Genomic DNA, 54,305 nt, shown 5'->3' on the forward strand with positions numbered 1-54,305 from the left:
TATATCTGCTTTTTAGCAGCAAGTCAAAGGATTTTACAGTGCCCACCTACACCTTCATTAAACAAAAATACCTCTATAGAACACAGTCCCCAAACTCCATGGCTGTTATGACAGCAAAGAAATCTTGTAACTCTGCCAAAATTGCATCCACAATTCCATACAGAGTGGTCCAGCAGACCCGTTTCATGTGCAGGGCCAGCCAAAGCCAAGCCAGTGCCGGAGACACCACCTACAACAACACCATAGATAAGTTTCTGCCTCCTGTTTATTCCCCCCACAATGCTGAACCTTCTCTTTTCTCCAGTGGAGTGACAGGAAGTGCAAATCCACACTTTCTCAAGTTCCATTTCTCACCCCCTCGCCTTTTGAAAAGCATTTTGAAAGCACCAAACAGGTCTGAATGGCAGTGCAAGGTGAAGCCCAATGAGGTGAGATGGTGATGGTGGGAATTCAGTACACCACTGACTGTCTTGCCAGGCTTCATCAGGGAGCTGGCCTTCTTCATGTGGTGTAAGGACTATTATAGTCTGGTCCCTTGTGGGGTGGTAGAAGAACCATTGACTGCCACTACGACCAGTTTGCTAGACACTGCAGATAAAATCACTCCACATTAAGTATGACTCCAGCAGAGATACCTGCAGCATCTTACTCATTTCTATGGATACTTTCAATTTGTAATATCTGAGCATATGGACAGAATCCTTGGAATGTTTGAGGCCAATCACATGCACTCTTTACACTTGCCTTTCCAGGGCAATTAAAGCAGCCAGGTCAGCACCAGCCAAGTGGATTGTAAATACTGTGAACACGTCTTTGAGAGAGGGTGTGGTTTCATTTGTTTTAAAAGGGGGTGGTAAGACCCACTGTACTATATTGGACAATTTCCAGCCTGCGTCAAATTTGCCATTCTTGAGCAAGGTATTCAGAGCACACAGTGGCGACCAGGTTCCAACTGTTTTTGGATGCTTCTCAGTCTGGTTTCTAATCTGGTTTGAGGACATAAACAGCCTTAGTCACTCTGGTAGATGGTCTCTCCACTGGGAACTATATAGAGTGCATCCCTGTTGATTCTGCTGGACATTTCAGTACTACCAACCATAGTGCCCTACTGGATCACCTATCTGGATGGACAGATTTGAGAACCTGTTTTTCAATGGTTCCAGGCTTTCCTGGAGGTTAGGTCACAGAGGGTAGTGCTGAGGAGCTCTTTAATGTCATAGCCACATCTCATCCCCTATTCTTTTCAGCATCTACATGAAAGCATTAGGGGAGGTCACCTGGAGCATTCAATGTGATCAACAAGCTGATGTCACTCAGTTCTGTCTCTCCATTCCATCTTTATGGGAGACTGTGAAATTCCTGAACTAATGTTTAGAAGCAGGGAGGGACTAGATGTGGACTAAAACTGAAGCTTAATCCAGACAAGATTAAAATGTTCCTCGTCAGTTGGAATGTGAATTAGGGGATAGAACATCAACCTGTTTTAGATAGGGTTGTTTTCCCCTGAAGAATTAGGTTTGCAGTTTATGAACACTCCATGAGCTGGCATTGCTACTGGTTGTTCTGTCTGTGGCCTGTGGCCAGAAATGCTTTTGCCCATTCATGCGCCAACTGGTTTGGTTCCTTGAGAAGGCAAGATTTGGCCACAGTGACCAATGCTTTTGTCAGTTAAAGACTGAGCTACTGAAATATTCTCTGCATGGGGCTGCCTTGGAAAAGCATCCAGAACCTTCAAGAGAATGCCACAGCAAAGTTTTTGGTTGGGGTAGGCCCACGGGAGCATGTGGCACCTTCATTACTCCAATTGCACTGGCTACTAATCCATTTCTGTGCTTAGTTCAGAGTGCTGATCTAGTCCTTTATAGTCCTAAACAGATCACAGCCCAATCAAGATCAGTTAAATACTGGGAAAGTAGCAAAATTTATTTCAGTTGCCATTTGTACCTGTTGGAAGATTCAGGGATTTTGTTTGTTCTGAGTCCAGGTTTTGTTTTTGTTTTTGTTTTTTTGGCTTTTTGTATTGTTGCTGGTCTACAGACTATAATACATTCTGACTGACTGACTACTTAAAGGGCCGTCTCCTGCTATATGAGCCTGCCCATCCTTTAAAATCATACCATGTCTTGATCCGGTGATGTTTGGGAACGTGTGATTTGGCCTTCTCCATGGCAGCACCCAGCTTCTGGAACTCCTTGGAATATGAACAGAGTCATTTTATCCTGAGATTGTTAGAAAACATGCATCTCATTTGCTAACACACTTTCAATGAATCACTATTAGACTCAGTAAGATCTCTTGGAGATCAGTGCCAGCCCAAGGCCCCCCAGCACCCAAGATGGTGAGGTCACAAGACACTGCCCCCCATCCCCTCTCCCTGGTAACCCTCAGAGCACATCACTTGCCATTCTTCCCCCCCGCCACCCACCCATCCACCTCCCAACAATGTGTGGAACCCAGGGGCGTAGCAAGGTTGGAGTGGGCCCAGAGACAAGATTTTAAAATGGGGGCCCCCATCACTGAAGTTATATCTATCTAATCTATCTATCTATCATGTGCCACAACAGAACATCATCCTAAACTATTTTTAAAAAGGTTTTGTAAATTGTGGATGATGCAAATCATTTAATGGTGCTAGAGAAAGACATGCTGTTCTGGTAGCTCCAGGTCTTAACACTCACATCAATCTTGGAGGATGAATACCATTGAAGGAAGCCCGGGTGGGTGCACGGCTGGGGGAGTCAGTCATGTGACTTGCCTCGGGGGGGCCCAAGGCAGTGGGCCCCCAGACAACTGTTTCCCCTTGCCCTATTATAGTTACGCCCCTGGTGGAACAAGCACCCTTCGCTATTCCTGCTGACCCAACTACACCAGCAGTGCACAAAGATCCTTCCAGCTTTACTTGGGAGGAGGCAGCGGCCAGGGCAGTGACAGTGGCAGATAAGAGGGAGTGGACAGGGAAGAGAGAAAGGGTGGAAGAAAAGAGAGGCAGTAGGCAAGCAGACACAGTGGTGACAGCCCCTCCCCGCCCCCCGCACCATACCTGCTGCCTGAGATGACTGCCTCACCCCACTTTTCTGTTTTTAATGATGCCTTTAGTTCAATGTGCAATTACCCTGATGTAAGCCCGCTGCCCGACTGAGTTCAATGGGACTCATATCCAGGTAAGTTGCATACAATTGCAGTTATAAATTATTAAATAAAAGGTGTTTATACATAATAAAAATGGCTATGTTGGGGCAAACTGTAAAGATTTCCTCACGTCTAATAAAAGTGTCGTAGTAAATGAAACATTTGCTTAGTGGAAGAAAACAAGTGCTGGATCCAAAATAGACCATAGGTACTGCCATCTAATGGCACAGCGGGAAATGACTTGCCTAGCAAGACAGAGGTTGCCAGTTCGAATCCCTGCTGGCAAGTTTCCCAGATGATGGGAAACACCTAAATTGGGCAGCAGTGATATAGGAAGATGCTGAAAGGCATCATCTCATACTGTGCAGGAGGAGGCAATGTAGACCCCTCCTGTATTCTACCAAAGAAAAGTCACAGGCCTCTGTGGTTGCCAGGAGTTGACACCAACTCGGCGGCACACTTTACCTTTACTAACCAAGATATCACGTGTCTATTTAGTAGTACGCTAGGCCTTATATAGCTTATATTTGTGAATAGTTCAGATATCTTTCAGGTTATATTTCTGTGTATGTGTGTGTTTCACAAAATCAGCTTTAGGATTCTATTAGGATTTGATGAGAGACCCAAATCCTGTAATATAAATAACAACAACAACTTTGTTAGCTGCCCCATAACAAATTGTTCTCTGTTATTAGGTAAGAAACTTTGTAGACATTAGTGCTTCTAGAAATTATTCACGAAAAATATTAATTTAGGAAAGAAATTGCAGTAAGAAAGCGGCAAATGAAATTACTTGTGAGTCTGTTTGGGCTGTGTGAAACAAGTGCATAGCATTAGTAATTGGAAAATAGCTTTGATGTATGCAAGAGAATTAACAGAAAGGGGTTCATTTCAAGAACAATACCAACTTCCAAGGAGATCATGTTATTAGAAATTTGTATTCTAACTAGCAGCGGGTGGACTTCAAATGTTTTGGAATCCAGATAATCCACTCGGTGTTTGGATATTTGTGAATTAATCCATGTTTCCATAAACAGCTCTCCTTCCCCCGTGAGGAAGCCTGTCCCTGCACGCTAATCCTTAGCGCTCATGACTCCCAACAGGCCACTCTTTGCATCAAAGTCCCCACGTGGGCCAACTCAAACTAGCTTTAAATCCTATGCTGTCTTAGAGTGGAGAAAGGGAATGCCATCACTAGTCATTTCCTGACTGTAGCAACTGTTGGACTGTGGAACAGTCTGCCTATTGCACTGCAGTGGTGGGCTCCCCTTCTCTAGAGGTTTTTAAACAGAGGCTAGATGGCCACCAGTCAGGGATTCTGTAGCGGTTTTCTACCCTAAGAAGAGAGTTGGACTAGAAGACCTCCAAGGTCCTCTAGTCTATGGGAGGAGAGCTGGTCTTGTGGTAGCAAGCATGACATGTCCCCCATAGCTAAGCAGGGTCTTCCCTGGTTGCATATGAATGGGAGTCTAGAAGTGTGAGCACTGTAAGATATTCCCCTTAGGGGATGGAGCTGCTGTGGGAAGAAGATCTAGGTTCCAAGTTCCCTCCCTGGCATCTCCAAGATAGGGCTGAAAGGGATTCCTGCCTGCAACCTTGGAAAAGCCGCTGCCAGTCTGTTTAGAGACAATACTGATGGAACAATGGTCTGACTCAGTATATGGCAGGTTTCTATGTCCCTTGCAACTCTAAAATTCTATGATTCTGTTAACTGATACTTTCTTTGAAATGATCTAAATAATTGATGCTGGAATTTAAGTTAGTTCCTAGTATCTCCCTGGGCACATCAGAACTCCCGGGCACGTGGAACACAGGGGCTTCCCCATTCTCATCAGTAGCCAAACCAATTATGCTTTCTCTATTGCATACATATAGAACTCTCTCCCCCTGAATGTGGAAGCTTAGTGTAGACAGCTGCCCACGCAGAGTTTGGGTCCAAATATATAATTTGCTTCATTGAGTTCAATGGGACTTGAACAAGTCTGAGCCATTTTGGCAGGGCAGTATAGAGAATGAATGAATGAATGAATGAATGAATGAATGAATGAATGAATTCTCCAATCTGGATAGATCACATTGATTTCAACAGAACCTAGGTGAAATTGGACACAGGTTGGTTAGAACTAACTTCTCTCGGTGATTTCAGCACCTAAAAATAATAAATTTTATCTGGCTCAGGGCAAATAGGTAAAACTGTTGTGCTTAGTTGCATTATTGCAAGCATGCTTAGGGTTGTGCAACTGTGACATACCTCATTTGTTTTAATGGGAACATTTGCTCAGGAGCACTAGAGTGCAATGATGCTTTTGTGTGAATCCCATTTTTTTTGCACAACTAAACTAACTTCTTGTGCTAGCACAAGTTTTCTCATTCCACAAGCAATCCATTACTCTGGATATTGGGCAGTGATCACACCATTGATAATTTGATCACACATATACACAAATACAAGTATTGTTCATTGCTACATGACAAGATGTAACACTTGGGAGGGTGTAAAAAGGAAGAAGATGGAAAAGATAAATTCTATAGAAGTTATTATGGGATCCTGCATAATATCTCCGAGGGAGGGAATATTGATTGAGTTAATATAGCTGTAACCACAGATATACGTATTTAGGTTGTCTTTTTATCATCTGACTCCACATGGGAAGAAGGTCCATGACATAATTATGTGTAATATGTATGTATCCAACATGAATCCTGACTTACTGGAGACACTAACATAGCAAACAGACTCAGAAACTGTGCAGATCATAGCTAGGAACCAAAGAACGGTGGACACCCGTTTAGCCATGAGAACCTGAACTTGTTTTACTTAAACATGTTGCTCAACAAACTGCTTTTGAAACTGAGAGGAGTTCCTAAAGCAATTTGTGATTGCAAACTGACCAGAAAAAATAGCCTAGCCTATTCCTGCAAATTTAATAGTTCCTTGATCTACAGAAATCAGCAGCTGAAGCTTTTCATGGCACGGAAAGAAACATACAAACCATGGGAGGAGATCATAGACCCAAAAAATTAACAACTCCACTGAGTTTGTGCAGACTCCATGTATGAGTTGAAGGACCTCTTTGTGTCCCAGCTCACATGTGTCTTGTCTTTATATATTGATGCATATCCAGTGTGGAGATATGAACTTCAGATTTGAACTAATGGAAACACAGCCTGAATCAGAAGAGCCACACATAGTGGCCAGTTAATAAGTGCTTTTGTGAAAGGAAGTAGCATCTGCTGCCAGTAACGCAGACTGATTGCCAACGTTTAGCATAAGAAACCACGAGGCTGTTCACACAAGCAGCCTTACCCAAGCTAGGGCAGCCCTACCTGCTTGTGTGAAGCACTAGGATCGGGGCTGATCCTGGTGCTGCTTCCCTGGGTAGCCTGAGGTTTTTTACTGAGGCTTTTACCTGGGTGGAAGGGTGCAAGCACGGCTTTTACCCATGTCAGGCAGCCCAAGCAGACACAGAACCAGACGCCTAGAGCACCTGGCTTGAAGGGAAATCTCTCAGTGCACCACACTTCTCACATGGTGCATTAAGGAATATCTGGAGGCCAGATTTCATTCTCCCAGCCTCCAGAGATCCACACTGCTCAGAGGGTGCACAAGCCGCACACCACACAGCGCATCGTGATGGGGGAGGTAGGTCCAACCCTGCCTCCCCACCATCTGCCCCAGAAACAGCCATGTGAACTACCTCCTTGAGTAGTAAAGTACAGAACAACCGATAAGTAGAGCATCATGGGAAAGTGCCCAAACAAATCACAAAATGCTGACTCCACAGCACACTTTACTTAACTATCAGAACTTCTCTCTTGCACAATTTAGATTCGTACAGTACACCATAAGAAGAAACAAGCAAAATGGAGGCTTCAAAAGGCACTTATAAACACCCTAGAGTTCCATTCTCAGAGATCCCCAATTGTTCTATGAACGTGAGACAATTGATTTTAGGAGAGGAGAGCTGGTCTTGTGGTAGCAAGCATGACTTGTCCCCATAGCTAAGCAGGGTCTGCCCTAGTTGCATATCAATGGGAGAACTTGATGTGTGAGCACTGCAAGATATTCCCCTCAGGGGATGAAGCCGCTCTGCAAAGAGGAGAAGGTTTCAAGTTCCCTCCCTGGCTTCTCCAAGATAGGGCTGAGAGAGATACCTGCCTGCAACCTTGGAGAAGCCACTGCCATTCTGTGAAGACAATACTGAGCTAGATAAACCAATGGTCTGATTCAGTATATGGCAGTTTCCTATGTTCCTATGATTGTGTCCATAACACAGGGAAATGGGCACCAGAAACCTCCAGTGTGAGGAAGCAATGGGGCGGCAGGGAGGTATGCTGCCGCCCCACAGGACCGTTTGAATACACAGCGCCAGTAGGAGAAACGCAGTAGGAGGGGTACGAGTACAATCCCCCACCCTTAAAGTTATTCCCCCTGCCTTTGGACTGGCAGGCACCGGTTCCGTGCACATCCCTAGCACTTACTGTGATCTACTGTGCCCAAGGTATAACAGATGCAACCAATCTAATGCAAGAATATAAGCAAAGCTGAATTCAAAGTATAAGTTGCCACTGGAAAGAGCAGGATGCCCATGACATACTACTGCATGTGTATAACACCAGCAGCATATTGTAGGCATTATATGGTCAGTAAAATCTAAGCAAACAGTTGCTTAACTATCTTTTTCCACATATGATGTCCTAACAGCCTAATCCCTATAGGCAAGGTTCATGTTTGTGTGGGTTACTGATTCTCTTATTCCAGGTGCCTCTACAGTCCTTTGTCTCACATATCAATAATCCCATGGATTTCTGTAAAAGGCCAATGGATGGAAGAACTGCACAGCTGGACTGCTTACTAAGTAAATAATCAGAATCAGCAGGTTTTGAGTCATATGGGCACCTGATAAGTAGCCTGTTTTGGAGCGGGACGGAGTATAAAATCCCAAATCCCACTGGTTTCTAGCTGCTGGCTGAGGCTCACCGATTCCACAAACAATGGCCTCCTACTCACTGCTTCTCATTTGGTTGGCTGGCATGGTGTATCTCATTGAAGCTGCACCACTGGTAGGTTTTGCATGCGTAGTTCAGTGCCTAATTAAGAAAAAGACAACCCAACATACAAAATCTATACTGGAGTCAGATATGCTGATCCCTAGAAAACTGCCTGTCTCGTTGATGTCTGTATAGTTAACCAAGCTATCTGAGGCGTTTTAAAAAAAATTAATTTTTGTTCATTTCATTAGTGTTAGGCTCATGTTGGAGACTGATTCAATTTCTAAAATAATGATCAAGTAGTTGCAACTGCTAATTAAATATATTTGGGGGGCAGGGGGAGTAGAAGTCAGAGATAACCAGCATTTGCCTGTTCCTGTCTAATTTATGCTAGCCAGTGTTTTCTTCAGGAATATCAAGACAATTCCCTTTCTCAAAAAGACAGCATTTGGGGAAATTTACCAATACACTTCAAGCCTTTTTGTTAGACTATGCGGATAATATGTGAGATCAACCAATTTATAGATGGAAGCTAGATACATTGCTGATATTTTTCACTTGAAAAATATAATAGATTCATAACTATGTTTAAAGTGTGTGTGTGTGTGTGTGTGTGTGTGTGTGTGTGAGAGAGAGAGAGAGAGAGAGAGAGAGAATATAAATTTAAACTACATTCTTAAATAGTACCTTAAATTTTAATTTGTACCATAAGTTGAATACCATAAATTTATTCCTGTTGTATTATGCACCTTTACAATTTTACACTTTTTAGTAATAACTTTATTTTAAACCACTTAAGATGTTTGCGCTAATGAAAATATCTGGAACTGCAAATATCTGAATGCATTTCTGTTCATGGCAAATCCATTAAATATGTGCAGCTCACCTTGTATTCTGTAAAATGAGTGTGAAGCCTGATTCTTAGTGATTTACAAAGTTCTTGAAGATCAAATGGAAAACCCAGTGGAAGTACAATATACCTTTTTCAGATTATGAGTATTAATGGTACAATACTCAAAACTCCTCTGTCACTTAGAACATAACTTCTTGTAAATTAATATCAATTAATAAGCCTAGTCACAATGAGGGGCTGCTTTTAATAAATCAATGTAGTTTTCTTTTTCATCTTGAGAAATATGAGCCAACAAAAATCTAGTTATTAAAAGCAAAACCTGATCTTTTTTTTCTTGTTCGCTTTTAAATACCTTTAAAACGTTACTTCTCAAAGCTGCTCACTCTGTCTGTTCTTGCATCAATATTGGTTTCAGGAACTCCAAACTCAAGCTAATGTTTCCCCACTTCATGTCTCATAGAGTAAGGGTCCCCAACCCTGGGTTCCCAGGTGTTGTTTCACTACAACTCCAATCATCCTCAGCCACAATGGGAGTTGCAGTCCAACAACATCTGGGGATTCAAGGTTGAGAATCCCTATAATAGAGGTACAGACTGCTGAAATATTTGTAATGTTCTCCTCTTTGCCCATAAAAGAGACTCTGGTGCACCAACTGTCTGATAGACATGTTCTTCTGTCTAATCTAGGGTTCCCATGGCTCCATCGATTCTAAGTGCCCTCTTATGGTGAAAGTTCTGGATGCAGTTAGAGGAAGCCCGGCTATCAGCATAGCAGTAAAAGTGTCCAAAATGGGTGAGGATGGAGACTGGAAGGATTTTGCTAATGGGTAAGTTGGGGGTCTTGAAGAGCAAACAAGTCCTACCTAGTCCTGGCTCCACATTTGAATGAACCTGCAATGCAAATCATAAGCATTCACCTTCAAGCCACACAATCACTTTTAAAGGCTTGTACAGACTACCTGTCCCCCACCCACCCCAGACAATGGAGAAAAAAAATCCCACTTTAGGACTGAAGGGGCATGAAACTCAGTATTGCAACAGAACTATATAACTGCAAACATGTTCACATTGCCAAATTGTACTTATCTACTCCGGTAGCACTATTATGTACCCCACCATTGATTGTCTCCTTAGAGGCACAGTTGGTGCTATGATCCGTACTTTACTTTTATTATAATCAGTATAATCAAACATGGAACTATGACGAGCAGATATTTGATCTTTTTAAAAAAGCCTAAAAAAACTAGCTTGCATTTTCAGAAGAGCCTTAGGGTATATTGCCTGAGAGCTGCAAAAGTGCCCACTGCTGCTCCAGATTATCCAGCAGAAGTGCATCAGGTTGCAGTAGACAGGTGATGCTACAGGAGAAATCTACTCATAGCTATACCGTAACTAGTAGTAGAACTTTTCTCCTCCTAAGTTTCAAATGTCCCAAATTATAACTGCCACTCTGAGAATATATGTATTTTAGAGTACTCCATGGACAAACCATCTGCATTTATCAATAATATTTGGAGAGAGAAAACAACATTAGGGGAAAGATGAGGAGCTCAAGTGCTAGGGATCCAGTGATGGGGCAGTGTCATACGTATGGCTAATGACAGCCATATTGAAACGAGCAGTTAATTTATGCCTACAGTTGTGGTTGGCAGCTCAAGCAGTTTTAAAAGTATAGGTGAGGTGGCTTACTGGCTTACTTGCCTGAAAGAAAACATTGAATCCTGAAATAAATGGGATTAATTTCCAGGTAAATTAACTTCTGAATGCCACCTAAATAATTTTAAATCCAAACATTTCCAATTAACTAGTGTATAAAGCAGAGTATTTTTCTGTGATATTCATCAAGAGCAAGAGATCAGTATTTCCCCATGAAACGATTACATCTGAAAACAGCGGCTTACCAAGCAGGGGCGTAACTATAATAGGGCAAGGGGAAACAGTTGTCTGGGGGCCCACTGCCTTGGGGGGGGCCCCCAGAGGCAAGTCACATGACTGACTCCCCCAGCCATGCACCTGCCCAGGCTTCCTTCAGTTCTATTCATCCTCCGAAATTGATGTGAGTGTTAAGACCTGGAGCTACCAGAACAGCATGTCTTTCTCTAGTACCATTAAATGACTTGCATCGTCCACAATTTACAAAACTTTTAAAAACATAACTTAGGATGATGTTCTGTTGTGGCACATAGGTATATAAATATATAACACTATGCTTTTTGTTACCACTATTTAGCCTCATTTAAGATTTCTTTACTTCATGAGCTGAGCTTCAGTGACGGGGTGGCCATTTTACAATCTTGTCTCTGAGCCCACTCCAACCTTGCTACACCCCTGGGACCAAGGTTGGAGTGGGCCCAGAGACAAGATTGTAAAATGGGCCCCTCACTGCCTTCCTCTCCTTCACCTTCGACTAGGTGCAGAACAGATCTCAGTACACGGGTGGGGGTGGGGCCATGGGACAAAGAAAAAAGTGGCTGCCCTGCCCCACTTTAATGTAAAATCTAGCAGTTAGTTGAATCTACGTCCAGCACTAAAAAATAAGAAAACCCAGAGTTCTTTCAAGGCAGACACCCCGCCTCCCACCTCGACTTAAGCCCTATCAGTCTTAGCCTCTTGTATGCCACCTCAAGCCTAACACCAGGATTTGAGGCTCGTCCTTTTCTCTCTTTAACATTCAGCCTGAAGAAGATAACTTCAGTGTTTGCTTGTGATATTTTAGTTGGTTTCAATAAAGGTATTACCTTACTTTGGATGCTTTCCCTTAATAAACTGATGGCCACCTCCTGGTCAAATTCTGGCCACCCAGAATTTCAGAGGTCCTATCACAACCCCATCTGACGATGCCATGAATTGAACCTGGGACTCCCTTCTGCACGCAAAACATGTGCTCTTTTACAAAACTAGAGCCCCATGATCCCTAGCAGACAAACGTATACCACAGTTAACATAGATTAGGGATTCTAACATAAAACATAAACACTGGAAAGCAGAACTGTACAAACACCTAGTCAAAGGGAACCATGCTGGTAATGAACACCAAGGCTGAAGGCTAAGCAATTAGCCAGCCATGGTAGAGATGGGTGGTTGTTGCTGGCTTTTTAAGTTAGTGGGAATCATCAACTTTCTGATGCCAGTCTACTCAATGCCTGCTTCTGCTTTAAGATGCTACAGGGCTCTTTGTCTGCTCTTTGCCTCTCTGCTCTGATTCTCACCCTCTCTCACCCTGTGCTGCTGCTCTTCTGCTTTCGGTGTCAGCCAGCCCTCAGTACCAGTCTTCCACCTATTTTCTTTCATCCATGTGCAGGATGAGTTTTGTTTTGGGCAGCAGTATCAAGGCAATGTGTGCAAATTTTGTGTGCCGTTATAGATACAAGTGTACACACACACATGCATATCCCCAAATATGAAAGAAAAAATGGATTTCACAGTTTTTACCTTTCCTTCACTTCACATTTGCACATATATCTCAACCAACTGATAGGGAACAGATTCAGTCCTGAACTAAAAAATATCTTGAGTTCATCCCAGTGAACACAGGTTTACTATGGAGTAAGTGTACATGTGTATGTGTTTTAGTTTATGCCAGCCAATCTTATAAAGTTTAACCGCTCCAGTACTTGTTTCATAGCTAAAATAAGGTGTTTCGTCTCCTTTTTTTCCTGCACTCAGTACCCCACTTAGTTAAAAGTCTGGTTAGAGTGTTGGATGAGAATTGGGTTCAAATCCTTCCATACTCAGCCAGGAAGCTCAGGGGATAACCTTAAACTAGATACAGTCTCTCATCCTAACCCACCTCACAGGATTGTTGTAAGAATGAAAGTAGGAAGAAAGAATCATACAAACACTACCCTGAGCTATGTCAACAGAAAAAGAAGTCACCCACCAGCAATGAGTAATCAGTAACCAGAGGCGTAACTAGGGAAAACGGCGCCCGGGGCAAGCACTGAAATGGTGCCCCCCCCCCGCCCTCCCAACATACTACATTATACTTAGGTTTTTCCTCACAAGTGCCCGCCGCCGCCACCAAGCCAGGCCACTGACTGGCCGCCAGGCGCCAGCAAAGCAATGGGGGGGGTGCGGGCGGCGCAGAAGGGACCGCTCGTGGGGGAGGGGGCGCCGACGCGCTCCCTTGACTGCTGCAGTGCTGCTGCACTGAGCAGGAAACATTTGTATTAACAAAAAAAAATTAAAAAATTTTTTTAAATTTTTTTTTGTCATGGCGGCGCCCCCCACGTGACCAAAAAAGATGGTGCCTGGGGCACGTGCCCCCCCTGCCCCCCCATAGTTACGCCTCTGGTATAGACTATCAATCTCTATCTCTCTCCTAATTTGATTTAAAACCAAATAGAGTGGAATACAAGGAGTCATCCCAGTTTCTTGGGATTTAAGTAGTAAGTATCTTATGTGGTGAACACTCTTGTGGGATTGGGACAGGAATTAAGGGCCCAAAGGGCTAAGTTTAGGACTGTATCTGGGAATGACATTTTACAAGAAACTGGAATGTGAACTTTGGTTCTGCTAAGCCAAAGTAACTGAATGGAATTGTCTATTCAATGGTCAAGGCCTGACAAGAGGGGAAAAGACTCGCCCCTCCCTGCTCTGAAACTTGTTTATGCATTGTGCTATGCCAAGGGAAATCACGGGAACCAGCTTGAAATATGCTAAGAGTAATCACATTTAGAAGGTTTTAGGAAACCACACATAGATATCAGTACCTACAGATTTTAGGGGTACATTATATTCACACAATTAGCTGCTGATTCTCTTTGCATGCTATCTCTTAACCCATTTCTCTGGACTGAAAGGTGCCAACTCTGCTCCGAGGTGACCACAAGCCTGTCAATCTGGACAGAAACAGGAATGTTTTGAGAACACCAAAAGGGAAACAGCTCCATCTGAGTCAGTAAACAAGTGCCGGATACGCACCCCTAGAATGGTAGACTCCTTGACCAAATATGGTAAGAGAGTCCGGGAGGGGGAACCGGAGTTGTTTATATCAGATTGGAGACACAGAGAGAAATGATATGGCTGTTTCTGATATGAGATATGGATAACAGGCCGGGAAGAAGGTATAAAGAGGGGCTCACACACATGCAAGAGCAGGGAAAATGCATGCTCTCACTCCGTGGTTGGAGTAGCATGTAACCCCTTTCCTGTCAATGTAGCTGGCACACAACAAATAGCTGGAATTGCTCCAGTCTCTAAGATTGGAGGGACTTCCATCCCTGCATACACAACCACTCTGCCAAGACACCTGCCTCCCTGCGCACTCAAGATCTTCATCCCTGAGTTCTGCAGCCGATGCAGACCTATAAGACCCAGTAATTATATCTGTAGACATGTGCCTTCAGCCCAGCATCTTCTAAACTCCATGACCAACTCCCCCCACCCTTGTCCCATGGATCTCTTTCTCTCCTCCTCCTGCTCCTCAGAACTTCTTTAGCCTATGCCTGTCAGTTTCTCTCCCCCATCCCTCCCCCCTCCTTTGTTTTCAGCTCACTCACTCTAGACTGCTGGCCCAAGGCCAGAATGGGCACCTCCTCCCTCCTCAGTTCTTTCCTCTTCACTCATTTCCCTTCACCTCTCCTCTTTCCCATGCTTGGACTGCTCTCTTCCCCCATCTCTCTACCTGAAATCGAAACTGTCAATTTTGTGTCTTAGCTGAAAGCAGCAGCGAGAACACACACACACACACACACACACACACACACACACACACACACGGTTCATTGCTAGTAAGAAAGAAAATGATTTCACTGCTATTCATGTCTAGTGAGGAAAAATGATTTTAGCTGTTATTGAAAACACTACACTATGCTGGGGAAGAAAACCAATTGATTGATTTTGCTTCCGTGCTTAATTGCTTAGATGTAACCATTTGCCTTAATAAAGCTTATAAAACTACAATTGCTTGTGATGTCTCTTCTCCTCCTCACTCCTGATTGCGCCATGACCTCAGAACTGAACTAGGGGTAGCCTCTGCCGGCTAGGATGGGAGGGGCTGTGGGCTCCCTCTCTCCCTTGAAGGGAGGGCGCTGCAGCCTGCTTGCAACATTCAGGGGCAGGAGAGAAATGCAGCTTTTAAAAAATCCCCATCATCAATTGATTTGCAAAGTCTTATTTTGATGAGTCTTTTTTAAAAAAAAAAAAAGCATTTATTCAGCAGTTATTTATTTATTTATTACATTTTGTATCCCGCTCTTCCTCCAAGGAGCCCAGAGCGGTGTACTACATACTTAAGTTTTCTCCTCACAACAACTCTGTGAAGTAGGTTAGGCTGAGAGAGACGTGACTGGCCCAGAGTCACCCAGCAAGTCTCATGCCTGAATGGGGGATTTGAACTCGGGTCTCCCCGGTCCTAGTCCGGCACTTTAACCACTACACCACATCTTTAGCCCCTTATCAAATGGATGACTCAGCCTGCAAGATCCCAACATTGAACACCACCTGTTCTCTCTACCTCCATCATGCTTACTTTTAAAAATACAAGTTTCTTTTACCTTCCACCATTCCTCCCCTCCTTGTGAGACAGCAGTACCAAGGCAGCCCCTACCCTTCTTGTCATCTCTTCCTCTTTTTTTCATTTGTTTACTTCATGTTTCACTTGTTCACTGGACCAGAGGGTTACTTTTAAAAACACAAGTTTCATTCACCATCCTCTCCCTGCCTTGCCTTCTTGAGGGTCAGTCAGCAGAGCAGAACAATGCGATCATACATCTTTCAGGCAGTTTCTTTTCCTCTACATTCTTCTCTCCCCCCCCCCCGCCTAATACAACTTGCATTTACTTTACCCCTTACCTTCTTGGGAGTCAATCTGTCAGCCACAAAAAAACCGAAACAAGGCTTTTATGCAGCCCCCAGGCAGGCTCCAGCCAGCAGCTTGGCTTCAAACCTCCAACACTCCTTCTCGCTGCTGCTGCTGCCTGACGTGCCTGCGTGACTCACTCAATCAGCATGATCTCCATTTCAGTGAGTGAGCACAGAGCACGGCCAGCTGGGAACAGCCACACTGAGAGGCAGGCAGGAGGCAAAAAGACGACGTGGGTATTGGACCACTTTGCTGCTGCCGCAGCAACAGAAAAAGGAGGAAAGTAAGAAACGGGGGAAAGAGAAAGGGCAAGGGCTGGCCTTGGGGGCCCCTCAGAGGCTGTGGGTCAGGAGACACTTGTCTCCCTTTGCCTAATTAATGGTATGCCCTGTCTGAAAACTAGAATCAATATCTCAAATCCAGTGGAATGGTTGTATCAAAATATATATGTCATCCTCAATGAAGGTACCATGCTTACTATTTGTATACATCTGTATTGTTCCTATATAGGGAAACCAATGAATTTGGGGAAATCCATGAGCTTACAACAGATGAACTATTTGTACGAGGTTTGTACAAGGTGGAGTTTGACACCAGATCTTACTGGAAGGCAATTGGCATTTCTCCATTTCATGAACATGCTGATGTGAGTATTCAGAAATACTTTTAATATGTAATAGCAACCATTAATGAAAACGAGTGTTTTGTTTTACTCCTTATTCTGTTTCCCCAAAGAGAGGGGGGTGGGGCAGGAGGTTGGATGCAGTACAGGCCAATGCCTTCTGCATATATGGATTGCAGTCACTGGCTATACTACGGAAAGAGTGCATCTATTCCCATCAGGATCAGAGGGGGCATGCTCCTGAACACCAGGGCGTTTTCTAGATTACACGCTGCAACGTACTCACAACATATCCACTAAGTGCCCCTCCATAATGCCCGTTTCTCCAATTTCGGTGTCACTGTGTTGTTGGCAGGCTGCCATTCACATTCCCCATGTCTTGATTCGAATTTTAATGATGTCTTTTTGCCCTACAACATTGTAAAAGCGCTGCAGGAAAGTAGCTGTATTTTTCGGTTACAGGGAGCCTTTCCCCGCATTTTATGCATTGCAGCGTTTTGCAGTATGTATGGTTCTTCCCCCCACCTTGCTTGCTTCACCCACCCCCTCAACCTGGGGAAACAGGCAAGGAAAAATCTCGGCTTTTCCCTCCTTTCCTCCCCACAGATCCCAAACCACACACCTCCCTCCCCCTCTGCTTGCTTCCAATATAACTTGAGCTTGTCATCACAGAAGGAGAGGGGAGATCAGCTGAGCAGATTTCTGAATCCAACCCTTTCTCATGCACTTCATACTGAAAAGGAAGCCCATTGAACTAAATCATTTACTTCAATGCAATCCCACTTGCTTAAGAGCCTCCCCATCTCTGATAACTTTTTAAAAGCCAGTCTAGACACATTTGTTCACTCAAGCTTTTAATTAGATACTGTTTTAATTGTTTGATGGTTGTTAATAGTTGTAATGTTTTATATTTTAAATTGTAATTATTTAACCTTTTTATTTGTTGATTTTATTGTTTTGTTGTAAGTCACCCAGAGCAGTGGCGGCCCATGAACGCGCCTCGGGGGGGGGGGGGGGCGGCAGGAGACACCTTTAAGGGTAAATGCATTCTGTGCTTACCTCCGCAGCTGCTGCACCTGAACGCCGTTCAGAGAAGCGGCTTGCCGCCCAGCAGCCCCTGCGCCACCGCTGCTCACCTTGCTTACACGGAGCTGAGCCCACGCCAGCGGCCAGTTGAGTGGCGGTGGCGATCTTTTGCCACAGGGGCCGCTGGGCGGCACAACACTTCTCTGAACAGTATTCAGATGCGGCGGCTGCTGCGGAGGTAAGCACAGAATTCATTTATCCTTAAAGGTGTCTCCCACTGCCCCGCCCCCCAGACATGCATTCATGGGCCTCCACTGGCCCAGAGACTTGCATTTTGGGCAGTATACAAATAATAAAATAAATAATAATATTAATTCAGCTAGGCTTGTAACCATACTATTATTTTCAGTAAAAGAAAAAGTGAACACGCTTTGCATTGAAAAACTTAGAGTATTAGACTACATTTCATAAACTGGCTTCATTTAGCAAAATACTACAGTTGTCAAGCTTACGTGAATAATCCACCGACACATGCAGAGCGCCTAGGATGTGTAGAGAAAACAGGCTATGCTGATCAGACAGTAAGTGGATTTTGCCAGAGGAACATTCTGCTGTTTCCTAAATGGGGAAATATTTGTGGGGAAAGCCTCCAAGGCACTTTCACTTTATGTTCTGCTTGATAGCTATTTTAATACCAGTTTTTAATTCCATACACAGCTTCAGCTTCATAATGGAAAAGTTATAATTGGTCACTGTTGAAAGCTTCTCAGAAATACTATAAAGTACAGTACTTTTTGTACTGTAGTCAGGAAAATTGCTTTGAATTATGACAACACAAAAATAAGGCATATTTCTATCAGCTTCAATGACAAACATCACATGCTGTTTTGCAACTGGATTCGGGGGTCTTATGAATTCACCAAGATGTCACCCTGAATGACTTTCAGGATTTTTATTAGATGTGTTAACTGAAACTAACTACTTGCTCCCATCCATTGATTTACAGAGGTGGTGACTCTGATATGCATGTAGAGTTTTGTCACATGCAGGGATATCCCTTCCCATTTTAACAGAGGAAACCAACCCACCAAGTTTTTTCCATTTATTACAGGCAATTTCTTCTGTGGAAATTCCACATGAACATCAGAACACTTGGGAGGGTTGTAGATTAAAGCAACCGGTGACAAATTAGGTAATCGGTTCCTTTAGTGTAGGGAACTAACAGAATCCTGCAGATGTTTACAGTCAAAGACACGTTGTACTCCTACTTGTGCTTTTCTTTTGCAGGTAGTTTTCAATGCTAACGATTCTGGTCACCGTCATTATACCATTGCTGCTCTTCTTAGCCCCTACTCTTATTCAACCACAGCTGTTGTCAGCGACCCAAAGGAATGAGACCATAGATTATCCCTACAAAGTTCTCCCTACTGTTCCACTGTTGTAGGATTATCTTAAAGACAGTTAAAGTGTAATCAATGGCTTGTTTGCTAGAGTAGCATCTATAACCGACATCTTGGCTAAAACATTTTGAAATGCATCAATAAATGTTTCTTCTTTAAACAGTTTCAGTGTAATACGTTATTTTATATTAAAAGAATTTGATTTTAAAAACCTTATATGGAACATTTATCCCTTCTCCATCATCATAGTTACCATTTCCAAGTCTCACCTCATATTCATTGAACTACTAACATTCCCAATGATTATCAGCTCACTAACCACCTAATGGCACAGCGGGAAATGACTTAACTAGCAAGCCAGAGGTTGCCGTTTTGAATCCCCGCTGGTATGTTTCCCAGACTATGGGAAGCACCTATATCGGGCAGCAGCGATATAGGAAGATGCTGAAAGTCATCATTTCATACTGCACAGGAGATGGCAATGGTAAACCCCTCCTGTATTCTACCAAAAGACAACCACAGTGCTCTGTGGTTGCCAGGAGTCGACACTGACTCGACAGCACGCTTTACCTTTAATCATCAGAACTTCTCTCTTGCACAATTTGTACAGTATGCCATCAGAGGAAACATGCAAAATGGAGGCTTCATAAGGCACTTATAAACACCCTAGAGTTCCATTCCCAGAGATCCCCAGTTGTTGTATGAATGTAAGACAATTGATTGTGCCCATAACACAGAGAAATGGGCAAAACTTGCAAAACCCATCCACCCATTAGTCTGGATGTCACAGTTGTTGTTCACATTATCCCTTATGTTTAGTTAAACACAGTAACCAATCTAGCAGCAATATTTTTGAAGAAGCAGCCTAAAATGCCATTTTAAGGCATTTTAAGATATCTAGCTATACAGAAGAATTTCATGGCTATTTAGCTGAACTGTATCTTGAACAATTAAGACAGGTTTCTACTACAGAGCAGTGTTACACTCTAAACTAAGACATCTAAATAGCAGTTTTATCTGAAGACCCTTCATTTAAACATTTTAGTATAAAATAGAGTACTCCTAAAATCCACTTTAAAAAGATTGTAGGTATTTATTAAATCAATTTTTATCCCATGAATAGATTTTAGCACTGCTGAATTTATTTTATTAAGATCATTCCAACACAAGAACACCACTGATAAAAAGAGCATGACACCAATATATTTAGCACATTGTATTTCAAAAGACAATGCATTTGAAAATACAAACATTTTAATGAGCAAAATAAAAAGATCACAACATGATTCTGTACAATTCCTAGCATTTGTTTCAGTGCATTTAATGAGCATCTTATATCTGGAAAAAAAATACTAAGTACACTTCCTCTGATGTTCTGCAAGTACAGTTTAATAATTCACATTAGTTTGCATGTAATCACAAGTTATTATATATTTTTAAATTCAAAAACAGACCCAGAGATCCAAGAAAAAGTATAATTTATATATATACCTATGTCACCCATCTCCCATTTTAGTCCAGAAGATCAGAAACATATATTAGTATTCCAAATTGACTTCATTATATGATTGCTATTTCTTTAGTTTAACTAGAAATGTTCTTTTAATCTTTAAAACCCCACTCTAAATCAGAGTGGGATTTTCAATTGCAAGGTGCCAGAAGCTGGAGAAAACAAATGCAGCTTTTCAATGGTTTTACAATGAGAGGTCATGGATAAGGAATGTGAATGGCTCCCAGTTCCGCTTGTAAGCTACTTTAAAGGCACATGGCATATTAAGATCTGCTATAGAATGGTGTTTTCAAGCAGAACAAACTGCACATCATAGTTTGGAATTACATTTTCTGACAGGTTAAAAACATTTTATACCCAAAGGCATATATTACATCACTCACACACACACGCACATACACATCTTTATAAAAAAAGTTAACAATAAGTAGGCAACATCTAAAAGTTAAGCATTTATCAAACAATGTAGCCAGACTAAATCAGGACAGTACATGATAAAGGAAGAGTTCATTTTTGTTTCAAAATAAATGAATGATGGGAAGGGTACATGATAGTTTAAGCCTTTATCGTACTGCATTCAGTGTAATGTGGGAGTCTAAATTTAATTTTTTTGCATGCTTGATTTATGTTCTGTCTCTAAGATTGTAAGTCTGTAGGCAGGAGCTGTCAATGTTTATCTCTGCACAGTACCTAGCTTGTGTTAAGCATATGAAAATTTGCAAAGCATTTGAAAATGATAGAGATCCTTTTGAACATCTAATAAGAGCGGCTTGCAGTAAAATTTGATGCCAAGGCTCTAAAGAAGAGTTAAGAGTAAGCAATTTTATATCACAGATGCAACACATCTGCTGAGAAATGCACTCGGGATACAAATGGAGAGATTTTATCTGGGTTTTTTGTTTGTTTAGTTCTTGCTGTAAATGTTTAGCAAAGCACTTTCTAGTTTGTAAAAGAAAAGCAGCAATTCTTTGGTTCTCACATTGCTAAAACATGGCAATAATAAGCAAAACAATCACATTCAATCAACATCTAAATGCATTTCAATTACAACAAAATAAGTAATTCATTTCACATATTATTAACTGCAGCGGTATAAAAATATATTAAATAGCACTCAAAAGATGCTAAAGAAGGCAAGCTTCACCCAGATCACAAAAACTGGTGAACATACAGAGCCCAACTTACATGCACTGGGCCCCACAAAAAAAAGATCCCTGTGAAACAGTGAGAACCCTCATCCTTTTTAGGAGTCATGAGGGAAGCAGCTTGTTTTAGGAAGCACACTGCACACAGGAAAGGTGTGTTACACTATTGGCAGTTATTGTGTGAAAGATCTTCAAAGCATTCCTATTTAGGCTAATTCCAGATACACCAACTTCAATGAAAATGAAGTCGGACAAATGGCAAATGCTTCAAATATTCCAAACTATCCACATGAAGCCATTCCCCTCACTTTTTGAAACTGATTAGCATTCATCTACTAATGAACACACTTCTTTGCTCTTTTGATTCTAGAAGTAATGACAGCGCTTTTAAAAGAACTCTTTAAAGCAACAATACAGGCTCGTAATAAACACAGATAGGACACCAACACAGTGACATATGTTAAGGACCATAGTGAAATGCAACATCCTTGATGGATTCCCTTAATATACATGCAATATACAAAAACATTATTTCAAGCACAATCAGGGAATCATAGTACTACTCACAGATTGGGCAGCTTCAGATGACCAGCTGAAAAATCAGTAAGAAACCCCAGAGAGGGAACTAGAGGTGTATGCAGCACTCATGCTCCCATGTGGTGTGTTATCTGAAGCCATCCAAGTCCAGCTTCTGTTGCCAAAGCTGTAAGTTGGCTTGACAAAGTTGACAGAATCCTGTGTGCAAGTCAATAACCAGGCGCAAAAGTGGCTTCAGACAGCATGACACACAGAAGCACATGCACTGTGGATACCTCTGGCTCCCTCTCTCAAAACTTCTTACCATTTCCAGCTGATCATGAGAAGCCACTCATAGAATCAATTTTTTTTAGAAAGTTTTTCTAGAAAGGTTAGTGGTAAAATTACATCTATAGGTATTTGGGAGGTCATAACTCAAACTAATATAACAGTTTACAGTCACAGCTAGCCAACATTTATAAATAGGTCTTTCATTATAAACAAAGCAAACCCTCTGCCTTGAATCAAATTGTTTACAAGTTCTTTTATGCCAACAAAACCAAACCATGGCTGAACACAGTACTATCACGTGCATGCAGAAGCCTTGAATCCTACAATATTCATGATCACATTAATTTATACATTTACAAAAACATAAACAAAGTCTTCATTTAATCAGTTTGTTAAAACCACACTTCTTGGGAGAAGAGGCTTTTCCTGGCTTCTAAACAAGCTACTGGTTTGTTTGTTTTAATAGCAGTGATGAGTAGCTTCAGATATATAAAATGTGATTGAAGAAGGCTTTGAATATTTGTTAGTTTCATGATGTAAACATTTTAAGTAGCAGCTACTGGGATTTCTTCTCCTTGACACATTTTTATCCATACCATCGTTTGACTTTCCCCCCATATCTCTTTAGAAAGATCTGGTTTGAATCCTTTAAAGTTTCAGATGAGCTTTTCCAGTGTTAGAATGTTTTGACCTAGTTATTTATTCATCAATAGTCTTGAACAGGAGCTAGTTCTGGTACAAGGTTTACAGTTATATTTGTATATAATCTGTTGACAAGAATTGTTGGAGTATATAGTAGATTATTTAACCCATCAATATACTGACGCTCTCGGGAATATCTCAATAGTTTATACCTGCAGAAAGAGTACAGAGCAGTGTCAGAGCAGTAGAAAATAAGGTTCTTTGGGTTATGGAAGGCAAGCAATTTCCAACCTCAAAATATAAAATACGAGAATTCTGTAACTATAAACATTTCAAAGAAAACAATTTAAAAAAAATCTTTAAAGGTTTTATACCACGCACTACCCAGTAGTAGTGTGCATGGTTCGGTTCGGGCACACTGTTACAGACCTCCGGACCGGTTCGGCAGTCCAGCGATCTGGAGGTTCGGATGGGCGGGGGCATGTAGCTTTAAGCGGCGGGGTGGTGGTGGTAGTACTTACCTCCCCCCGCCGCTCTTCCCCCTCCGGCGCTGGTCCTTTTAAACATCTTCTTGGGGCGGCAGAGTTCCTTCCTGCCGCCCCTGCCCCCGTCGTTGTTCCTTAAGGCTTGAAAGAGACTAGAGCTAGCGGCGTGCATGTGCCCTGCGCGGCGTGCGTGCTCGTTTATACATACATGATGTATGCAGCGCGCGCGCCAGCGTCACAGGCAAGCGCGCGCGCTGCGCAGAGCGCATGCGCGCTGCTAGCTCTAGTCTCTTTTAAGCCTTAAGGAACGACGACAGGGGCAGGGGCGGCAGGGAGGAACTCTGTGCAAAATCACACTATTCCCACGATCACTGGGAAGCGGGCTAAGGGAGCTTAGCCCGCTTCCCTGCGATTGTAGGAACCACCAGGTGTTCCCAAGGTGGCTAGCTCACCTAATCCACCCTCCCCTTAAATAAGGTTAACAAAACGAGAGCTCCATTTACATACAATTTACATACATTGTGTGTGTGAAAAAATACATAAATAATGTAGATGCATCACTTGCACCATATTGCCAGCAACACACTGAAAATAGAACATTCTGTTAGTTATTTGTGTTTTGATACTTAACCATTTTTCTTACCGTCCTAAGAACTGAACTTCTCCTCTGTGGTGATGTGGAATAGATTTATACTTCCCTAGCTCTCCTTCTGGTCTTGTTACATTGTATCCTACATAGTGAACCCTACAATTCAAATAGTTGGAATGTGTAAGAAGAAAAACTGTATTTGCAAAAATCACAATGACATGTAAGCTCTGTGGATGTACACGTTACACAGTGTTATTGTTACACAAATTATATGTAAGCTCTGTGGATACACTACAAAGTACGTGTGCACATGGAGGAAAACCTTGCATATGCAAGTTTGTCTTTGAAGCTAGTGCAGCAGTTTCTTGCATGGCTGGTCAGCAAGATGACTGAAAGCAGCTCATCTGTTCAGCAGATACTTTAAAGACATCACCTAAATGTGCAATGTTTTCTCCTGCATTGAAACACAGCTTTGTATGACTGCAGTCTGTCAATTTTTGAACTATAAAGAAAAACAAAGATATACATGTTTATTTTGGATGAATTTGGTTTGATTGTTAATCTGATCATTAAAAGCTTCCACTCCAAACGACATTGAAATTCATGTACATGTTTTTGTGACATATTAAGAGGAAGACACATCTGAGGAAATACTCTGGCAAGGTTCTACATTAAAGCTAAGTGTGCGATCAAGTTGATTTCGACTCCTGGCGCCCACAGAGCCCTGTGGTTTTCTTTGGTAGAATACAGGAGAAGTTTACCATTGCCTTCTCCTGTGCAGTATGAGATTATGCCTTTCAGCATCTTCCTATACTGCTGCTGTCTGATATAGTAGCAGTGGGGATTAGAACCGGCAACCTTCTGCTTGTTAGTTAAGCTCTACAATTAGCAGCAGCAAACTGGAGAAAACAATAGCCAGCCAAGCAGATGCACTCAAAAGACTGAAGGAGCTTCCCAACCTGCTAGCATTGGTTCCATTAGATAGATCCAAAATATGAGCAGAGGAGGAATTGCTTTACATGTTATTGGTGTTTTATCACATGTGGTTATTAAAAAATATCCAACCCATCATATTTTCAGATTTAAAACTTTTCATTATCCAATGTTACACTTTGAAGTTATTTATAAAGGAAATAACAGTTGTTATTCTGTGCAGCAGGATGCTGGTGTTAGGCACCTGCTGAGGCTGCTGTGCAACATGCAAGGCAGTCCTGATGATGCTGCCCAACTGGGCAGCTGCAGAACAACTGAAAAACGGTGCCTCGGCAGCTGCAAAGCACTACTTATAGGAGCAGCACTGTGCAGCTGCCTGGATGTCATTTTGAGTTGTTCCACAGCTGCCCTGGGAGACAACATCACCGGGGCTGCCTTTCACATTACGCAGCAGGTCTCTAATGCTAGCATTCTGCTGCATGGAATGTGGGCCATGAACTATTGCTAACATCACTATTTGGAGCACCTAATATTTATTTCTGTGTAGGGGAGGAAACATACAATTTCAGACATACAACCACCATTAAAACAATAGAAAATTGCACTATGCAGTGGTTTTGAAAGAGGAGGATCCTATGCAATAGTATCCAATAAGTTCCTGCACATCCAAGTACACTTTCATAATCTTAATGCTAATATTTTAATAAGAAATCGCTTGAATATAACTTCCATTTTAGGAGCTGATCCTACACATTCTATGAACACTCACCTATTCCATAGGTCATCATCTTCTCCACCCCATCCCCAGAAAGCATTTGGAAATCCATTGATTTTTTTGAATTGTTCTACTGTTAGTCCACTTACGCCACCAAAGAACTCATTGTATGGAAGACTGAAAATGACAGCAGGCAAATTTCACTTTGTTTAACACATTTAGGTAAGCACAATTCTCTCTTCAAAAGTTTCAGAATGTGTCACATACAAATAGTATATATATTTCTGTTCAGATATATTATTTAGAATAAATGGCTTCTCAAGAGGCTATTAAAAACCAGTCCTGTGCTGTCGGAAATGTGTGATAAGCATATCGGACCATTGATACCCATATTGGTATTGTCAGCAGCAATTCTGCAAATGACAGGAGAGGGGCCCCGGGAGTCCAAACGCTGATAAACCCCCTCCTAATAGCATGGGATAAAACATTTCTCTGATATGCTTATCAGAACCTCTCCCTCTCCCCTTTGAACGTTTAAAGAGACCCGGCACCACAGTCACCACTGGCCCCATTGCTGCTGGACAGCACAGCCAGGAACTGCGGTCATCAGCTGGCTGGAGGGTCAGAGAAGCCTATGGCCATGGCAGCAATGGGGGCAGTGGTGACCTGACCTGAAGTGGCAGCGGTGGGTCTTTTTACACTTTAAATGTAAAGGGCAGTTTCTGGTAGCATTTCTGGTGGGGCACAGGCCTATTAAAAATAATGTATGCTGGCTTTACTTCTGTAGGATGAATCTGTTATAAACAATCACCTCAAAGTAGTATCACATGGCGTGGGTGGTGGGGGGACTTAACATATGTTCATATGATTGGATATAGGTTTAAAACTGTTAAAAATATATATAATTTTGGAAACCAAAGAATAGCACATCCAGTTCCGCACACCCAAACAGATGCTATGTTTTCCAAACAGCAGTGCCATGTGTCACATGAAAAACCAAGGAGACTTTCAACCAAGAAGATTTTCAAAATCTTGGCATAGTGATATGGCATAGGAATCAATCAATCAATCAATCAATCAATCAATCAATCAATCATCATCATCATCATCTGTTCTTTGGATCTTGGCCACAATATCTTAAGGTTGCATTTTTCCCCTAGATAAGAACAGTCTTGCAAATGACAGAGAAGCAGCAAAGGAATATGACATAGAGGCAGAACAGAAAATTATAGGCAAGAACGAGAACACGCAGAGGAATAAAATGCAAGAATAAAATGTTACTGGGCATGAATTCAATGTTACTGGGTAAATGGGTAGCTGAGTCAGAAAAATTGAGTGCTTGAGCAGCTAGAAAAAAACCCTGCAAATCGTCACCACAAGGTTACTCTAAGTGGCAAGTTCTTGGGCAAGGAAGAACTGAAGGCAGAAGCAAATGCACTGGTCATTGGGAAAGACAACAGACATCATATAGAAGTGTATGCAATTATGCGGTTGCTTGCTTGTCGATGTATACTAGCCAGAGAACGTCAGCCTACCTGCATAGCTATGTATTCAGCTATCCCAATATAGCATGGCAACAAGGTTAACTAGAGAACTGCTTAGGGTCAAATTACATACTATGTTTCCGGGGGTGGAATTTCATATTAATGTTAAAGTGCTGCAGACTGCAGTCAGGATAAGAACTGTGGTGCATCAGGAGGGGTATATAACCTTTTCCCCTTGTGCTGTGGTCCCAATGGAAATCATGCCCCATATTTGCCCTGGGAGGGAAGTTTGGACAATTTTCATTGGGACCATAGTACAAGGTGGAAAATATTAAATATCCCCTTCCCATTTGCCACAGTTTCAGTCTTGATTGCCGGCTCCCTGAAGTGACTATTAAAAGCAAACAAAATTCTGGCAAGGATTAAAAGCCACAAGATATAGGTACATGAAATATATATGCCCTTAAATTAGTAATTTTGTCTACAAGATTTCTTAATTTTAGTGTTTTACCCTTTGTACTGGCAGATGTTCCTGGAACAACTTAATGTATACCTGCTGGAGGTTTGAGTTGGTTTACATTTTTATTCTCCAATGCTGTATACTGTTTAATATCAAAGCTTTGTCTAATTACAAAATTTGTTTATAAAGATTCAAAAAGTATTTTCCACATACTACAAATGAGCTGAATGTGTTACTTACATGTACATATATTTGTCCAACTTTGCAGCAAAGTGACGTGGCATCTCATTACATCCATAATAATTTCGATCATTTTCAGGTAAATGATCCACATCATGAAAAATTACACAATCCCAGTCATTATTCTTCATAGCTTCTTTGAAGCCAATGTTAAAGAGCATCGCTCGGTTAAAAGGCTGCGCCCCAGTCTAAATAAAGGATAGAACAGGAGAACAAACTGTTAAAATGATGAAAACTGCCATATGTAGTTATCTATTGGTATATACTAGCAAAGCATTAAGAAGAAATTTAATACTTTCCTTCTAACAGAAAACAAACGCAATGCATAAGACCATACATGCAACACCCAGTTAAAACTATATCAGATGAAACAAAATATTCGAACCAAAGGAATTGCCCTTTATTACGCCTTATCAAATATTCAGTTTACAGAAGGAACCCTCTCAAGGATTTCTCCCCCTCCCGCTAGAACACCTCCCCCCACTAGAAACCACCACCAATACTGCAGCACTGAACCTACCCAAAATATATACAACACATGTGAATTTGTTATGAAGCAAACATAGCACAGCTCACCTGTTCAACAACATAAAAGGAAAATTCCAGCCTCTGTTTTTGTAACACTGGTATCAGGTGTCGGAAAAATATTGGAAGATGTTCGTGGCGATTGCGAAAAGGAATGAGTATTGCAACCTACAAACAGAAACCCAGCTAAACAAATATGCTAAGCAGTAGCAAAACGCAAATGACCAGCTCAAAAATCAAATAAGCCAGTTGCTCAGCAATTAAAAAATTATATGTACTGTAGTTGGTTCTTAATGTTACACTGTGCAGAAATCTCATGTATTCTTATTTTTTTAGTGTTTTATTTTGGGATGAGTATTATATCTGGAGTAAATAAAACTAGGTGCTTTAAAAAGCATCTCTCTCCCCTACCACTCTCACCATTTTTATATATGAATATGGAACATGAATTAAAGAGAGGACATTTATTTTTTTAACACTAGGACACGTTCAACTGGCTTCTGGACATAATTCAAGGTTATAATCCTTAAATGCCTAAGTAGACTGAAACCACTATACCCTATGAAATACTTCCCCTTGAACATACAAGTCCCCCATGCTTTCAGATCAAGTGATGCTCTACTCCAATTTCTATCGACCTTTCAGATAAAATCAATAAAAATACAGAGCAGGACTTTTTCAGAGGTGACCTCTAATATAGAATTCCCTTCCCAAGAAATCTATCAGAATCTAACTTTTGTTTTTAGTAAGCAGTTGAAGATGGAGATATCACTGGGTGACTCTGGGCCAGATACTTCTATCTAAGCATAACCTGCCTCACAAGGTTATTGTGGGGATAAATATAACCATGTATACTGCTCTAGGTTCCTTAGAGGAAGAGCAGGCTATAAATATAAAAACAAATAAATAAGTGCTACGGGGGAAGCCATGTTTGTTGTTCAACGTCATTGCCTGGTTTAAAATTAATTTCTTTTAAATTGTGATCAGTTTTAGACCGGCTGTTTGAATGGAAAAATAGAATATAAATGGGAAGTAAATACAAGAACTCTATATCCTTTTGAAGATACATACCAATTGTGAACAATCTCACCTTTGAGAAATCTACCACGATTCAAGGAAGCTGGGTAACAGATTAAAACGTTGTCTTACCTTCCATCGTGGTTTACAGTCTTTTGGCTTCCAATGACCACCTGGCTCAACATCTATATTATTTGAAAATAACTGTTGAATTTCATCCAAGCTAATTTCACTCATGTTGACATCAACAAAGCCTCCTAAGTAGTGAAAAACAAAATAGATTTACACCTATATTTTAGATCCAAAGTTTATATTATTATATTTAACAGTATACCAGGGAATGGAAAGTGGAAAGAAATGTGTCTCTCTTCTTAACAAGAAACTACAAGCAAGGCAAATGGAGAAAGAGGAGGCTTGGAGCTTAGGTTTCTTCCCAGCTTGCATTAAAATCCAAGCTGGGAAGTAGGGGTGGGGGGGTCATACTTTTCTTGCATAGGAAGATACGATGACAGATCTGTCAGACTTGAATTGCCAACTGCATTCAAGTAAAATGCAAGCAGCCAGGGCGGGCTTCAAGCAGCAAGGGATGGCAAACAACTAAAAAAAATGAGTTTGAGAGCACACTTGCTCTCTTAACCTCATTTTGAAGAAGAGCTCTGCAGGCGGGTTTGCCACTGTTGCCACAGTTGCTTGCCTCTTGCTGCTTCTCATGAGCAGCCAAGAATGGGCTTGGCTGCCTTACCCTGCTCTTGGCTGCTCATGAGAACAGCCTCAGTATCTTTTTGCCTAACCTACCTGCCAGGATTTGTATGAATACTAACCCCCTTTAGCTTCTTGACAGCTAAAAGGGGAAGAACTATATACCTGGATTTCTTAGAGGAAGGGCAGGATAAACATTTAATCATGAATTACATGTACATAAATTACAAGATGTAATCATTATTTCATGTAGCAGGAATAATGCTACTTTTGCAACACAAAATAAACTGAGATTGTGGCCTGCACATAGTGTACACAGGTCTACACTCATAAGGTAAGCATAGCTCTCTCAGTCTTTCTAATTTTAAAAAAGTTACTAGTTTCCTATTTCATTGTGCTCTACATACAATATTAAAATTTTTCTTAATATTAATATTACTAGCCAACCCTGCACAGAACATCTGTGCACTCTTTGGGGCCAGCGGTTACCTCTTCCCCTGCCCACCTTCTGCCCCAGTTTCCGCTTCCTAACCATGGCCGGCCCGTGCCAGGCCCAGCCGCCTCTCCTCCCCACTGCCACTTCTGCCCCCCCCCCCACTTTCTTTCCCTCCTCCTGGGCTTTGCCTCCATGGCCAGGCTGGGCCTGCCACCGCCACGGCAACCAATCCTCCTGGGTGCACCTCGGCCAATCAGGCGCCTCCATCACCCAGCCAATTAGCTGGGCACTGGGACGCACATTCCAAGGCACACCCAGGAGAATTAATAATATAGAAGCTTATTTACTGCTTATTTACTGGAAAATGCTGTTTCAAAACAATTCATATTAATGGATCAGGCTATATGTTAAAGAAAAGATAAACTTACTCATGTAAGGTAACTTTTCTGGACAAGGCTGATAAGGAGAATAAGTGAAGTTTTCTGGAAGATACATCATAGTTTGAACAAGGTTTTCACTTGAATTGTTGCCTTCAGGATAATCTTTAACAGAAAGGGAAGCATTATGTAGCAAGAAGCAACTTTGTCCAGCTGCTGCTACTGGGCTGTATTCCCAAGTAATTTTACCAAAACCACATAAATGTTAATGCACATCAACTTCTATGAATTCTCTGCTTCTAACCTTATACAATTTGTTGGAATACAGAATCTAGAATTGTCTCAGTCTATGTTGTTACCAATAAATTATAACACTGATATAAAACTGAAAATAACATTCTTACCTGTACCATTTAGTGTAGCATTTTTATTAGTATACAATCTGATCATATGTCCTATTGTTTTCACATTTTCTTTCAGCATTATACCCCGTGCTTGTACCATAAATAGATATGTGTTTGCTGTTGGAGGGGAAAAAATTAGCTTCAATTTAAATTTGAACTGTCACGGAACATATATTGTTTTAGTCGTAATCAGAACCAACAGTTTTAGATTGAACCATCACAATCAAGCATAAATTAAGGTACTGACAAAAAGAAAATAAGAAGTTGAGGGGTCTCAAAAAACAGTTGGGAAGTAAAATATGCAGAGTTCAGTACACATTACAGAGCACCACTCCTTTTCCTCACTCACTCAGCTAAACAATATGGGAAGAAAGTATATTTTTCAAACACATTGCCCAAGATTCTCTACAGCTTTAAAAGAGCAGAGGAAGAGCTCTACCCTCACAGAAAACCAGGAGCCTAGCTGTTCTGAAGGTATGCCGCACAGCCTAGCCTTCAGGGAGGGATATAGGGAAGCATTTTTTGCTTCTTCAAGCATGTCCATGTAAAAGCCCTTTTTGCCTCTGCTAGCATGTCCCTGAGGATCATATGACCCTTATTTTGCAGGAAGAGGAGAGAAGCGGAAATTGCTTCCCCATTCCTGTCCCCGCAGAATGGGCTGCATGGCAAGCCTTCAGCACAGCTAGTCTCCCGGCTGCCTGAGAGGGTATAGAGCATCTTCCACCCTTGTAACACTGTAGAGAATGTCAGCCATTTTATTTTAAAACAGAAATAATTACATGAAGTTCAAGCATCAATTTCCCTCTTCAGCCTAACAGGTGATCAATATTGTCAGAGCTAACCATCTGTCAAGTTACACACTTGCACTGCAAGGGCACAACTTCAGCATCACCTTTTGTTTGGTTCAATCCCATGCCACACCAGTACCACATGCAACCAAGAAGCCATGTTGACTGAGCAACTCACTGATATCGTTACTTCCCATGACAGTATCTCTTCCCTGGGAAGGGGTGGGGGTGTGATCCACATGGTGTCCTGCTTACAGATGTTCCTGGTGTGGCATAGGATCAGCCACACAATAGTGATTCCCACGCTGCAACAGAAATGCAAGAATCAGTTCTAACTTAACACAAAAATGTTAGTTACTATTCCCCAATAAAGGCTGGATTTTATTATTATCCAATGCAAATGATCTTATAATCAATTACAACTTCAATCAGCATTAACAGCTATTTGAGCCGTCATCACTAGTATTGAAAACTCAAATTATGACAAACTAGATGCAATTTTGGTCCATGTCCTCTTGGATAAAATATGAACTGCTGGTTTGTACATTCAGATTAAAAACATGGAAAGAAATTAAGCTACCACAATGAAAAACTTCCATATATGAAAAAAATACATCACAGTCCAAGTAGCATAAATAGATCTCATAAAGGGATAGGACTTCAACTGGATTATGTGTTCCTTTAATCAGTTTATCATTACATCACTGCACTTCACACACAGACAAGCCCTGAGGAAAACATTTCCCTTAGAAACCAATGTAAAATCAATTAGTTCTCTTGCCTATCCCAAGCCACTGCCTTCTTTTAGTCACCTATACATAGTCTCTTTGCTTCTTCCTCATTCTTCTATCACTAAAGACAAACCTTATTTGTTTCTTTCAGATTCTGTCCCATTGTCTAACCCCATGCCTTAGTATTCCTACACCACTGCTTCACTTTCAGTCACCCATGAGTGTCACACATACCCCAGTGCAAATAGGCTATGTATATTTGCATGAGAGAGAAAACAAGATATCTATTATTGAATGGTTTGAGCTGTGTAAAGGGAAATTAATGTGTAAATGGGAAATGGGATACAGAGAACATATTTATCAAACAAAAAAGCTTTGTCTCCCTTTTTTTGGTTTTCCATTTGTGAAGTCTGCAACCTAAGCACACTTACTAGAAAACAAATATCACTGAAATCAATGTGACAATTCAATTCTGTTCTAATACCTAGTTCTACCTTTACATGCCATATGGTAGTTGGCATAATTCCTAATTACATTCGATCATCTTTGATAACAAACACTCACATCATTTCCAGCAATACCATCACTGTAGTTAACTACCTTACCCATTAAATAACCCTGGCGCAGCGGGGAAATGACTTGACTAGCAAGCCAGAGGCTGCTGGTTTGAATCCCCGCTGGTATGTTTCCCAGACTAAGGGAAACACCTATATCGAGCAGCAGCGATATAGGAAGATGCTGAAAGGCATCATCTCATCCTGCACGGGAGATGGTAAGCCCCTCCTGTATTCTACCAAAGACAACCATAGGACTCTGTGGTCGCCAAGAATCGACACCGACTCAACAGCACACTTTACCTTTATGAATGTTTACTTGGTAGTAAGTTCTAGGGATGTGCATGGAACCGGCGCCTGCCAGTTGGAAGACGGCGGGGGGAGTAATTTTAAGGGCGGCGGAGGGTACTCTTACTCCTCCCACTGCATTTCTCCTACCAGTGCTGTGTATTCAAACCGTCTGGCGGGGTGACAGCGTACCTCCCTGCCACCCCATTGCTTCCTCAGACTGGAAGTTCCTGGTGTACGTGCGCGCGCACGCACGCACGCACACACACACACAGTGGGAACTTTCAGTCACATGAAGAAACAGGGTAGCAGGGAGGTATTTTTTTAATTTATTTATTTACATTTTATATCCCGCTCTTCCTCCAAGAAGCCCAGAGCAGTGTACTACATACTTAGGTTTCTCCTCACAACAACCCTGTGAAGTAGGTTAGGCTGAGAGAGGAGTGACTGGCCCAGAGTCACCCAGCTAGTTTCATGGCTGAATGGGGATTTGAACTCGGGTCTTCCCAGTCCTAGTCCAGCACTCTAGCCACTACACCACACTGGCTTCTTTAAAAGCAGTATGCTGCCGCTCCGCCGGGCCGTTTGAATACACAGCGCCAGTGGGGGAAATGCAGCAGGAGGGATAAGAACACCCTCCCCCACCCTTAAAGTTATCCACACACACACCTTCGAACTGGCTTGAAAGCCAGTCCACGGAACCAGTTCAGCACTCCTAGAATGGAGCACTGAACGGTTCCATGCACATCCCTAGTAAGTTCTACTGTGTTCAGTAGAGCAACTCCCAGGTAAGTGTGCTTATCAATTTTGATCACTGCACTGTAATTTAATCCACATGCAGACAAGCCCAAAGGAAAACCTTTCCCTAGAAACCAATGAAGATTCAATTAGCTATCTTGCCTATCCCAAGCCATCATCTCCTTTTTGCTCACCTATACCCTCTTTGCTTAAGTATTTGAATATTTTAATTATTCTAAGGGTTATTTCATACATTATGCAGAAGCAAATGCAAACAGCATGATCTTAGAAGAAAACTTATAAATGGAAGAACTTTTGTCATTAGTTTAATACAATCTCTTTAAAAGTAGCTATACAAAGCAGGGAAGTAAGGTGTAAACACACTATTATTTATTTATTTATTTATTTGATTTATATACCGCTCCTCCAAATTGGCTCAGGGCGGCAGAAAGAACCAATTTAAATGATTACTAAAGTTGAGAAGCACTCACCCTATTAAGTTTAAAATTAAGATACCCTAGAACAGGGATTCTCAATGTTGGGCCTCCAGATGTTCTTGGACTTCAGTTCCCATAATCCCCAGCCCCAGTGGCCTTTGGTTCGGGTTTATGGGAATTGAAGTCCAACAACGTTGAGAATCCCTGCCCTAGAAGATATTACCTATTTGCAAGAATCTCTTGTATGGGAAGATGAAGTTAGATCAGCACTCAGGTTATTAACAAGTCAGAAGGCTACAGGAATTGATGGAATAGCAACAGCAGTATGGCAGGCAAAACAGAAGAAGAATCAGTCAAGGCTCTAACCAAACTATGCCAGCAAATTTGGAGAAAGACACAGTGGCCAAGAGATTGGAAGAGGATTTGAAGATGTCAGTCTACATACCCATACCAAAGGAACGGAGACTTAACAGACTGCGCAAACCATCACACAATATTCTTAATTTCACATGCTAGCAAAATAATGCACAGGATCATAAAACACAGATTAGAGCCCTATGTGGAAAGGGAAATGCCGGATGTTCAAGCTGGTTTCAGAAAAGGCTGAGGAACAAGAGACATCACTGCTGATGCATGTTAGATAACAGAGAAAGCCCAAGAAGTCAATATGTGCTTTATTAGCTACAGAAAAGCCTTCAATTGCATTGACCATGTCAAATTGTGGAATATCCTCAGGAAAATGGGCACCCCGGAACATCTCATCGTTCTCATGAGAAACCTATACACAAGACGGGAAGCCACAGCCCAGATGGAACATGGTGAAACAGACTAGTTCCAGATCAGCAAAGGAGTAAGACAAGGCTGTATACTTTCTCCTTCTTTATTCAATTTATATGCTGAACATATACTGAGAGAAGCTGGAGTGCAAGAAAATGGGCGTGGTTTCACTGTTGGAGGAAGAAACTTCAATAACCTGTGCTACACTGATGATACCACTCTGATAGCTGAGAATGCGGATGATCTGCATGCTCTAATAATGAAAGTGAAGGAGCACCGTGAAAAAATGGGACTACAACTAAATGTAAAGAAGACGAAACTAATGACAACGGGTACAGCAACCAGCCTCAGAATGGATAATGAAGACTTTGAAGTGGTGGATAGCTTTTGCCTTTTAGGATCAACCATCAACAGTAAAGGATCCAGCAGTCAAGAAATACGCTACAGACTAGCACTTGGTAGGGTTGCAATGAAGGCCTTGGAAAAGATATTTAGATGCCGTGTCTACACCTACAAAGATTAGAATCGTTTGGACAATGATTTTTCCTGTGATATTCTATGGATCTGAAAGCTGGACTTTGAAGAGGCAGGACAGAAAATTTATTGATGCTTTTTTGGTGCTGGAGAAGACTTTTGAGTATACCATGGACAGCCAGAAAAAACAAACAAATGGATCATGGAACAAATCAATCCAGAATTTTCACTCGATGCACAAATGACCAGGCTCAAACTATCATACTTTGGACATATTATGCAAAGACCCAGCTCCCTTGAGAAGCCCACAATGCTAGGAAAAGTTGAAGGAAAGGGAAGACGACAGCAGTGACTGGCAGCAAGGTGGGTGGACTCGATTATGCCAGCAATAAATGCACCACTGAGATACTTAAAAGGCCAAGTTGAAGACAGATCATCATGGAGAGAATCTATCTGTGTGGTTGCTAAGAGTCAACACCAACTTGACGGTACTTAATCAATCAATCAGCACTAGCAGAGAAATGAATTCAATTTTGCCAGCCAAAGACAATTACTAGTTGAAGTGCTTCCTGCTGCTACCACTTTTCCTAGTAGCCAGGCTCTTGTAACAGCATATTATCTCTAAGCATAACAAGGTAAGTAGTTTTTATAATGGGGATAGCTTCTCCTCACCTTTCAGTGCTATTAACTTTTTTTAGATGCACCCTTTAATGACTGAGGAAGAGTATGTATTTTGTATTGTAAAAAAAGAATTATACAAGTTTGTTTAATGTTGATGCACTACTACAAGGGAACAAGCGTGGCTTAGCACTTATTTTTCCTTTTCAATTTGCTACACAAACACTCATGTAGTGAGTTGAACAACCATTCACTAATTTTTAACACGCACATGCGCATATGATTTTTAACATGTGCACATGCACACACTTGAAAACTATATAAAGGTAGAAGAATGAGAAATATGGATCATATATCAGTAACAAAATGGAAATTGTTCAAGAGGTGACCATTAATAGTCATGCAACCACAGACACACCTCTGTAACAAAAACACGACTAACTGCAGCAGTTGGGGAAAAGAATAAGTTGTCCAGAGGCAACTGTGCAAAAAACAAAAAAACAAAAACAAAAACAACCCCAAACAAAAAACCCATAGATGTATGCATCTCTTCCAACAAGAGTGTGTGCCCATACTTTCAAAGATATGACCTGGATAAGTTTTATTTCTATTAAGGGTGGGGAGGAGTATTTGAACATATACTTTGGTATTTTTCTAATGCAATTAAACAACAGTGTAAAATGGCAATTTTTGAGTCCACACAACTGCAACATCAGGTGATGACTTCTATGTGTAAAAACAGCTGCCACTGTACACCTTCCTATCACCTGAAATAATCTCTAACACAGCACCTTTCAAAATATCAGGTTCAGTCGTGAGTTATCAAGCGCAGAGAGACTCAAGTATACGATGCATAAGCATGTCTGAGTCAGCCCCAGGGACTTGGGGCGGATTTAGAGTGGCATGCATTTTAATCCCACCCACCGACCAGGTGGGAGCCAGAGGGGAGAATCAGAGATCCCTTCTTACCTATTCCTGGAGCGACGTATATGAAGTACAGACAAGATGACGAGAAGGAAAAGAAGAAGATGAAGACGAGAATGGAGCGATTGGAGACTCGCAGCACCTTCTTGAAGGCAGACATCCTCCTCTTGGGCAGGGCTGCAACCGTTCTCCGACCACAGCCGCTAGTAGCGGCTACTCTCCCCGAACCGCCCACGGACTGGGATACCCAACCTATCCAAGTGCTGTGTGAGAGCCGGTGACGTCAAGATCAACCAAGGGAGCCCCAGAGCAGCAGGAAGGGTGGGAGGCTGCCTGGAGCCCAAACAGGGATGCCCTCGCGGAGAGAGCGGCAATGCCCCACGCGGCGGGGGGAGCTTCTTTTGCCTGCACTTGCCAATGCCCAGTGTTGGAGGGGCAGCTCGCGAGAAAGGGGGCTCGTGGCGGCAGCTTTTTCCGGGAGGGCTCGAGGGAGCTTTAAGGGGCGACGGGCGTGGGGCGATACTTCATGACGCAGGTGAGAGAACCAGGTGAGCTTTAGGTTAGAGAGACTGGGTGGGTTTCTTCCTCAGTCGGCGAAAGGCCGCCCCGCCTCGCTCTTGCCCGAGGAAAATACCGGCTCTCTTGGTCGGGTCGGTCAGTCAGCGACGCTCCTCCTACCCCTTGGCAACGCAGAGGAGCGTCTAGCAGCGCCTGTCGAAGTGAGGCTGCCCCCGCTGCTGCCGCTTAGCTCCAGGCCCCCTTGGTCCACCACCAGGAGCCATCGCAGCTGTCGCCGCCCCGATGATTCTCCTGGCGGCCAGTGCTGGCGGCGGCGGCGGCGGCTGCAGCCGTGGCAACATCCCCACCGGTGGGTCGGTCAGCCGGCCGGCCGCGGAAACCAGCCGCCTCCTCCGGAGGCCCCGCCCCGCCCCGGCTTCTACTGCGGCGGTTGGGAGGAGCAGGGCGCGAGCGAGCTTCCCAGCGTGACGACGAACTGCAGAAAGTCTGGTGTGGTGGCGCGCGCGGCCCCCTCGCTCGTGCAAGCAGCTCCTTGGTTGCTAACGGCAAAAGGCAGCGCAGCCTGCGGGTGGTGCCCGGGAAGAAGATGAGCTCGCTGTCGGGATTTAGGGCGGGAAATTCGAATGCGCGGGCGCCCTCTCTAGATTTATTTCCATCCATTTCATTGCGCTGGACGGAAGGCAGTTTCGAGAATGGGACTGAGGGGCGGCCAGCTTTCCCGGATTTGCTTGGAACGTCCTAGTAAGCATGCTTAAGATGGCGACCCCGGCCGCCTCCCCCGCCGGCTGCGCAGCGAGCAAAGTTTTCTTCCGCATTTTAGGGTCCCACCATTTCGGCTTATCGTTCTCAGTGTGTTAAGCCTAAAGCTATATAGACTGAAAACGCACGACCTCCATTGTTACAATGAAATCGGAAGGAATGAATTAGAATGAAACGAAGAGGGTTGTTTGAAACGAGGTTTACACAGGCTGCTGTTTTTGCTCCATTTTTCTCCCATGCGTACTTTACCCCGTAAATTGGAGCAACTGAAGCTATAAATGAGGTGCAGCTGCTCTGCTGTAATGTGTGAAATCACCCTACATGTACACAAGGGAGTAGCAAGGTTGGAGTGGGCCCAGAGACAAGATTTTAAAATGGGCCCTCACTGAAGCTCAGATCATGAAGTAAAGAAATCTTAAAACGAGGCTGAATAGTGGTAACAAAAAGCATAGTGAAGTTTACATCATCCTAAATTGTTTTTTAAAAGATTTTGTAAATTGTGGATGATGCAAGTCATTTAATACTACTAGAGGAAGACATGGTCTTCTGGTAGCTCCAGGTCTTAACAGTCACATAAGTTTCAAAGAATGAATACAACTGAAGGAAGCCCAGGTGGGTGTGCAGCTGGGGAAGTCAGTCATGTGATTTGCCGGGGGGGGGCAAGGCAGTGGGCCCCCAGACAACTGTCTCCCCTTGCCCTATTGTAGTTACGCCCCTGCATGTACACTTATCATTCCAGACAAGCCTATTCACACATGCTTAACATTATTATTATTACATTTATATTCCGCTCTTCTTCCAAGGAGCCCAGAGCGGTATACTACATACTTGAGTTTCTCCTCACAACAACCCAGTGAAGTAGGTTAGGCTGAGAGAGAAGTGACTGGCCCAGAGTCACCCAGCTAGTATCATGGCTGAATGGGGATTTGAACTCAGGTCTCCCTGGTCCTAGTCCAGCACTCTAACCACTACACCACAATGTACACATGTAAAGCTTATATACACAGTTATTCACACTTTATGTTCAATGCCCATACAGTACAGTGAAGATGCATAGTCATTTACACAAAAACATGTATGTGTGCAGACATCTGTACACACATACAGCATAATGGTTGAATAAGGCTTATACTTTGATTGGAAGTGGCCACCTGCCTATGTGAGTTTGTTCTCCACAGATAAGTCACATATACCCCTGGTGGCGCAGTGGTAAAACTGCCGCCCTATAACCAGAAGGTTACAAGTTCGATCCTGACCAGGGGCTCAAGGTTGACTCAGCCTTCCATCCTTCCGAGGTCGGTAAAATGAGTACCCAGAATGTTGGGGGGCAATATGCTAAATCATTGTAAACCGCTTAGAGAGCTCCGGCTATAAAGCGGTATATAAATGTAAGTGCTATATACATTTAGGCTGAGTGAGAGTAATAGCACACTAACCTAGACAAATTGGGAAAGAAGCCCTTTCCTCCACACCCCTGCTATAAGTGCTTAGAAGAAGGAGGGAACACAAAGCAATCTATCCCCTTGTCTCCAGCCATCCAGCACATTCCCACCCAAACTTTTGCTTGAGACTCACTAGCCAGGCTAAGAAAAGTTGGGTACAAAGGTACTGAGCAAACAAGCTCAGATGCTGCTGATTCTCCAATATACACAAGTGTTTTCTTATGGCTAGTGACACTGTAGAAAATACATGTACATTTATCTGATTTACATTCTCAAAATCTAAATTACTTTTAGATTTTTTATTTATTTTTGAGAATCTTATACTCAAAATCTAAACCTAAATTATTAGGGCTTTGAACTTGTTAATAGGTATGCAGCTGATTTGTTTCTAACCAATTAACAGATCCCATTTATTTACATGCAACTCTTTAGGATATACCACAGGTATAAAGGTCTAGAGGTGGTTTGCTCAATCTCTCCTTCAACGTCTTACTGGTTCAAGCCTCCGTTCAGAGAAGTTGGGACATACATTTGTACTACTGGATAACCAACTGTCATTCATTTGTAGTCTAGTCACTCTGGGTTGGACTACTAATGAAGTTTCTATAGGGTTATTGTTGTTGAAAATAGTTCAGAAACTTCTGCTGGTCCAGAATGTGGTCACCAGGATTTATCTAGGGCCAGCAGATTAGACCATATCCTGCCTATCCTTTACCAGCTGCCACTTTGTTTCCAGGCTCAATTCAAGATGTTGCTTTTAACCTAAGCCCTAATTGGGCTGGAACCAGGGTCAGTGGTGCACCTAGGTAATTTTAGAGCCCCTGTCCCACACCATTCCCAACCTGTTAGCCTCTCTCAAACTATTTCTAATGGGGGGAGAGGACAGGAAAGGGGAAAGGGATAGAGAACTTAAGCAGAAGAGATAAAGAGGAAGGAGGGAAGGAAGGATAGGAAAATAAAAATAAAGGTGCCTTGCAAAAAAAACAGATGAGTGTATTTACTTTCCCAAACCATAGTTGAGGACTGAGACTTTCCCCCACATTTATTTCTATTTCTCTATTTGACGGGGAGGAGGTTTGGCTTGAACAGAAGCAGAGAATGAGTACAAGCTGCCACCACTCCCCAAACAAACACACTCAGAAAAATGTTTTTTAACAGTTGTTGCCACAAGCAACAGATCCCTCCTTGAGTCCCATTGTGCATGCTCCCTCTCACCCCTGACCCCTCCAGCCACTTCAAGACCCCAACCCCCAGTAGAACAGAAAAACTTTGTATTGCGCCACCCATACCCTAGTCCTTTCCTCTAGTTTCTTGATTACATGTACGGGGGTGTTGCTTAGTTGCTTGAGCTTGGAGGCGCAAGGTATTATTATTAACTAGTGGGCCCGGGCACAGAGCATCTGTGCCTCTAGCTGGCCCGCGGCCGGGCCCGCCGCCTCGCCTCCGCCGCCGGGCCCGCCACCTCGCGGCCGGGCCCACCTGGCTCCCCAGCCATAGCCGCCGCTGTTCTCCTGGGTGCGCCAGCCAATCAGGTGCCCCCGCAGCCCAGCCAATCAGCTGGGCTGCCGGGACACATTTTTGCCTGGCACACTCAGGAGAATTAAATATATAGATTGTTATTTAATATGTGGACCTGGGAAACTGCAGGCAAGTGAGTGGTGCTTTGAGAGAGCTGCCTTTCCTCCCCTACCGCTCCTCTTCTTCAGCCCCCCTCCTCTGTTTTTCTTGCTCTTTTTGCAGACAACTCCTGCAGCTGCAAAAGTGGGAGGAAGGGATGATGGGGGGTGGTTAGCAGGGATTGGAGAAGGGGCACACAAAGTATTATTCTTACTAATAATAATACCTTGCTCCTCCAAGCTCAAGTAACTAAGCAACACCCCTGGGAGGCACCAAGAAAAGCCTGCCCTGCCCCCCGCAAGCCAGCGGTCCAGGTGGCACAGCTCCCTTACTAGTTTTGTATCTGTGCTGTGGCCACCTCTGTCTCCTTTGTCTCTCACTCTCTCTCACCTCCAAGTGGGCCTCACTGGAGCCTTGCTGCGCCTAGTGCTGTGCTTGGAGCTCCCTCACAGTGACTGCACAGGCGTGGGGAAGCCAGAAGTGGGGAGGCCTAGCCAGCCACTGTGGAAGTTTGCAGGTGCCGCAAGCTGGCTGCAAGCAGACCGGCCTGCACCCAGCCCTCCATACACACGTCTCCGCCATGCACAGAGGAGATTGGGCGAGCTGCCAACGGGCCATGGCTGGCCATAGCCAGACATCCTCAGTGTTGGTTGTGCACTCAGCTGCCCAGTAGCACCACAGTGCAGGCCAGCAGCGCAACTACCACCCAGGCCCCTAGTAGGACATTTGGAGCCTGCCCCCATGGAGGACTGGACTTCGGGCCAAAGATCACCTCTGACTGTGGTACCTCTTAGAGATGTGAACGAAACAGATTTTTTGTTTTGTTTTGTTTCAAGTGCAAAACAAAACACAGATGGCCAGAACATTTCGTTGAAACAGTGGTCAAACTGGTTGTTTCAACAAGACGAAACTCGAAACATTTTGAGTGTTTCAGCCATAGGGAACAATGGGGAAACTCAAAACACCCCATTGTTCCCTGTGGGTAGCTCCTAGGGACACCACAGTGGGTTGTGTGGTAGGGCATGATGGATGCTACCTACCACCCAACCCATAAAAGAAATGGGCAAGCGGGCAATTTTAACAACATTTTTTAACCTTTCCCCCAAACCCCCATCGGATCCTTTGCGGGGTTTGTGGGAAAATTTGTTTAAAATTGCCCACTTACCCATTTCTTTTGTGGATCGGAACAAGTTGCACCCACAGAGCACAGTGCACACAGGTTTTGCGTTGCAATTTGCAACCCTGCTTTGAAAACACTGCAGAAACACACAGTAAAAGAGAATCCATCCTTCCCAACATAGAACACACATTTCAAAAACAGTTCCAAAATGGCCAAAAAAGAATCACTGATCCAGAATCCACTGTCAGCCACAGTCTCTGCAGTAGCATCATTAGTTGCTTTCTTATGCAAAATTATGTCTCCTTATGTTTATAGCATTGCAACAGCTGCCACAGCAGTACCCTGAGCAGCAGGCATAGACATAAGCTCAACTAGAGCAACTTCAGCCACATTTTGACTGAGTACAACACTACGCAATGCAGATTGTAGACCAGAGGAGTGAGTGAAGCACAAGTTAGTATCAAGGTTAGAAATGGAGCTCATCACAACAATCACCAAGGAATATTACAGAGAGAGATCTGCTGCCCCTGTCCATTTCTTGTCACAACACCTATCACAAACCACAACTCAAGGAAGGAAGGCACCCAAGTTTTGCCTTTGAGATCCAGCAAAACCAGATAGTTAATAGCAGCAATAGCACAGCATATTATACTGCGTGCTGAGAACACCACAAAATCAAACTTTCCTTCCTCCTCTTCTGATATATCCTCTTCAAGAGAGGCACACTATAAGGGCTCTCTCTGCCTCCCAGTCCCTTTGAATACATACATTTATTTATTTCAGTTCTATACCACCCTATCCATTCAAAGGCTCTGGGTGGTGTACAACAATCAAACACAAAACACAAACATTTACAATCATCAGCTTAAAACAACTGATGACTGTATTAGTTACAGTCAAAACAAACAACCATTTAAAGCCATCAGCTTAAAACAATATAAAAACAAGTTTTAAAACAATTTAAAACCAGTTAAAATACATTTAAGAACAATTTTAAAACCTTGGAAGGCCAGGCCAAACAAATAAGCTCTCAGGGCTCTCTTGAAGGCCAACAATGAACCCAAATTACGAATTTCTGCCAGGAGTGTATTCCACAGCCCAGGAGCAGCTGCAGAAAAGGCCTGGTTCTGAGTCACCACCAGATGTACTGGTGGTAACTGGAGACGGACCTCCCCAGATGACCCCAATGTGCAGCGGGGATCAGACAGAAGAAGGCACTCTCTGAGGGCTTTAAAGGTAATAACCCACACTTTGTATTTTGCCCAGAAATATATCAGCAGCCAGTGCAACAGTTTTAAAACATTCATAGTATGGTCTCTCTGGGTTACCCCAGAGACCAGTTTGGCTGCCACATTTTGAACTAACTGAAGTTTCTAAACTACATACAAGGCAGCCCCATGTAGAGCACATTGCAATAGTCAAGCCTGGAGGTTACCAGTGGAGCTGTCAGATCAGCTGAAACTGATAAAAAGTGCTCCTGGTTGTAGCCTCCACCTGAGATACTGTTGGAGAAATCTCCTTTTACTGGATTTATTTAGAGGCAGGGGTCACACAGTTCCATCAGATTCAAAACTTTATTGATCACGCTACCGGGTCTCGGTCAATCACCAGGGTGAGAGAGAAGAACCCCCCAAATGGTGGTTACAGATTATATTCCAAAGCCTTATTTATGCAAATAGGTTATAATCAGAGATGCACCAATACACTTTCCATCTCCTGACCCACATTGACCAATCACAGTTAATTACCAAGATAGAGCCCCTGGTGGCGCAGTGGTAAAACTGCTGCCCTGTAACCAGAAGGTTACAAGTTCGATCCTGACCAGGGGCTCAAGGTTGACTCAGCCTTCCATCCTTCCGAGGTCGGTAAAATGAGTACCCAGAATGTTGGGGGCAATATGCTAAATCATTGTAAACCGCTTAGAGAGCTCTGGCTATAAAGCGGTATATAAATGTAAGTGCTATTGCTATTGCTATACATTTCTCTAAAGCTACTGAGCATGCCAGACCTTGTATTACAGTAAAGCCATTGTATAAAACTATTCCTGCCGCCAGTGGTCCCTCTAATATTTTTCATCTCTATGCAGAATGAGTTTTGTTCTGGGTGGCAGTATCAAGACACTGTGTGTGCACATGCATTCAGCGTGGGGCCTTCCTAATTCAACCTGAGCGGGATCTAAAATTAACTGAGAGGACATCAGAAAACTTATGAGTATATGCATGCCTTAGTGAGAACAGTGCCTGCAGCATCTTAGCACATTCCAGACAAAAAGGGAATTAGGCCTTCATCTCAACACTTTAGTTCAAACCTCCATTTTGATTCCCCCCTCTTTGCTAGGATGGCTGTCTTAAAAAATATGTAACTAGTCAAGTTAACCACTATCAAAATAAAAGTACAGCAAGAGTTTGTTTAGCTATAGGACTGGGTTACCTGGGAGAGCGCCTTCTTCTGCACAATCTCCACCACACATTAAGGTAATTGAGAGAGGTCCATCTCCAGATGCTGCCAGCCTGTCTGGTGGTGATTCAGGAGCAGGCCTTCTCCGTAGTTACTCCTGGGCTGTGGAATGCACTTCCTACAGATGTTCGTGGTTTAACATCTTTACCAGCCTTCAAAAGAGCCCTTAGCAGATGCGGAGCCGGTCAAGTGGCAGCCTGGGTCCAGCCCCGCCCTGCAGCCCCTTTGCTGAAATGAATGAAGAGCTTGGGCTCTTCAGAGCTTGAGGCCATGCCCCCTTTGTGCAGACGTCACATGCAAAGCGGGCATGGCTCAAGCTCCGAAGAGCCCAAGAGAGCCCTTCCCTTTCATTTCAGGCAGCACTTGCTGCCTGAAAGCATCTATTTCCCCTTTCTCTCCCTCTCTGAGGGAGAGAAAGAGGAATAGACACTTTCAGGCAGCAAACACTGCTTGAAAAAGATCGGCAAGCGCTTGCTGGCTCCCGGTAGCCCGGGCGGGGGGTGTTCATTCAGGGCTCTTCTGGAACCCAAGCCATGCCCCCAGGGGGCTTCTTTGGCAGTTCCTACCATTGGTGGCCTGGGTTCTTTTGCTCACCGCTCCTCTCACCGTGCCCCCAGCCAGTAGACCACTCCCACAGCTGCTGCCAGCTGCTCACTCACTTTTGCACAACGGTGGCTACACCCCTGGCCCTTAGGACACATTTATTTAGCTTGGTTTCTAGTAAGTAATCTTTGAATGTTTTAAGTTGTTTTAACACTTTCTTTTATTTTGTCTTTGTTGTGTTTGTTTTTGTGAACCACCTAGAGCCTTTGGAGTCAGCAGGTTGTGTGTGTGTCTGTGTATAAAATAAATAAATAAAAATAAAAATTCTTCTGTATTGCCAGTTTTGATTTCTGTAGCATTTGGGATAACTGAATTTAGTAAGTCTATATTCAGAGTTTAACCAAGTGCATTCAATATAAATAAAATAATTATATAATATACAGTAGCTTTATGCATCTGGTTAGCTTAATAGCTATGCTTAAGAGTAAGGTCTTTCCAAGGTTATTTAGAGGAGCATTAGTGTAACAAAGTATAATTAATCTTTGTAAATGAATGAGCTATCTGCAATTTATCTACCAAGAACTGATTAAAATCCATTCATTTCTTTAATATAGTAGGACTGATTTTGTCAAAAGATTATCTTGACATTAAAATTAACATGAGCATCTTCATGGATCATTCTTTTAATAATATTTTTATTTGCTATAAAATTAATTTTATTTACAAATTACAGGTACACAGAAACAAAAGAAAATTTACTATTATAAAGGCATTTGTCTGCGATTTTAGACCCAGTTTTGACCTCAGCTATTATTTATTTATTTATCTATCTATCTATCTATCTATCTATCAAGTTTGTACACCACCCCAAACTTTCATCTCTGGGTGGTTAACAATAGCATAAGACAAGTTAAAAACATATACAATAAAAGTTAAAAGAATTTAACAATTTAAAAATAAACCAGAGATTAAAACCTTTAAAAAATTAGGAAGCTGAGAAAGCTTGAGCAAAAAGATGGATTTTCAGGTGTTTTTTGAAAATTGCCAAGATGGGGAGGATCATATCTCAGCAGGGAGCACATTCCACAATCTTGGGGCAGCGACCATGAAGGCCCGTCTCTGTGTAGTCACCAAACGAGTTGGTGGTAACTGGAGACGGACCTCCTCAAATGACTTCAATGGGCAGAAGGGTTTGTAATGAAGAAGACACTCTCTTAAATACCCAGGGTCTAAACTGTTTAGGGCTTTATAAGTTATAACTAGCACTTTGTATTTTGTCCGGAAACTTATTTGCAGCCAGTATAGCTCCATCAGTAAAGGAGTAACATGGTCTCTCCTAGATGATCCAGAGACCAACCTAGCCACCACATTCTGAACCAACTGAAGGTTCCACACTACATACAAAGGCAGCCCCACGTAGAGCGCATTACAGAAGTCCAGTCTGGAGGTTACCAACAGATGTACCACTATTTTGAGGTCATTGATCTCGAGAAACGGGCATAGCTGGTGTATCATCCAAAGCTGATAGAAAGCACCCCTGGCCACCACCTCAACCTGAGAAACCACGGAGACGTGTAAATCCAGAAGTACTTCCAGACTGCGAACCTGTTCTTTTTGGGGAAATGTGACCCCATCTAGAAAAGGTAGATCAAAATCATCTCTAGAGTTCTGACCCCACACAATAAGTGTTGGGAATTCTCTCTGGTAAGAGAAACCCTTTTTCATTATAGCAGAGTGCACAGAAGCACAATACAGCAGAATTTGGTTAGGCATGTGTGTATGCTGAGAGTAAAATAACTTGGAGCCAGTTCATAGTTTCAAATCAATATAAGGAGTATTTATTACAGAACTCCATTCTAAAGTGAAGAGATAGGATCTCTAATCTATCTATCTAGCTGGATGCAGATGAATTCTGCATCTCTGCACACATGGTGCAGGGAGAGAGGAGCTTGCATGTTGCAAGGGAGAAGGAAGGGAAGAGGAAGTGGAAGGAAGGAAGTCTCTGAGATTAGCAATCTACATATCAAGGGATAGTGTCAGAGCAGTAGAGAAGGGATGACCAATGTCTTGACCTCTCTAGCCCTCTGACTCACTAGTCTGTCCTATGTCATTGAGACAAGAGACAGCATATAGTCCTTCACTTCCAACAATAAGTACCTCTATCTTATCTAGATTCAGCTTCAGTTTATTCTCCCTCAACCAGCCCATTACTGCTTCCAGGCAGGCATTTAGGGAGGATATGCCATCTTCTGAAGAAGCTGACATGGAGAAGTAGATCTGGGTGTCGTCAGCATGCTGGTAACTCCCAGCTCCAAATCCCCTGATGATCTCTCCCAGCGGTTTCATGCAGATGTTAAAAAGCATTGGAGAAAGTACGGAGCCTTGAGGGATACCATACTTAAGCTCAGATTTTGAAGAGCAACAATCTCCACTCGACACCATCTGGAATCTGTCCAAGAGGTAGGAGCGGAACCACTGTAAAACAGTGCCTCCCACCCCCAACCCACTCAGACGTTCCAGAAGGATACTATGGTCGATAGTATCGAAAGCCACCAAGAGATCCAAAAGGACAAACAGAGTCACACTTCCTCTGTCAATTCCCAATTGGAGATCATCCATCAGGCCGACCAAGGCAATCTCCACCTCATAGCCCACCCGAAAACCAGTTTGAAATGGGTCTAGATAATCAGATTCCTCCAAGACTGCCTGGAGCTGAGAGGCCACCACCCTCTCAATTAGCTTGCCAGGCCATGGGAGATTGGAAACAGGCCTATAATTGCTCAACTTTGAGGGATCTAGTGCAGACTTTTTTAGAAGCGGTCTAATGATTGCCTCCTTAAAACAAGAAGGCATCCTCCCCTTCCTCAGAGAAGCATTTATGATTTCCACCAGGCTGTCTACAACAGCCTCTCTGCTAGATAGAACAAGACATGTTGGACAAGGGTCAAGAGAACAAGTGGTAAGCTTCACCGCTCCATGCAGCTTGTCCACATCCTCAGGAGTCACAAACTGAAACTGATCCAGTCGAATCACATAAGAGGAGTTGTTGGGCACCTCCAGTTCAGACATCAAATTAACTGTGGAGTCTCCATCTAGGTCAGCCTGAAGCCGAGAGATTTTATCTGTGAAAAACTCTTTAAACACATTGCAGCGGGTAACTGATGACTCCAAATTCTGGTTCAAAGGAGGGGGAGCAGATTCTAGTCCCCTGTTGTAAACCTGTTGGCATGGCTGCCCCGACAGGATTTATGATCCCTTCAGCTCTATTTGTGTGAGTCAAATAAAGTTCTGTAGGTAAGCGAAGCAGCTTAGCTGCACGAACAAAATGAAGAATGACTCTCAAGATAAAGTATTATAAACAAAATAAAGTCCCTTGAAACTAAACTAAGTACCCCCTCTACAATAACTGGGAATTAACTGAAATAACAGAGCAAGGAAGAACAGAACAAGGACAGGCTGGAACGGAAGATTGAGAAAATAAAAGGACACCGTCTGTGAGAAAAAAGGCAAAGTGGCTGACAGTAATCGGTGCCAAGTACAGTCTGCTTAATATAGGGCTCAAGATAACTGGCAGCCAATCAGGCTTTCCTGACTCAGCACTTCTATCTCCTCTCCTGTGAGATCTTGTGCCTGCGTGTCTCCCACTGAGCCTTTCTCTTGAGACCCCTTCTTAACACAAGTGAAATTCCAGCTTCCCCCTGATCAGCCTCCTCAGCCCTCATGTCTGCCAGCTGTTCCGATTCCTCAGCTCCAGAGTCTGTTTCCCAGCCAAATCCTGCTGCTGTGCCTCTGAGCCTGCACTCCCAGCCGAGTCCTTCCGTTCCTCCTCTGACTCTTATGAGTCAGAGGTCTGAGCCATGACATCCCCTCACAACCCTGAACTCCATTGGACGTGAACTCGCAGAGGCAATATGGGCAGAAAAGAACCACCTCTTTGCCACACATATTGCTTGAGCATAAAACTTTAAATGTGCTCCATGTTGCAATCTGTTGAATTAGAGTCGAGTCTTTCTCCACTTGCGCTCCAGTCACCTACCTTGCTGCTTCAGCCCCCGTAGATCTTACGTATACCAAGTGGCCAATTTTGAAGCGGGTTGGAGGGGACGCTTGGGAGCAATCGTGTCTACTGCCCTGGTGAGCAAGTTGTTCCAATTCTCAACCAGGGCATCAACAGGATCACCGGCAAAGCCAACATTGAATCCTTCTAAGGCTTCTTGGAATCTTACTGGATCCAATAACCTCTTCGGGCAGACCATTCTAATAGGCCCCTCGCCCCTGCGAAGGTGGGAAGTGTTTGTAAGTCCAATCTTAAGCAGATGGTGGTCTGTCCATGACAATGGGGAAATCACAGGAGTCTCCACCCATATAACACCACCCAGATCAGAGTAAAAGACCAAATCAAGCGTGTGAACTGCAATATGCATCGATCCAGAGACCACTTGGGATAGGCCCATAGTTGTCATGGCCGCTATGAACTCCTGAGCTACCCCGGACAGATTGGTCCCGAAATGAACATTGAATTCCCCCAGCACCAAGTGTCTGGGAGACTCCAACACGAGTTCCGCAACCAAGTCCATGAGCTCAGTAAGGGATTCCGCTGGGCAGTGGGGTGATCGGTACACCAACAGAAGTCCCAATCTATCCCTGGTCCCCAAACTCAAGTACACACATTCAGTATGGTCTGATACCCTAACAGGGACCCTGGTGAGGGAGATGTTATCCTTATAGACCACAGACACTCCACCTCCCCACCCACGTCCCCTCACCTGTTCCTCTACAGAATATCCTGGTGGGAGAAGCTGGGACCAAACTGGACCACCAGCCTCCCCCAACCAAGGCTCAGTAATACATACCAGGTCGGCCCCTTCATCCATTATCAAATCATAGATGAGTTCAGGTTTATTCTGGACCAACCTGGCATTACAGAGGAGCAGGGAAAGGCTATGTGGGTTGTTGGCAGTGCTCTCCAAGGTTAAAGAGCTGGCAGGACAGCCGGAAGGGAAGACAGCTGTTAAATTTCTGACTACCCTTCCCCTGGAATGGCCTGCTGACCTGCCAACGTTACTTCTATTCCCCACCACCACCGGAATAGCTGCCGAATGGTCAACGAAGGCACCCCCTGTCCTCCCATCTCCAGATGAACCCAAACACATTACAGCAACTTCAACCCAAGTCCAAAACAGCTTAAAACTGATTAAACAGAAGCCGTCTAACCCTCACCCCCATTCACCCCCAAAGGGGCAACCCCCTTTGGTGTTGCCCCTTTGGTGGCAACCCCACCGCCACAGGCAGCCTTCTTATAAAGCCCAAAGCTGAGCAGTTGACCTGAGGAACTGCTGAGTCACTCAGGAGCTGGTCCAAATCCTGCCTACACTTCCCACAGATGTTAACCTGAGGCTGCAGCCCCACAGGGGAAGGAGAAGCAGGCAGGCAACAGCAGAAAGAACCCCAGCACCCACCTGATCTCTCACTCCAGGCAGCACCGGGTGGGAAGTGGATGGACTCTCCCTCTCTGCTGAGCACCCTGAAGTCACAAGCAGCCTTCCTATAAAGCCCAAAACTGAGCAGGTGACCCGAGGAACAGCTGAGTCACTCAGGGGCTGGTCCTTCCTTCCCACACTTCTCACAGATGTTACCCTGAGGCTGCAACCCCACAGGGGAAGCAGAAGCAGGCGGGCAACAGCAGAAGGAACCCTAGCACCCACCTGGTCTTTCACTCCAGGCAGCATCGGGTGGGAAGTGGATGGACTCTCCCTCTCCCTCTCTGCTAGGCTTCTCTTAACATGATACTAAAATACAGGTGAAACTCGGAAAATTAGAATATCGTGCAAAAGTCCATTAATTTCAGTAATGCAAATTAAAAGGTGAAACTGATATATGAGACAGACGCATTACATGCAAAGCGAGATAAGTCAAGCCTTAATTTGTTATCATTGTGATGATCATGGCGTACAGCTCATGAAAACCCCAAATCCACAATCTCAGTGAATTAGAATATTACATGGAACCAAGAAGACAAGGATTGAAGAATAGAACAATATCGGACCTCTGAAAAGTATACAGTGTACTGTGCTTGATTGGCCAGCAAACTCGCCTGACCTGACCCCATAGAGAATCTATGGGGCATTGCCAAGAGAAGGATGAGAGACATGAGACCAAACAATGCAGAATTGCTGAAGGCCGCTAATGAAGCATCCTGGTCTTCCATAATACCTCATCAGTGCCACAGGCTGATAACATCCATGCCACGCCGCATTGAGGCAGTAATTGCTGCAAAAGGGGCCCAAACCAAGTACTGAATACATATGCATGCTTATACTTTTCAGAGAGGATTCCCTCTCCTCTATTTTCTTTTTCAGTGGACCTCTTTAACATTCTGCAGATCCTGGAAGCCACAGAGCTCGGCTCATTGTCACATTGGTTCTGGGAGGCAGTGGGAACAGAGCATGCTGGGAATAAAGAGGAAAGTAAGCCAGAAACCAGCTAGGAGGTAGGCTCTGGCAACTCAACTTATGTCCAGGGAACTGTGGCACCCCTCCAAGAACTGGTGTCCTAGCTGACTGCCTTGGTCTACCTAGTGGATGGACCAGTCCTGATTAGAAGGAACAAATGGGAGTGGCAACAAAATGTTGCATCTCTTCAACCCTATTGCCCACCTTCAGAATACAATAAAGCTGTTTACGCAGTGTCCTTCCTTGTAAGTCCTGGAGCCAATGGCAACTCCCATCAACTCTGGCTCCCTTACTAATAGTTTACTGGGCCTGTGCAAAACTTTGGCCAAAACTGAGTGTTCCACATAGCCCCTGTGGCAGGCACTCTGGTGCAGGGAGAGAGGTTTTAAAGTAGATAGGACCTTCTCAAGCTCCATCACAATCTTGGAAGGTGCACACAGAGCACAGGGAAGTGTAGTACTTCCCAATGCTTTCCCCTGTAAAAGTGCTGGGCAAGACTACTCTTCCCAGTGCTCCATGTGAACTTTGCAAGAGGGTGCTGGGTCTAAGAAAGCTCCGTTTCTCTTTACGCCTGCCTCCCCACAGCACTTAGGAAAGCTCAGCATTCTGCAGAGCTCAGCACATTGGGAAATCACTCTCATATCTGGATATATTTTTTGCCAAGGTGCCCCCTGATTGAAAATAATGAAGACCACTGTATTAAAGGCACAAGGAGACCAAATTGCTCTCCCCACTTCTGTGGTGACCAGCTGGTCCTTTCTTCCCTTTTACTGGAATTTGTCCTTTAGGGATTGCCGAGGATTGCCTGGCCCTTTGTCAGTTCTCCCCTCGAAGCTTTCTGCCCTTACTACAAGATAGCTTTTCAATAGTGTGGTGTGGCTTTAGACGTGGGGGTGGGTCCCCCCCCCAAACTGGAATTCTACACCAGTTTAAAACAACCAGGTTTTACTATTTTGTTAACATAAGTGGCTCATCTGATAATTGTACATACAAATACGCATTGTCTGATACTATTTAATTTACCAAAAGCAAACAAATACTTGAAGTCAAACTACAGTATTTATTAAATAAGAGAAAAACACATCTAGACCTACTGTAGCTTTCATACTGTTTTCCCTAACCTTTATGCCTCTTCAGAGAAATCCTCTTTCAGGGTCTTTCTCCTCTCAGCTAATTGGGCTTCCCAATCTTTATTTAATCATTAGCTTCTTAACAACCAAGACTTATACACCTCTTTTGACATTAACTGTCCCTTTATAAACTTCACTGTGCCTCTCCTACTAGATCTGTTCCCCAGCCTTTTTCATCCTGAGACACCCTTGCATTAAAAAATGGAAAATAGGGACACACTGCATCCCCAACACAAACTTCCTTTCTCCATCATGTGATGCAGCAGGGCACAATACCGGCTCTCTAAGGGAGCAAGTCAGCTCCAAAATTAGGGAGTTTAAACTCCTTGCCTTTGGAGCTGATGTGCTCCTTTTTGCCAGGATTCAGGAGGAACACAGCCTTCCAGGTATATAAAGGGGTGAATCAGCTCCAAAAGCAGGGAGTTTAGAGTGGAGCTATAATTGGGCAGACGTGTTCAAGAAACACAAGCCACCCAGCGCCTGGGAGCTGCCTCACTCACTCACCGCCCCTCTCACCCTGCCCCCAGCCAGTAGACCACTCCCACAGCTGCTGCCAGCTGCTCACTCACTACTCACCTGCTTGCCACCTGCACCACCTCTCTCCACCGGCTCCTGAATGGTGGAAGGTAGCCGTCCTTTCTCC

At 43.4% G+C, this 54,305-nt stretch overlaps 2 protein-coding genes and 1 long non-coding RNA gene across 6 annotated transcripts; 2 read left to right on the forward strand and 1 right to left on the reverse strand.

The window, feature by feature from the left end:
* Positions 1–8,068: 8,068 nt before the first annotated feature.
* On the forward strand, positions 8,069–18,989 carry TTR (transthyretin). Its single transcript, XM_053248065.1, has 4 exons — positions 8,069–8,193; positions 9,661–9,800; positions 16,289–16,424; positions 18,714–18,989. The coding sequence occupies exons 1-4, from the start codon at positions 8,125–8,127 to the stop codon at positions 18,819–18,821; spliced, it is 453 nt and encodes a 150-aa protein (XP_053104040.1). The 5' UTR covers positions 8,069–8,124; the 3' UTR covers positions 18,822–18,989.
* Positions 18,990–19,946: 957 nt separating this feature from the next.
* Positions 19,947–38,553, reverse strand: B4GALT6 (beta-1,4-galactosyltransferase 6). 4 transcript variants are annotated; one of them, XM_053248412.1, is made up of 10 exons: positions 37,669–37,794; positions 32,261–32,387; positions 31,295–31,411; positions 30,942–31,055; positions 29,511–29,635; positions 28,413–28,529; positions 27,837–28,024; positions 25,707–25,829; positions 24,059–24,160; positions 19,947–23,142 (listed from the first exon to the last, which is right to left on the reverse strand). In XM_053248412.1, exons 2-10 carry the CDS (start codon positions 32,277–32,279, stop codon positions 22,995–22,997), a joined length of 1,053 nt encoding a protein of 350 aa, XP_053104387.1. In that variant the 5' UTR covers positions 32,280–32,387; positions 37,669–37,794; the 3' UTR covers positions 19,947–22,994. The 4 variants fall into 4 exon arrangements, with proteins under 4 accessions (XP_053104387.1, XP_053104386.1, XP_053104388.1 ...); XM_053248411.1 differs by lacking the exon at positions 32,261–32,387 and having other exon boundaries at positions 37,669–38,544; XM_053248414.1 differs by lacking the exon at positions 32,261–32,387 and having other exon boundaries at positions 23,018–23,142; positions 24,047–24,160; positions 37,669–38,553.
* A 37-nt stretch (positions 38,554–38,590) lies between these two features.
* LOC128324194 (uncharacterized) lies at positions 38,591–46,582 on the forward strand. Its single transcript, XR_008306720.1, has 3 exons — positions 38,591–38,883; positions 43,396–43,545; positions 46,342–46,582. It is a non-coding gene; the product is annotated as an uncharacterized LOC128324194 (long non-coding RNA).
* The last annotated feature ends 7,723 nt before the right edge of the window (positions 46,583–54,305 follow it).

Source organism: Hemicordylus capensis, chromosome 4 (genome assembly GCF_027244095.1).
Source record: "Hemicordylus capensis ecotype Gifberg chromosome 4, rHemCap1.1.pri, whole genome shotgun sequence".
NCBI lineage: Eukaryota > Metazoa > Chordata > Lepidosauria > Squamata > Cordylidae > Hemicordylus > Hemicordylus capensis.

What these genes read in the sequence shown, in the direction of transcription:
- TTR (XM_053248065.1), top strand. Translation starts at nt 8,125, where the DNA reads ATGGCCTCCTACTCACTGCTTCTCATTTGGTTGGCTGGCATGGTGTAT. An exon ending in TCATTGAAGCTGCACCACTG is followed by an intron (nt 8,194 to 9,660) that starts GTAGGTTTTGCA and finishes TGTCTAATCTAG; the next exon opens with GGTTCCCATGGCTCCATCGA. An exon ending in CATTTCATGAACATGCTGAT is followed by an intron (nt 16,425 to 18,713) that starts GTGAGTATTCAG and finishes TTTCTTTTGCAG; the next exon opens with GTAGTTTTCAATGCTAACGA.
- B4GALT6 (XM_053248411.1), bottom strand. Translation starts at nt 37,783, where the DNA reads ATGTCTGCCTTCAAGAAGGTGCTGCGAGTCTCCAATCGCTCCATTCTC. An exon ending in AGAAAAGTTACCTTACATGA is followed by an intron (nt 29,636 to 30,941) that starts GTAAGTTTATCT and finishes TTCACTACTTAG; the next exon opens with GAGGCTTTGTTGATGTCAAC. An exon ending in GATGATGACCTATGGAATAG is followed by an intron (nt 24,161 to 25,706) that starts GTGAGTGTTCAT and finishes TTTGAATTGTAG; the next exon opens with GGTTCACTATGTAGGATACA.